Here is a 65447-nt window from a genome sequence, read left to right on the forward strand (position 1 = left end):
TCTCTGAAAGGAGATAATAGAAGAGGCTGGGTGGCTTGTGTCCTTCATGATACCAAGTGCTTTTCTCCTGCAGCGGGTGGAGCAGAGGTCTTGTAGTTGTGGGAATGGAGATCCTATCATTTTAGACGCCGTTATCATTGTTTTCATCAGAGCTTGTGGTCATATGCTATGATGTTGCCAAACCATACCAGCATGAATCCAGTTAAGATGCTTTCTATTGTAGACCTACAGAAGTTGATGAGTGTTTTTATGGACATACCATATTTCTTCAAAAATCTTAAAAAATAAAGTCTCTGTTGTGCCCTTTTCCTGACATAATTCATGTGCGGGGACCAGGAAAGGGAGTCAGAAATATGGATGCCTAGGAACTTAAAGCTGTTAACAATTTTGATAGGTGTGTTAGCTATGTAAACAGGTAACTGAACAGTGACGTCAATTATGAGCTTTTGTTTTTCTCCACATTAAGGGACAAATTGTTGTTGTGTTACCATATTGGGGGTGGCATAGTGGTGTAGTGGTTAGCGCTGTCGCCTCACAGCAAGAAGGTCTGGGTTCGAGCCCCGTGGCTGGCGAGGGCCTTTCTGTATGGAGTTTGCATGTTCTCTGCATGGGTTTCCTCCAGATGCTCTGGTTTCCCCCAAAGACATGCAGGTTAGGTTAACTGGTGACTCTAAATCGACTGTAGGTGTGAATGGTTGTCTGTGTCTATGTGTCAGCCCTGTGATGACCTGGCGACTTGTCCAGAGTGTACCCTGCCTTTCGCCTGTAGTCAGCTGGGATAGGCTCCAGCTTGCCTGTGACCCTGTAGAACAGGATAAAGCGGCTAGAGATAATGAGATGAGATACCATATTGAAAGGTTTCTCACTTCATCCCTACCGTATATGCTGTTATTTGTTATGAATCCTATCACTGTTGTGTCATCTACAAATTTTACAGTGCTGTTTGTAGGATGTTTAGCCGCACAGTCATATGTATACAGACTACACAACAAGGGACTGAGACAGCAGCCTTGTGGAGCACCAGTATTCAGAATTGTGGTAGATGAGTATCTATCACCAACCTTTACTGTCTGGAGGTAGCCTGTCAGAAAATCTTGTAACCATCTGCAGATGGAATTGCAGAGGCCAAGGTCAGTCAGCTTAGATACCTGAATAGATGGTATGATTGTTTTAAAAGCACTGCTGTAATCAACAAACAGCATTCTGACATGTGTTTTTGCCCTACAGATGCTTTAGCATAGTATATAAAGCCAGTGAAACAGCATCATCCACAGATCAGGTTTTATTGTGACTTTCCTTTTCTACTGCTTTCAGCTTTTACTCGACTTATTCACACACACACACACACACACACACACACGTGCTCTGGTTGGGAGAGAGATCCCCCTGCTTAGCTTTCTCCCTCCTTTTCTTTGTAATGACTTTGCCACTGACTTTCCCTGGCCCCACCCTCCATTCACAAACTGATGCTTGACCACGCACCTGCTGCCAGATGCCCTCACTGCCCGACTCAGGCCGGGGAGCCATCCGGCCTGCAGCAGTGTGTAGGTTATGATTGGATTTTTTTTTTGCCTTTAAATAATCAATAAATTATCTTTTTATTCAACACTCATGTCTCAAGTGTCTTTTCTTCTCACACACTGTAAGCTTTTCTCACTGGTTTCACAGATAATTATAGTGTCGAAAAAATCCTCCTTCACCTCCAACCTTGTGTTCAGGAGTCATTCCACTGATTTCTCTTCACAAGCAAATGCACTCCACTCAACAGTCTGAACCTGTTAAATCTATAAACTCTGGTGGTGTTGTCATGCCAAATAAACCATAAATAAATAAAATAAATAAATAACAGATGAATCTCAAGGTGCAGGTTTGCTGTTTGGAGTTCAGAGTTCATTTCCACAAGTGAGTGCAGCAAGTTGGCCAGTTTATCAGTTCACAGGTGAAACTTGCAAACAAATGCACCATGAGGAAGAAACTGAGCTCAGGATGGTTTAAATAGCTAGTTTCCATTTCCTTTCTATAACATTTCATCCATTATCTCTAACCGCTAGGTTAACTGGTGACTCTAAATTGACCGTAGGTGTGAATGTGAATGTGAGTCTGTGTCTATGTGTCAGCCCTGTGATGACCTGGCAACTTGTCCAGGGTGTACCCCGCCTTTCGCCCGTAGTCAGCTGGGATAGGCTCCAGCTTGCCTGCGACCCTGTAGAAGGATAAAGCGGCTTGAGATAATGAGATGAGATCTCTAACCGCTTTTCCTGTGCAGGGTCGCAGGCAAGCTGGAGCCTATCCCAGCTGACTACGGGCGAGAGGCGGGGTACACCCTGGACAAGTTGCCAAATCATTGCAAGGCTGACACATAGAGACAAACAACCATTCACCCTCACATTCACACCTACGGTCAATTTAGAGCCACCAACTAACATAACCTGCATGTTTTTGGACTGTGGGGGAAACTGGAGCACCCAGAGGAAACCCACGCAAACACGGGGAGAACATGCAAACTCCACACAGAAAGGCCTCCGTTGGCCACTGGGCGACAGTGCTAACCACAACACCCCCATGCTGCCTCCTTAACATTATATGTTAAGGAATTAATGGTTAAAACATTAAATGGTTAAAAAAAACATGTTTTATTCTTTCCTGTTTTATTCTTTAAATTATCACACCTGGAATCATATTAAATCCTATTTGTCTTTAACAGCTAGGGTGGTGCAGTGGTTAGTGCTGTTGTCTCACAGCAGGAAGGTCCTGGGTTTGAACCTGGGGGCCATTATCAAAACAACAGATACCTTAAGGTTTCCAGTATAAAGCAGATCCTCATATTCTGTTGATGGTAACAATGAATTTCAATTTTATATACCAAAACAATCCATTTTTGCAATGGGATGCATCATAAAGATATCTCCAAAATATACTCAGACTTTATGCACTTGGGTATTTAACCCCCTCCATCTGTCCAGGTACGAGATGAAGGAACCATAAAAGTGATCAAAATCACATGAAATTTTATACACACACATACATATAGATATAGGGACGGCATGGTGGTGTAGTGGTTAGCACTGTCACCTCACTGCAAGAAGGTCCTGGGTTTGAGCCCAGCGGCCGAAGGGGCCTTTCTGTGCGGAGTTTGCATGTTCTCCCCGTGTCTGCATGGGTTTCCTCCGGGTGCTCCGGTTTCCCCCACAGTCCAAAGACATGCAGGTTAGGTTAACTGGTGACTCTAAATTGACCGTAGGTGTGAATGTGAGTGTGAATGGTTGTTTGTCTCTGTGTCAGCCCTGCGATGACCTGGCGACTTGTCCAGGGTGTACCTCGCCTCTCGCCCATAGTCAGCTAGGATAGGCTCCAGCTTGCCTGCGACCCTGTCGGACAGGATAAGTGGCTACAGATAATGAATGGATATATGGATATGGATATATATATATATATATATAAAATTCAGCCACACGAGCATTAATGTGGTCATATGCACTCACTGACCACTTTATTAGGAACACCCCACCACCTGTTGTTGTATGCAGTTCTCTCATCAGCCAATCCCTTGACAGCAGCACAATGTGTAAAATCATGCAGATACAAACCGAGAGCTTCAGTTAGTGTTCACTTCAAACATCAGAATGGGAAAAATTGTGATCTCAAAGTGTGACTTTCTTTCACTGTGGCATGGGTGTTGGTTTGAGCCAGATGGACTGATGGACTGGTTTGAGTATTTCAGAAACTGCTGATCTCCTGGGGTTTTCACACACAACACTCTCTAGAGCAGGGGTCATCAAACTCCGGCCCGCCACCCCCCTTTGACCGGCCCCCAGCCCCTCTGCCCCCCACCACTTGAACTGGCCTTATGAGGCAATCCCCAAAAGTGGTCATGGCCTATTTTTTAAAATTGCTTCTTGGCAAATAATAACATGTCTGCATCTTGTATTTTGTTGATTTTATCAATTAAAATTGATATTTAGTTATAAAATGAACTATTCATATTTTCCGAATTTTCGTCATATGCTCGCGATCAAGCAGTGACAGGCAGCGCACGCGCAGAGAACTGTCAGTGTTCAGGACAGCAAAATGGCTAGCGGTAAGCGAAAACTTGACAGAGAGTGCAGAGTTTTTAAAGAACAGCGGACCACCGATTATTTTTTCGTTCAGTGTAAGGACCGTGTAGTTTGTCTTGTATGTAAAGAAAGTGTGTCGGTTTTCAAAGAATAGAATCTGCGTTGTCACTATGAAACCCGCCACAAAGAGTATGCTAGTTTGCGAGGGCAAACAAGAGAAGACAGGATTCGGAGGATGAAATGCGGACTGGCTGCACAACAGAATGTATTCCTTCGCCAAACCCAGATCAACCAGGCTGCTGTCCGAGCTAACTATAAGGTAGCTCACATACTAGCTACCCATGGAAAGCCGTTTACTGATGGGGACTTTGTTAAAGTATGCATGCTTGCTGTGGCCGAGGAGGTGTGTCCCGATAAGAAGGATGCGCTCAACGCGGTGAGTCTCTCTGCACCTACTATGACCAGGTGAACCAAAGATTTGGGGGACAACGTGTATGACCAGCTGAATGAGAGAGCGTCAGAATTCGAGTTTTTTGCTTTGGCTATGGATGAGAGCAATGACGTGCAGGACTATCTCTATTGCTCATATTATTATAATTTCACTGTTTTTTTAAATGTATTTATTTTATAGACCTATTTATTTGACCTTTATTAAGTGCTGCACACAATTATTATTAATATTATTAATAATATCAACAGGCCTACCTACAATTTATAATTTTCCATTCACCTTTGCCAGTGTCAATCACCTCAACTAGGCAGATGTTTCTTACCTTGACAGCTTTTATGTTATTTTTATTAGAAAATAAATAAATGGAATATCTGTGGTATTTCAAATTAAAACAAAGTGTGAAGACTCGATTACTACTTTTGCAAACCACTAGTAAAGATAAACAAATATGTGCCAGGAAACAAGTGTTGATATAGTAGTGGGGATATAGTAGTGGGGATATAATAGTGGGAATATAGTAGTGTTGATATAGTAGTGTTGATATAGTAGTGGGGATGGCTGTACCAGGCTAGTAATCTCTACTACATAATGAGGCCTGCTGGTGGTCATATTTGTCTGGGTCATACAATTCTATGTTATATAGCTGACCCGACCCCGGCCCCCCATCACAGTCAGGAACGACAATGTGGCCCCCAGAGAAAAAGTTTGGTGACCCCTGCTCTAGAGTGTACAGAGAATGGTGCGAAAAACAAAAAACACTGAGTGAGTGACAGTTCTGTGGGTGGAAACAAATGCCTTGTTGATAAGAGAGATCAGAGGAAAATGGACAGATCGGGTCCAGCTGCCAGGAAGGATATAGTAACTCATATAATCACTCCCTACAATTGTGGTGAGCAGAAAAGCATCTCCACATGCAACAGCAGAAGAATACATTGGGTTCCACTCCTGCAGCCAAGAACAGAAATCTTAGAATCAAGAAGAAGTTCCCATTAAAGTGGCCAGTGAGTGTATATATATTGGAGGCAGACAGAAGGCAGTGTTATAATCACAGACCATACTTGTATTGGCGATTGTGATACCTCATCTCATTCTCATCTCATTATCTCAAGCTGCTTTATCCTTCTACAGGGTCGCAGGCAAGCTGTAGCCTATCCCAGCTGACTACGGGCGAAAGGCGGGGTACACCCTGGACAAGTCGCCAGGTCATCACAGGGCTGACACATAGACACAGACCACCATTCACACTCTCATTCACACCTACGGTCAATTTAGAGTCACCAGTTAACCTAACCTGCATGTCTTTGGACTGTGGGGGAAACCGGAGCACCCGGAGGAAACCCACGCGGACACGGGGAGAACATGCAAACTCCGCACAGAAAGGCCCTCGCCGGCCCCGGGGCTCGAACCCAGGACTTTCTTGCTGTGAGGCGACAGTGCTAACCACTACACCACCGTGCCGCCCTGTGATATCTTTTAGCCTTTAATAATTGATGATTATTATTGAATAATTTATTATTATGCTTTTATTGACAGGTCCGACACATAATTTTGTTTTATGACCGATGACAATAAAAATATTTTCCTATGAAATGAACATGCTGTCTTTGATTATCAGGTGTTGCTTATCAAGGTGCATGAATTATTGAGTAATCCAACAGCATTTTAGTATATTGTCTGTTCATATGGGGCTGAGTGACTATCACATTTTCATATCTATTTTGAAAATTAAAGCACTTTTGTCAGCTTTGCTCAGAATGTAGGCTACTGTGGACAGGATACTCCGTTTTCAATAATTAGAAAGTTGTTGTTTGACCACTCATTGTCTCAAAAAATTAATCGAACTGTAGAGATGTTCACAGCTAGACAAAAAAAGGCATTTTTGCAGTGAATAATCTACATAGACGGTGGGCATCATAGGAATAATTAACTATTGTGCTATAAATCTGTTTGGGATATTTCATCCAGGTCATATCGCTTACACTCAAGCTCTCAGTGGACTGTAGCCTCCATCAGCTGAGATTACGTGGCTCCACTTAACTGGCAAAACACACTCAGTATAATTCTGCTGGTTAGAGATTCAACCTATTTGATATGGGCTAGTAAAAGGAACCTCTTAGTTTTCACATCTAGCAGACTGCTTGAGTAAGCAAAAGACCTTTCATTGGACCTTTGTAGCCCATATATTATGATTTAGCACAATTATATCTGTAGTTGCTATCCATATCCTTATGTGCTGTGATTTTGAAATTCAGCAAAGAAATAATATCTGGTATTAAACACGTAAAAGTTTCAACTTTAAGTTTAAACACATATTGAAATATACAACTGACACATATTCAAACAGTATTTTTATTTTATTCAAATGTGAACATCAATCACAGAACACTGAGCAACAAACAGGTTTAAAAGAAATCCTAAAAGATGGGAAATCCTGAGAGTTGAAAATGAAAATTACTGTTGGAGATCAGACCAAAATGTGATCCCATGTAAAACTAAGAATGCCTGGAGTTTATTTTAAGGGTTTTGCTTGGCTTTAAGGCCAGGGATATACACTACAACCTGGCCATAATGATAGATAGATAGATTCAACTTTATTGCCATTGTGCATGTCACAGGTGCAAGGCAACGAAATGCAGATTGCATCTAACCAGAAGTGCATAGCAGTAAATAACATAAGTGTAATATACAAATATAAATGTACAGGAATTACAGGGTATGGAATGGTATAATGGATGGTATCTATATACAGTTGAAACCGTATATTTACATACACTTTAGGAAAAGACACAATCTTTTTTTTTTCTCATAGTCAGACATGAAATCAGACATTCACTTTAACTTTTTCATGTCTGTCTGAATATTTAAAATTATTTCAATGTACTTTATGCCAAATTAATCAGAGAAGGAGTTTTTTATTCAATATTTTAATTGCTTTTATCAAATCAGAAGTTTACATACACTTCATCAGTACTTGGTACAATTGCCCTTAAACTGTCTGACTTGGGTCAAACGTTTTGGATAACCTTCAACAAGCTTTGCGCAATACTTGACAGGAATTTTGGCCCATTCCTCTTGACAGAACTGGTATAACTGGGCCATATTTTTTGGCTGCTTTGCATGCACATGTCGTTTCAGCTCTGCCCACAAATGCTCAATAGGGTTGAGGTCGGGGCTTTGTGATGGCCACTCCAAAACATTGACTTTGTTGTCATCAAGCCATTTTTTGACCAGTTTGGCGGTGTGCTTCTGGTCATTGTCCATTTGGAAGACCCATTTGCGGCCAAGCTTTAACTTCCTGGCAGATGCTTTCAGGTGTTTGTTCAGTATCTCCACATACTGTTCCTTCTTCATTACTCCATTGATTTTGTGAAGTGCACCAGTACCTCCTGCAGCAAAACAACCCCACAACATGATGCTGCCTCCGCCATGTTTCACTGTTGGTATGGTGTTGTTAGGATTGTAAGCGTCTCCTTTTTTTCTCCAAACATATCGTTGTTGATTATGGCCAAACAGCTCAATTTTAGTTTCATCCGACCACAAGACATGTCTCCAAAAATTGAGATCCTTTCCCCTGTGTTCATTTGCAAACTGTAATCTGGCCTGTTTATGTTTGTGTTGGAGTAATGGCTTTCTCCTGGCAGAGTGGCCTTTCAGCCCATGTTGGTGCAGAACTCGTTTCACCGTGGACAGTGACACACTCTTACCAGCTTCAGCCATCATCTTCATGAGGTCCTTTGCATTCATTCTTGGGTTCTTACGCACAGCACTGACCAGAACCCGCTCATCTCTGGGACTCAGAATCCGTCTCCTTCCTGTGCGGTATGATGGCTCGACATTCCCACATTGTTTATACTTTCGTATAATGGTTTGAAGTGAAGACCGTGGCACCTTCAGGCTTCTTGAAATTTCCCCCAAAGATGAGCCAGACTTGTGCAAGTTAACCATTCTTAGTCTGAGATCTTGATCAATTTCTTTAGATTTACCCATGTTGTGTACAAGGAAGCACTGTGTTTGAGGTGTTCCTTAAAATATAATCACAGGTGTGTGTCTCAGGTGTGTCTCCAATTAATTCAAATGTTGCCAATTAACCTATCAGAAGCTTCCAAAGACATGACATCATCATCTGGGCGTTCCTACATTGTTTAAAGGCACACAAACTGCAGTGTATGTAAACTTCTGATTTGATAAAAGCAATTAAAATATTGAATAAAAAACTCCTTCTCTGATTAATTTGGCATTAAGTACATTGAAATGATTTTAAATATTCAGACAGACATGAAAAAGTTAAAGTGAATGTCTGATTTCATGTCTGACTATGAGAAAAAAAAAAGATGGTGTCTTTTCCTAAAGTGTATGTAAATATATATATACAGTTTCAACTGTATATATATGATAGATATTTACAGTATGTACAAATGTGCAATATGAATGAACTATAGTGCAATGGTATTCAAGTCAATTCAGTTTTGTTCAGGGAAGGGGTTGGTGAGTATGTGTGTGTGTGTGTGTGTGTGTGTGTGTGTGTGTGTAGAGTGTGTGTGTGTGTGGAGGGGGGGACCGTGTGGGGAGAGTTCAGCAGTGAGACAGCTGAAGGAAAAAAACTGTTCCTGAACCTGGTGGTTTTGGCTCCTGTAGCGCTTTCCAGAGGGCAGGAGAGTGAACAGTTTGTGTGCTGGATGGCAGGAGTCTTTGTTGATGTTTATGGCTCTCCTGAGACATCGCTTCCTGTACATGTCCTCAATAGCAGGAAGTGAGACTCCCACGACACGCTGGGCAATCTTCACTACCCTCTGCAGTGCCTTCCGGTCTGAGAGAGCAGTTTCTATACCAGACTGTAATACAGTTGGTTAGGATACTCTCAATGGTACAGCGGTAGAAGTTCACCAGGATGTCTGAAGAGAGGTGGTTTTTCTTCAGAGTCCTCAAGAAAAAGAGACGCTGTTGAGCCTTCTTAACCAAGTTGGAGCAGTTGGTTGTCCAGGTGAGGTCCTGCGAGATGTGGATCCCCAGGAATTTGAAGCTGGTCACATGCTCCACTGCTGCACCGTTGATGTGGATGGGTGTGTGTGTGTCAGCATTCCTCCTGAAGTCCACGATGAGCTCCTTGGTCTTATTGGTGTTGAGCAGCAGGTTGTTCTTGCTGCACCACACAGCCAGGAGGTCCACCTCCTCCCTGTAGGCTGACTCATTGTTGTCCTTGATGAGGCCTATCACTGTGGTGTCATCTGCAAACTTGATGATGGTGTTAGTGTAATGTACAGGTCTGCAGTCATGAGTAAAAAGGGAGTAGAGGAACGGGCTCTAATGAACTCCTTGGGAGACGTCCAAATAGTTTGTTATACCGAAAAGTTCGCAATACTGAAATGGACCCATTTGTCATGCCAAACACTGACATTCTATTTTAGGCAGCTTTTAACTACGCATACACATGCGCATTATGGCTGCCTCATGTAACCATGGACATTTTGATGCAGTAGGCACATGAACCACAGGGGAAGTATGAGGATGTGATGTATCACCATAGCTGTGTCCGAAATCACTCACTCATTCACTACTCCCTACTCACTATCTAGGGAATTCTATAGACCCCTTGCACTGACATCACATTTATGTTAGCACCTGTCGCTACCCTATACGTGGTGGGCAAGCGAACTTTGCATACTATTCACATACTGAAACCAAGCCAAGATGTCTGGCATCTGTTGCTGTTGTCCGAAGAAAATTACAGCTAAAAAAGCTCTACTACTGGATTACTTGGATAATCTTAGTCAGAAAGAAGTGAAATTAGAGTTTATTAGCAGTTATGATCCGTACAAAATTCTTTGAAACGACTGGAGTGATGGTGCAGATTTGTGGCCTCGCGTTAGCATTAGCTACACGTTGGAATATACTTTCTTTTTCCTGAAGAGTCCCAAAATGGAAAAAGAGATAATAAAAAAAACAAAAGCAAGAAAACTTTCTTTGTGTAAAGACTTTTTCCCAACATCAGCTTTTGGGAACAGAATTCTGCAAAAGCCAAAGCATTTACTCTCAAAGGACTCTGACCTGAACTGTGGGCTATATGGTATTACCACCCCTCCATTTCTCAACAACCCCAAGGATATACAGTATAGTTAGTGGTGCTTGAAAGTTTGTGAACCTTTAGAATTTTCTATATTTCTGCATAAATATGACCTAAAACATCATCAGATTTTCACACAAATCCTAAAAGTAGATAAAGAGAACCCAGTTAAACAAATGAGATAAAAATATTATACTTGGTCATTTATTTATTGAGGGAAATGATCCAATATTACATATCTGTGAGTGGCAAAAGTATGTGAACCTCTAGGATTAGCAGTTAATTTGAAGGTGAAATTAGAGTCAGGTGTTTTCAATCAATGGGATGACAATCAGGTGTGAGTGGGCACCCTGTTTTATTTAAAGAACAGGGATCTATCAAAGTCTGATCTTCACAACACATGTTTGTGGAAGTGTATCATGGCACGAAGAAAGGAGATTTCTGAGGACCTCAGAAAAAGCGTTGTTGATGCTCTTCAGGCTGGAAAAGGTTACAAAATCATCTCTAAATAGTTTGGACTCCAACAATCCACAGTCAGACAGATTGTGTACAAATGGAGAAAATTCAAGACCATTGTTACCCTCTCCAGGAGTGGTCGACCAACAAAGATCACTCCAAGAGCAAGGCGTGTAATAGTCGGCAAGGTCACAAAGGACCCCAGGGTAACTTCTAAGCAACTGAAGGCCTCTCTCACATTGGCACGTGTTCATGAGTCCACCATCAGGAGAACACTGAACAACAATGGTGTGCATTGCAGGGTTGCAAGGAGAAAGCCACTGCTCTCCAAAAAGAACATTGCTGCTCACCTGCAGTTTGCTAAAGATCACGTGGACAAGCCAGAAGGCTATTAAAAATGTTTTGTGGATGGATGAGACCAAAATAGAACTTTTTGGTTTAAATGAGAAGCGTTATGTTTGGAGAAAGGAAAACACTGCATTCCAGCATAAGAACCTTATCCCATCTGTGAAACATGGTGGTAGTATCATGGTTTGGGCCTGTTTTGCTGTATCTGGGCCAGGACCGCTTGCCATCATTGATGGAACAATGAATTCTGAATTATACCAGCAAATTCTAAAGGAAAATGTCAGGACATCTGTCCATGAACTGAATCTCAAGAGAAGGTGGGTCATGCAGCAAGACAATGATCCTAAGCACACAAGTTGTTCTACCAAAGAATGGTTAAAGAAGAATCAAGTTAATGTTTTGGAATGGCCAAGTCAAAGTCCTGACCTTAATCCAATCGAAATGTTGTGGAAGGACCTGAAGCAAGCAGTTCATGTGAGGAAACCCACCAACATCCCAGAGCTGAAGCTGTTCTGTACAGAGGAATGGGCTAAAATTCCTCCAAGCCGGTGTGCAGGACTGATCAAAAGTTACTGGAAACATTTAGTTGCAGTTATTGCTGCACAAGGGGGTCACACCAGATACTGAAAGCAAAGGTTCACATACTTTTGCCACTCACAGATATGTAATATTGGATCATTTTCCTCAATAAATAAATGACCAAGTATAATATTTTTGTCTCGTTTGTTTAACTGGGTTGTCTTTATCTACTTTTAGGACTTGTGTGAAAATCTGATGATGTTTTAGGTCATATTTATGCAGAAATATAGAAAATTCTAAAGGATTCACAAACTTTCAAGCACCACTGTTTTTGCACTCTATCGGTTATAAATTAATACTTAATTATTATTGTTAAAACAATATCTGAAATGTTATTATTTTTAAAATAACAAAATATCTTGCTCTAGACTTTCAAACAATTAATATTGTCAGATTTTATTCTAATTTTACCTAATAGTGGATGGTACAATAATTATAAACGCTAACGGAATCAGCACATTCCAGTTGTAGCTATAGTCATATAGTAACTATAATCACCCTTGTAATAATAATTTCAGTAAACGGTTAAGGTTCAGGGGCGGCATAGTGGTGTAGTGGTTAGCACTGTCGCCTCACAGCAAGAAGGTCCTGGGTTTGCGGCCAGTGAGGGCCTTTCTGTCTGGAGTTTGCATGTTCTCCCCGTGTCCATGTGGGTTTCCTCCGGGTGCTCCGGTTTCCCCCACAGTCCAAAGACATGCAGGTTAGGCTGATTGGTGGCTCTAAATTGATCGTAGGTGTGAATGGTTGTTTGTCTCTGTGTCAGCCCTGCGATGACCTGGCGACTTGTCTAGGGTGTACCCCCACCTCTCGCCCATAGTCAGCTGGGATAGGCTCCAGCTTGCCTGCGACCCTGTAGAACAGGATAAGCGGCTACAGATAATGGATGGATGGTTAATGTTCAGTTCCCTCTTCATTAATTCTTGATTCAAAAAGCACAACTGAGTCACACAGGTTGATAAGTTTGTAACGGACAATAACAATTTTGTCCAAAATAGTTTTTTCGGCCTTAGTCAATTTATCTCCATTTCACATACGTGCAGCTGTTGTAAAGTTCAGTCTGTTTGTGTAGAACTCTCTTGAACTGTAGGTTCATTACTACATTCTGGCTCCATGGTGACATTTTGCACAGGACTGGGTTCCTTTGATAACAGAAACAAAGCTTTAGCGCTCTCTGTTCTTAATCTTTTCTGTACTTTCAGGATATATATTGCCCATGTTGCTCCTTTTTGGGTTTTTTACTGAGTTATGTCCGAGTTGTTTGAAACCAATCTGGATTTTCCGTGCCGAATAAGGAAGCTGCGTCAAGTGTGTAAGAAAATCAAACACTTTCATGAAGAAGCTAACTTGAATGTGAGCAGAAAAAAAAAAAAAAACGAGATTCTTTTTTTTAAATTTTATTTTTCAGAGTTTTTACAGGGGCGGCACGGTGGTGTAGTGGTTAGCGCTGTCGCCTCACAGCAAGAAGGTCCGGGTTCGAGCCCCGTGGCCGGCGAGGGCCTTTCTGTGCGGAGTTTGCATGTTCTCCCCGTGTCTGCGTGGGTTTCGTCCGGGTGCTCCGGTTTCCCCCACAGTCCAAAGACATGCAGGTTAGGTTAACTGGTGACTCTAAATTGACCGTAGGTGTGAATGTGAGTGTGAATGGTTGTCTGTGTCTATGTGTCAGCCCTGTGATGACCTGGCGACATGTCCAGGGTGTACCCCGCCTTTCGCCTGTAGTCAGCTGGGATAGGCTCCAGCTTGCCTGCGACCCTGTAAAGGATAAAGCGGCTAGAGAGAATGAGAATGAGTTTTTACAATGCAAACACCAACCCTAACCCTCCCACCCACCCACCCCCAAGGGTACCTATACACACAAAAACAAACAATAAATAAATAAATATAAAATTAAATAAAATTTAGAAAAAAAGGGTGCTCATTTATGAAACAAAATTTAACCTTCTATAACACATCCTGTATGTTTTTGTTAATGAATGACTATAGTTGCATAATCAAGAGAAGGATACATTGTCTACAAATTGTAGAAAAGGACTCCAGGTATTGTAAAATTTATCAGAGGATTTACCCCTGGACTACCTTAGCAAGGACTTCTTTTACCCAACAAAAGAAAGATGGAGGACTGGCAGACTTCCATTGCTGCAGGATAAGTCTTGCTAAAAGTGACGCAAATGCAATGGCACATGCTTGGGATGTGGAGATCTGAATATCACCACTGGTTACACCAAACACAGCAGTGATCAGGTCCAGTGGGATGGACCTGCCACACATACGTGTAAAAACCTCAAATATCTGAGTCCAGAAGTTTGTCAGTGCTGGACATGACCAAAACATATGCCCAGTAGTAGTTCTGCCCTGTTGACATCTCAGACAATTTGGGTCAGTATCTGGATAAATGGCAGCCAACCGATCCCTAGAGAGATGCAGCCTGTGTAGGATCTTAAATTGTATCAGACTATGTCTGAGGCACAGAGATTATGTATGAATGAAACCTAGGCTTCCCTCCCAGGTCTGCGCTGAGATTTGGACACCAAGGTCCTGTTCCCAGGCACATCTAGTCTTCTCTGTTGAAGGCATACTGAAATTAAGAATGACGTTGTATACAAAAGAAAAATTGCCCTTAAGCGTTGGATCTCGCCCCAGTATTCTGTCAAGCAAATCATTATCAGATAAATGTGGGAATGGATAGTGTTCTCTGGCAAAACTACGTGCCTGTAGATATCTGAAGACGTAAGCTTGAGGTAATGTGAAATTCTTACGTAGAGTCTCAAATGAAATGAAGGTGTTGCTTATAAATAAGTCTTTGAAAAATACTATGCCTCTATCATACCAAGAGTGAAAAGCTGAATCGAATTGTGCAGCAGGGAAAATATCATTATGGCTCAAGGGCATAAAGCTGCTTGTGTGAGTAAGATTAAAGTGTTTCCTGAATTGACGCCATATTCTAAGAGAATGTTTTGTCACAGGGTTGGAAAAAGAGTAGTTCAATTTTTTAGAAAAAGAAGTACAAAGGCTAGGTATTGGTGAAAAGGAGGAATGGATTTCAATTTCCAAAGCAACCCAAGTAGGGCTTTGCCCTGATCTAAATGATGTAATCCAATAGGATAATTTAGAGAGATTGGCTGCCCAATAATATAACAAGAAGTTGGGAAGTGCAAGTCCACCAACTGATTTAGGCATCTCTAAAATAGACCTTCTTGCTCTCGGGACAGATTTGTTCCAAATAAATGAGGAAATATGTGAATTCAGATCTTTAAAAAAGGACATGGGGAGAAACAGTGGTAGCATTTGAAAAACATACAAAAATTGAGGAAGAACTGTCATTTTCACAGTATTAACACAGCCTGCAAGAGAAATGGGCAAAGCAGACCACCGCTTCAGGTTAAGTTTCATATTTTCAAGGAGTTATTTGAAGTTATCCTCATATAAATTTTTGTAAGAGCGTGTGACAACAATACCAAGGTATGTGAAGGATTCTCTGTCTAATCTAAATGGACAAGTGCTATAATTAAGGTTCTGCACCAAACAATTAATAGGAAAAATGACACTTTTGGAAAAATTCAGCTTGTAACCAGATAACCTTTTAACATCATTTAGTATATGAGCAATATAAGGTAAGGAAGTTGTAGGGTTAGAGAGATACAAGAGCAAATCATCAGCGTAGAGTGAGACCTTGTGAGCAAAGCCACCCCTGACAATGCCAGGCACTTTGTCATCAGCTCTGAGTGCTATCACCAGAGGTTCAATTGCTAAGTTAAACAAGAAAGGTGACAAACAGCAGCCCTGCCTCACCCCATGCTGAAGAAAAAAGAAATTCGAATTTATGAAGTTTGTGTGCATAGCTGCCTGTGGAGTACTGTAAATTAGGCTTATCCATGTAAGAAATGTTGGGCCAAAACCAAATCTATTAAGCACCTCAAAGAGGAATGACCATTCAATGTGGTCAAAAGCCTTTTCGGCATCTAGGGAAAGAAGAACTTCTGGTGTATCTAAGGACTGATTAGAGTAAAGTATGCTGAGAAGATGCCGCATGCTGAAAAAGGATTGCCCACCAGGTATGAAACCCGTTTGATCAGGAGAAATGAGATCAGAAATTATATATTCCAGTCGGCGTGCCAAGACTTTAGTAACGATTTTGTAGTCATAGCAAAGGAGGCTTATTGGACGGTATCCACTGCATTCTAGGGGGTCTTTTCCCTTCTTTAGTAGGACTGTTATAATAGCCTGATTCATTGTTTCTGGCATTCTCTTTTGGGATAAGATGTCTGTGTATAGAAGACATAGAATAGGTGATAATTTGTTGGAAAAAGCTTTGTAAAATTCAATTAAAATCCCATCAGGGCCTGCTGCTTTACCGCTTTGTAAAGAGCTGATGGCTTGTAAGATTTAAGATCAATTAAAGCTTGTACTTCTGAGCTTATCTGTGGGATATCAAGTTTTCCCAAGAACTCTTGAATTTCTTTGGCATTAGCAGCAGCCTCTGATGTATAAATATCTGCATAATAGTTTCTGAATTGGTCATTAACAGTTTGTGGATGGGTAGAAGTTTTATCTGGTGCAATACGGATTTCAGGTATAGCTGCTTTAGCTGTTTTCTGACATAGCTGGTGAGCAAGGAGTCTGCCCGCTTTATCACCATGTTCATAATGCATTTGCTTAGATTTAAAAAGAAGGTGTTCTGTGTCTCTAATGGATAAGCAATCATACTCTGATTGTAGCAGCCAACGCTCTTTGTGCAGATTAAGGCTTGGGTCAGATGCAGCCCTACAATCCAGGTCTTTTATTCATCTGGATAAATCAGAAAGTTGCCTATTACGAGTTGATTGTAAGTGGGCTGAGTAAGAAATTATTTGCCCTCTTATATATGCTTTAAAAGCCTCCCAGATTGCGCTGTATGAAATATCTGTGGTGGAATTGGTCTAAAAAAAAAGTCTATTTGATTATTAATGAAATTAGTGAAATCCTTATCGTCTAGTAGCAGTGGGTCAAAGCGCCACGGTTGGTGTCTTGTGCTACCATTAGGCATAAGGAGGTCTAACTGGAGGGGGCAGTGATCTGATATAATGATACTGTGATATTTTGAATGTTTAACAAAAGAAAGTGACCCATCATCTCATCTCATTATCTCTAGCCGCTTTATCCTGTTCTACAGGGTCGCAGGCAAGCTGGAGCCTATCCCAGCTGACTACAGGCGAAAGGCGGGGTACACCCTGGACAAGTCGCCAGGTCATCACAGGGCTGACACATAGACACAGACAACCATTCACACTCACATTCACACCTACAGTCAATTTAGAGTCACCAGTTAACCTAACCTGCATGTCTTTGGACTGTGGGGGAAACCGGAGCACCCGGAGGAAACCCACGCGGACACGGGGAGAACATGCAAACTCCGCACAGAAAGGCCCTCGCCGGCCACGGGGCTCGAACCCGGACCTTCTTGCTGTGAGGCGACAGTGCTAACCACTACACCACCGTGCCGCCCTGACCCATCATCAACAACAAGAAAATAATCAAGATTCATTAGCGGGCCACAAAGCACCATCTAGTGGGCCACAATTTGTTTTTCAATTTGAAGCTAATTTTTACTCGTAGTAGGGTACAGTTGCTGGGTTGCATCCGACATCACATCTGCCTCATTAAGCTACGGTCACACTACAGCTCATGATGCTTTGCGATGGGTTATCGATGAAAATGGGGCATTTTGGCAGCGATATACACGTGAGCGATATACATGTTGTGGTCACACAGTAGGTGAACACTTGGCTTGTCATACCTTCGCGTGTGTTAGAACCTGCGTCTGTCCTAGTTCAGATGCGTCGATATAAGAGCGCTCTGGAGCAGGGTAAAAACAAACCACACGAATGAAATCAATCTGGTTTATTCATGCACTGCTCAGTGATACACAGAAAGAGCAGGGTTTATATACATCAGAAGCTTGCGTGACAAGATAAGTAAGGGGCTCGGGGGCACAAGGTGAAACTCGCCAGATAAGGAGTCGTTTTTGTTATACATGAAAGAGCAGACCATACACCCCCTAGAACAGGAGGAACCAGGAATGTGGTTTCAGCGAAACTAGAAGGTACAGAGAAAATAAAAGAGTATGTTCTCGCGATTATGCACGTTTACCAGGGTGTGAAAGGGTCATAAAGCTCAGGACAGCTATGCACGAGAACACACACAATCTTACAATCCCCTCTTTTATACTTTGTTTACAGAGTATAACTACAGTTTAGACTCTAACGTATTGACAGACATAACAAGACTGATTAGTATGTTGTTTAGCAGTCCAATTGGCAAATCGCCAAAAAACGTTGTCCTCGTGGCTGGCTTGAGCGGGATTCCCTGCTCCAAGCGCTAAGACCAATACCAGAAGGAAAGTCATACTGGTCACTGACTTTGTTCTTTCTGTGTCCACAGGATGTAGATAGTTGAAGGTAGCCCAGGCTCACGTGTCTTCCAGATTCCTCAGTTCAGAAGTCTGCGGGACGCACCGACCATCCCCTCTTTGTAGATCAGCCGAAACCGGATCACTCCGGATGCTGGAAAGGGGATCCCTGAAAAGGCCGTCAGCTATTGTCACAGCAACTTTCTGAAACACAAAAACCTGTTAAGCATCAACAATATAGATTTCTATTACATTGGAGCCTTCTTTATTCGACTGGCATGAATCCACTGTGGAAAAAGGTCAGTTAGTACAGCCGTTCGAGTTACAGCGAGCACATCCGTGGGTTCACTGTAGGGCGGTTCCTCTAGAGGAGTGCCTAATTTAGCGAATTTCTTTACCAACACTTTATCCCCAACCTCGAAGGGGTGAGTAGGTGCCTCAGGAATAGGAGGCTTTTTGGAATTTAGTCTCGTCCAGTATTCATCCAACACCCGCATGAGACCCACGGCGTACTCACTGAGATGTACATCAAGATCACTCGTTCCTATAGCCTGCATACCTCTGCGCCAGGGTGTAGGAAAAGGCCGGCCCATCACGAGCTCATACGGAGACAGGTTGTCGAGGGCCACTTGAGCGGTCATTCGCATGTCAGCGAGAACTAAAGGCAAAACTTGTACCCAATTTTTAGTACCAGCTTCTTGCATGGCTTTACGCAGCTTACCCTTGATTGTTCTGTTTGCGCGCTCCACAATGCCGGAGGACTGCGGATGGTACGGGATGTGGAAACGCCAATGGATCTTTAAGTCTTTACACAGTTCTTGTGTCACCTTAGAGGTGAACGGCGTACCTTTGTCAGAGTCTATCCCTACCGGGAGACCATAACGCGGAATGATTTCTTGCGTCAATTTGTTTACCGCCGTGCGAGCGTCTTCTTTCCCACAGGGGAAAGCCTCCACCCATCGTGAAAATTTGTCGACCATGACCAAAAGATACTTAAAGGGGCCCTGTTTTGGCATGTGAGTAAAGTCAATCTGCCATTCCTGGAACGGCGTGTCAGGTATGGGAAGGTGCTGATGTACCGCGCCTGGTTTAGATGGATTATTCTGGGCGCACGTTAAACATCTGTCTAGAATGTGATGTACATCGGTGTGTATTTTGTCGATGCAAAATATTTTGGATAAATCCTCCACTACCCCCCTTCGTCCGCGGTGAGTGGGACCATGAAACTCGCGGACGAGAAATGGAGTGCAATGTCTAGGCAAACAGAGGCGACCCTGAGCATCGATCCGAACGCCGTCAGACGGCTGCGCGCCGCATGAGTCCCAGAAATGGTTGTCTGAGGCCGAAGCGGAGGCCTGGAGGGAGATCAAGTCAATGTCCGGAAGAACGGCACTAATCATACGGCTGGATGAGACCAGGGAGAGAGTAAGCGAAGGCGGAAAAACACCGGAGGCAGCCGCGGCTTTGGCAATGCGATCGGCGAGAGAGTTTCCCCTGATCTCAAAAGAGTCCCCAATACAATGAGCACGAGTCTTAACAATGGCTAAAGAGCGCGGGAGAAGACAGGCGGTGATTAAATCAGTAACAAGTGAAGAATGAGAAATGGGCTTACCGTCTGCAGTGGTGAACCCACGCGAAGCCCAAATCCGACCAAAGTCGTGAGCAACGCCGAAAGCGTAACGTGAGTCAGTGTAGATAGTGACGTCTGTGTCCTGAGCAATAACACATGCACGGGTTAGAGCGTATAGTTCGGCAGCCTGAGCCGAGGAGAAAGGAAGAGAAAAAGCTTCAACAGTTTCATCAGGAAGGCGGCACACAGAATAACCACACACGAAAACGCCGTCAGAGGGGCGTGAGCACGAGCCGTCCACAAACAGCGAATCACCTGAAAGTAAGGGGGTGGAACGTAAGTCGGGGCGGATACTTGTCTCAAAAAGAATGCTAGAAATGCAGTCGTGTGTTTCAGAAGGAAGAAAATCATCCTGTGAATTGAGGAGGCGCTGAAGCGCGTGCGCGAGAGAATCAAAGGAGGAGGAGGGCTTAACAGTAAGGTTTTCGGTGGCCAAAAGAATAGACTCGTATCCAGAGCGACGCTGCGCAGATAAATGCTGGGTACTGAGGTTCTTTAAAACGTGCACTACATCATGTGAGGTGTGGAGAACGAGCGGGTGAGACAAAACCAGCCGTTCAGCGTCCGTGACCATGACAGCACATGCAGCCACCGCCCTGAGGCAAGCAGGGAGACCCTGTGCCACAGAATCGAGAGTTTTAGAGAGGAACGCACAAGGCCGCATACCCCCCCCGTGCTCCTGCGCCAAAACCCCAGACGCAGTTCCCTGCTGGTTGCACACATATAAATGAAACGGCAAACGGTAATTCGGAAGTCCGAGAGCAGGGGCCGAGCATAAAGCCTGTTTCAAGGCCCTGAAGGCCGTCAGCATCTCATCAGACCACACCAGGGGCTGAGTCAAAGGGTCCGAGTGCAGAATTGCAGAGCGCAGACACTTGTCATAGGTGGAACAGTCAGGAATCCACTGGCGGCAGTAATTGATAAGTCCCAGAAAAGCCATGAGGGCGTGTTTCGTGGCAGGCACCTGAGTGTCTAGGATGACCTGCACACGCTCGGGGCTGAGCCTGCGGGAGCCCTGGGAGAGATCGTGACCCAGATATCGAACAGTGGGGAGGCAGAACTGAAGCTTAGTTCGTGAGACCTTGAAACCTTCTTGCGCCAGAAGAGAGAGGAGAGCGAGTGTAGCTGTAGCGCAAATGTCCTTATCCTCCGCCGTTACCAGAAGATCATCCGCGTATTGGAGCACGGAGGAGCCCGAGGGGAGGCACAAACCGGCCAAGGCGTCCCTCACTACGGCTGTAAAAACCGCGGGGGAATCGACATATCCTTGGGGTAACCTGGTCCATGTGTACTGCTTTCCCCTGTGCGTAAAAGCGAACAGGGGCTGCGTGTCGTGGCCCACAGGGACGCTGAAAAAGGCAGAACAGAGATCAATTACAGAGAAAAAAGCATGTTCACACGGAATCGAGGCCATAAGAGAGGGAACGTCTGGAACTAATGGGGCGACTGGGATAATTAACTCATTAATCTTACGCAAATCCTGGGTGAAACGCCACGTGCCGTTGGGCTTCTGCACCGGATTCACTGGAGTGTTATAAGGGCTAACACAGGGGACGACCACACCTTGCTCTAGGAGAGAACATAGAACATCATCAATGCCAGACAGTTTAGCTGGGGAAAGGGGGTACTGTTTTACATATACTGGCGAAGAGTGTTTAATGACCGCCTCGTAAGGGGTACAGTTAACAAAGCCCACCTCGTCCTTATGTTCCGCCCAAAGAGAAGCTGGGAGATCAGAAAGAGAGGGTGTGAGGCAGGTAACGGCACAAGCAGCATTGAGAAGGTTATGGGGGAGAGAAAGAGAGGTGAGGGCAAGAGCAGCCGACGAGGTTTCGTCTGGTATGTCAACAACCATGTGTGAACCACTAAAAGAAATAGAGAGCCCTAGGAGGCTCATGAGGTCCCGTCCAAGCAGGTTAAAAGGGCAATCAGGCATGCAAACAAAGGAGTGAGAAAACTTCAGTAAAGGATCAAGGGCACAAGTAACAGAAAGGGGGGGCGTGCAACTGGAATGGAAAGGAACCCCTTCTATTCCCACAGAGCTTACAGACCGTGTAGATAAAGGACCCGCATATTCCCTCCCCACTGAGGACATGGTAGCCCCGGTGTCGAGTAAAAAAGGATATTCAGTCCCTGCCAGGCATAACACAATGGTAGGGAGATCTTCGTTAAGGGGGGAGCTGAATGAAAGATTTAACATAACAACGGTCGGGGTTTCATCGCTCTGAGGGCAGCCCTATGGGCGGGAAAAATCTCTCTGCCCCGTGGGGCTCGGGGCGGCGTGATTGGCAGGTTTTTTGCGTTCTTGTTCATCCCGCTGTCTTGCATGACACTCTCTTATCCAATGTCCGTCCTTCCCACAGTAATGGCACTTGCCATTTCTCCTCCCTCCCCCACCGCGCGGCCCCATTCGGCGACCCCTTTCCTGTCGTCCATCTACCCGTCCGCCCGGCACAACAGATAAACATGCTTTATTCGTCTTACAGTCTAGGAGACCATCGCTCTCCAGCGTGCGTACTCGCTCCCCGGCCTGGCGGAGGACCAGATTATTCCGGTCACTCCAGTGATGTTTTAAAACGCTCTGTATTTCGGGGCGACAATTAGACAAAAAGGTGGACAAGAACATTGGGTTCGGGTTTGCCAAATTGAGTTCGAGACCTCCCAAATGTTGCCAAACTTCCCCAAAGCGTTTCCAAAAGGCCGACGTCAGCTCAGAACGCTCCTGTTTGCAGTTAGTGACCTGTGACAGGTCTCTATTTGCTTGTTTTAAGGCGAGCAGGTATCGCGTCAACTGCTCACGAAGCTGCTGCAGTGCGTTCGGCGTGTCCTTCCAAAAGAAGGTAGTCACGGTGCGCCGACGCGGGCGACCGTCATCCCCTTCATACTCTTCCTTAATATTTTCAGCTTGATCATTGACGGGGGCGAGAACCTGAACGTTTTCTAACAGGGCTGTCTCATCATATGCGCCTCCTAATTTATTTTGCAGAATAAACCGGTAATCAGCTCCCGTAAGCTGACAATTACGAGAAACATTAATTAACTGATCAACAAAAAGCAAGGGCTTATCGGGTGACGGAAGAAGCGAGATGATGTCCTTAAGAGCCGACGGGGACGGAGGAGTTATATCAATACCACTGCGCTTTGCAACCCATACACAAGCAGCGTTTTGTGGCGGATAAGGACGCGAGCCGGCGTCTGGACCCACACCATCGGGATTATCCCAATCGTCATCATCAGTGTCATCATCGGTATCGTCACTACTTTCTTCGTCTTTGCCGTTCTTGGCTGATGCAGGCGCACCCTTTATCCCTCCGGGACGCTGCCCTCTGTCAACCGTGGGGGGGGGGCACGCAGACACAGCAGCCAAGGACGGATATATTTTAGGAATCGTTTTTACAGATGACGACGATTTACCAGTAGCTTTTCCGGTCTTACTGTAAGGTGGAGGTTTACTGTCTAACGAGGCTGGAGGAGCAGAATGAGATTTAGATTTTCCTAGCGCCGCCTCCTCCGTTTCCTTGGTGACGGGTGCAGCCCGAGGCTTCGGGATGGATTTCAGGACTGAACGGGGAGTATAAGCCTGTTTAAAATTATCCCAAATCTTCTTCATATCATACCATTTGGCATATCCATCCCGCATATACGGGCGATCCCAGCCGGGGTCCCCTAATCCCTCATAAATCATGCGATAGGCCGATGCAAGATAACCAGGATCGAAAGTACCTTGGCGAGGATATGAAGGAATTTGAGGGTTGGCCTCGGTCCAACCTGCCAAATTATCGAGCCAAGGAGAAACATGATAAGCGAAACCGCACCTAGTCATCCACTCGGCCGGGGTTTCCCCTGGCGCAGGTTTAGGGAACGAGTTTCCCATCGTACAATGACAACAGACGGATCTGAAGAGGAACAGACGGAAATGTGTCGTAAATTTGTATAGCGCGCTCTTCCTGGACTCGAACCAGGGAAAACTGTCCTCCGTAGGACACTACGAAACTACTGCCAACCAGGTAGTCAATCAAACATGTCTTACCTGATTGAGAGTATCACGTCGGGGTCACCAAATTGTTAGAACCTGCGTCTGTCCTAGTTCAGATGCGTCGATATAAGAGCGCTCTGGAGCAGGGTAAAAACAAACCACACGAATGAAATCAATCTGGTTTATTCATGCACTGCTCAGTGATACACAGAAAGAGCAGGATTTATATACATCAGAAGCTTGCGTGACAAGATAAGTAAGGGGCTCGGGGGCACAAGGTGAAACTCGCCAGATAAGGAGTCGTTTTTGTTATACATGAAAGAGCAGACCATACACCCCCTAGAACAGGAGGAACCAGGAATGTGGTTTCAGCGAAACTAGAAGGTACAGAGAAAATAAAAGAGTATGTTCTCGCGATTATGCACGTTTACCAGGGTGTGAAAGGGTCATAAAGCTCAGGACAGCTATGCACGAGAACACACACAATCTTACAGCGTGCTTGAGTCTGGTGCAGCTTGAGCGGCTGCACGTGCTCACGGAGCGTGTTGTGTGCACTCTTGGGACCCAGTCATTATGGGAAACACCTGATACTGATTTGAGGGCAATCAGCACGTGCAAATATGGACACTGTTTTCACAGCAGCTTTGCAAAGTATTATCATTATCACGTTTGTTTCTAGCCATGTTTATAACACTGTTTAAATACTTTGCTTTATGATTCTAATCATAAAGCAGCTCTTCCTGAAATTTCAGCTCTTCCTGAAATTAGATCTGTTTACCGCTGTTTATCTTGTCGTGTCCTGATCCCCAGATCAAGACACGACAACACTCAGCCACATATAAAGTTATATGCCTCCATGCTCTTCCAGGTTTCTATCTGTTTGACTGTGTAGAACAATGTCTGCAGCACCAAGTAGTTTGAGATGTCGGGGAACTCAATGGATGGATACTTTTCCAACTCATAGGAAAAATCCTTCTTTGTTAGCATGTAAGGATCTAATCCCATTGAGTGGTTTCTATATCCACTTCTTTTGAGTGTACTTCTTGGTTTTAATAACTTGCTTGTTTTCTGTACACAAACATGGCAATATGTTCTTATGTTAATGGACCAGACTCCACTTTTGGATCATTAATCCCGTTTGACTGAGAATGCCCTGCATGCATGGTTTTATGTTGGCTTCTGACGCATCCATATAGTTTTAAATACAATACCTACAATTAAAAACAATTTGGTATTCATTGCATTTATTATACCCCCATTCCAAAAGGGGGGTGGGGGGTATACTGGTTTACCTCTGTCCGTCTGAAACACCTTTTTTCTCAGCAACCACAAATCATAGCCACTTGGTACTTGGTACCGAGCTTCAGCTTGGGCTTCTATACCGTGTATACCGCTTTCAGATCTGTCGTACATCAACTTCCTGTTTACCAACTGAATGTATTTACAAAACACATAGCGTGGATTTACAAAATTTTTGTAACATTTTTCTCAGCAACTACAAATTACAACTGCTTGATATTTAGAACCAAGCTTCAGCTTGGGCTTCTATACCGTGTATACTGTTTTCAGGTCTGTCCCACAGCGACTTCCTATTTACCAATGGAATGCATTTACAAAACATATAGGGTGGCTTTTGATGCTATTTCAAGAAGCAAAATACTATTTCAAAATGACAGTTACCAGGATGCTATTAAAATACCTGGGGAGAACACTGCTCTTTACTTACTTGTTTCAGGGTTAATTATTTGTTGAAGTCAACATTCATAATAAGTGTCCTATTCCTTCGATTGCTTTCATTCTGATCTAAGCGAGAGCTTAGTGAGTAGTATAAGTGCTTATATAAGCATATGGTATACTTTGTACACTTGTAAAATTCCTCTCTGCATTTAACCCATCTGAAGCAGTGAACACACACACATACCCAGAGCAGCCATGCTAACAGCGCCCGGGGAGCAGTTGAGAGATAGGTGCTTCGCTCAAGGGCACCTCAGTCCAAGGCCATCTCATATTAACCTAACCGCATGTCTTTGGACTGTGGGGGAAACCAGAGCACCCGGAGGAAACCCACACAGACATGGGGAAAACATGCAAACTCCACACAGAAAGGCCCCCACCGGCCACGAACCCAGAACCTTCTTGCTGTGAAGTGACCGTGCTAACCACTTACACCACCGTGCCGTTGTCTCATCTCATCTCATTATCTCTAGCCACTTATCCTGTCCTACAGGGTCGCAGGCAAGCTGGAGCCTATCCCAGCTGACTACGGGCGAAAGGCGGGGTACACCCTGGACAAGTCACCAGGTCATCACAGGGCTGACACATAGACACAGACAACCATTCACACTCACATTCACACTTACGGTCAATTTAGGGTCACCAGTTAACCTAACCTGCATGTCTTTGGACTGTGGGGGAAACCGGAGCACCCAGAGGAAACCCACGCGGACACGGGGAGAACATGCAAACTCCGCAGATAAAGGCCCTCGCCGGCCACGGGGAGGTATTTATATACTGATTGGGAACATATATGGGACATTCCACTGAATGGGTGCCATTTGCTTGTTGTACCACTCCCAAATTAAACTTAATTTGTTATATCTTTTCAACACTGATTATAATAACACACATATTTAACTATTCAAAATGTGTATTGGTCAACCTCAGGCTACGTTATTTATTTTTTTTTTTTACATGGTCTGGAAGTCAAAGATGGCTGCATACTCTTTATATGAGTAACAGGACTGAAAGTAACAGGACTGAGTTTTTAGCCTAGGATTAGCTAATACATGGAATTAAGCCACATGGCGTCATCGCTAATAGCATGACCACACTTAGCATATTCTAGTGATTTACCAAAAACTGTATTTTTAAAATAAACAAATATCATCTAAGAAATAATTTAAGTAACAGGACAGTACAGTATGTTGACATTGACCTTATCAGTCAAAGTTAAAAAAAATCTCAAATATACAGAAAAGTAAATGAGAGAACTAACTTTTGGTCTTCCCATGGCCTTCAGAAGACACAACTGATGTAACTTCCTGTTGAGCATGTGATTTATGGAATGTTCCAAATTTGTCAGATGGGGTAATATGTTTGGGTAACAGGACTGAGTGAAAACCCAGGGACACGACTAAAATGTGTATTTTAGTCGTGTATTATAAAATGTGTATTTTAACTAAGATATTGTGGATTTCTTATGAAAAAAAAAATATTTAAACCATGGAGTCACACAACAGTGCAAAAGAAATACTGTTTCTGAAGGATTTTAATCATAATATTTCATAGTTAAGTATAAAGTTAGAGTGCAGGGACAGGTAACACATGCTATTTTTCAGTGTTTTAGGTAGTTTTTATTAATCCTTACAATTATATATCTTAAATTTGAAATCAGATCAATGTGCAGGACATTCTGTGTAATAAGGAAACGTATTTTAAAGTAAATTTTTATGTGCATTTATACATACACTACCGTTCAAAAGTTTGGGGTCACTTTGAAATTTCCTTATTTTTGAAAGAAAAGCACTGTTCTTTTCAACGAAGATCACTTTAAACTAATCAGAAATACACTCTATACATTGCTAATGTGGTAAATGACTATTCTAGCTAAATTCTACTAAATGTCTGGTTTTTGGTGCAATATCTACATAGGTGTATAGAGGCCCATTTGCAGCAACTATCACTCCAGTGTTCTAATGGTACAATGTGTTTGCTCATTGCCTCAGAAGGCTAATGGATGATTAGAAAACCCTTGTACAATCATGTTAGCACAGCTGAAAACAGTTTAGCTCTTTAGAGAAGCTATAAAACTGACCTTCCTTTGAGCAGATTGAGTGTCTGGAGCATCACATTTGTGGGGTCGATGAAATGCTCAAAATGGCCAGAAAAATGTCTTGACTATATTTTCTATTCATTTTACAACTTATGGTGGTAAATAAAAGTGTGACTTTTCCTGGAAAACACAAAATTGTCTGGGTGACCCCAAACTTTTGAACAGTAGTGTACATTCATTCATTCATTATCTCTAGCCGCTTTATCCTGTTCTACAGGGTCGCAGGCAAGCTAGAGCCTATCCCAGCTGACTACGGGCGAAAGGCGGGGTACACCCTGGACAAGTCGCCAGGTCATCACAGGGCTGACACATAGACACAGACAACCATTCACACTCACACCTACGGTCAATTTAGAGTCACCAGTTAACCTAACCTGCATGTCTTTGGACTGTGGGGGAAACCGGAGCACCCGGAGGAAACCCACACGGACACGGGGAGAACATGCAAACTCTGCACAGAAAGGCCCTCGCCGGCCACGGGGCTCGAACCCAGGACCTTCTTGCTGTGAGGCGACAGCGCTAACCACTACACCACCGTGCCGCCCAGTAGTGTACATATTTAATTTAATTAGCTTTTGCCATAGGAAGATATATATATATATATATACACATCATGGCATGGGAAACCACAACAGCTTGCGCCAATTACAGTGGCCCCATTGTACCGAATCTGCATGTCTTTAAATTGTGGGAGAAACCAGAGCACCCAGAGGAAACCCACGCAGACACGGGGAGAACATGCAAACTCCACACAGAAAGGCCCCTGTCGGCCATGAGGTTTGAACCCGGAACCTTCTTGCTGTGAGGCGACAGTGCTAACCACTACACCACCGTAATGGTGTTTCTAGGGACAGAAATGGCACCGATTCGATGGACTCTTTTTGGCCCTAAAAAGGTAGATACCTTGAGGTCCAATAATGAGCCCTTGGGGGTACATTAGTGCAGAGAGGACAGAAATGGACTCCTACTGCACCCCTGTTTCTGACAGTGTGGATATGAGAAATTCTGCACGAATGCAGATTTTTTTTTGATATATGTTTAAAGTGTCGTCACTAAGAGGAGTGTGGACCCCTCTAATAAAGTCCCCCCCTCCTATAGCGTGCAGAAAAGGAGGAAAGCCATGATCCTGACTGGTTAAATGGGAAACAGTCAGTTTCCCATCCTGCTCCTGCCTCTTTAGCGGTTTTTCACGGGCACGCGCATGCTGTCTCTTCTCTTGTGGTCCAATCAGTGAGAGCTGCAGCTACCGCGCGCGCGCCGCAGCTGGATTCAGTCTCTTTATGGCGTGTATTTTTCTTTTTCAATAACCAGTTTCTGTTAGCGCTATAAGATACACATTCATACTGGAAACATGATCAAAACGGGAGATTTGAGCGAAATGTGGTAAGGTCGTTTTCTGTTTCAGTATTTATCTTTATTTCTTTCTAAAGTAAAATCTCCGTGCTGTTTATAGAAGCGAGAGAGAGAGAGAGAGAGAGAGAGGATAAATATGGCGTGTAATTGAGTAAAACATGCGCACTGATGTGGCGTCTTCATTCCTGTTTACTGTATATTATTTGTCCATCAGACATATGGGAGCTGATGGTTGATGGTGAACGATATGAAAAGACCTGTTCTTGTGAAATAATAGTAGTAAAATAATCGACGCAGGAGTTCCCACGTATTGATCGTTTTGGACACATCCACATCTGTGAAAAAGACAGATGTTCTAGTCGTCAAACACATCTGGTTAAAGGTCTTGTAGCCACTGCATGCAACATATTTAATCTCTCATAAATAATTCATAAAGGGCATGGATATTTTTCTTACGGAAAGCATGTTTGTTAATATTAATCTTCTCAGAGCTCCTATAGCGAGGAAGACTCATGTTGTTCTTTCTGTGTTCCATCAGCACTCCAGGAGAAAAATCATGCTACACGATGGGCAAAGTAGTCTAAGGCTGTGATACCAACCAGCGTCATTTGTACAGTACCATGAACAGCACTGCATGGCCTTTGGACCTGGCAGATTTTGCTGGGAGCCAGGCCTTTAACAGCACTCTTGGACAGCCTCCTGTCAGCGGCTGGGCCTTGATCCACACAGCGACTCTGGCCTCCTGCTCTCTTATACTCATCCTTATCTTCTGCCTGGGTTCTTATGGCAACTTGGTGGTGTTCCTGTCCTTCTTTGACCCAGCATTCCGCAAGTTCCGTACCAATTTTGACTTTATGATCCTGAACCTGTCCTTCTGTGACCTGTTCATCTGCTGCGTTACTGCACCCATGTTTGCTCTTATTCTTTTCCTGGACATTGGGGACAGTGGAGGTGGTGTATCAAAAGGCTTCTGCTTTGCCTTTCATCTCACTAGCTCAGGTTTCATCATCATGTCTTTGGAAACGGTGGCAGTCATTGCCCTGCATCGGTTACGCATGGTATTAGGTCAGCAGCCAAACCATGCTGCATCCTTCCCATGCACTTTGTCCCTCACTGCCCTACTGTGGACTTCTAGCTTCACCCTGGCAGCATTGGTCACATTAAGAGCCTACCCAAGGAGCGCCGGTCCCTGCCTGCCTCACTTTGGTCTTACGGGGAATCGGGCAAAAGTGGTGTTGTATGTGTACCTTGCAGATTTTGCCTTTTGTGTGGGTGTTGTGTCCATGTCATATCTTATGATTGCACAAGCATTGCGAAAGAATGCCCTGGTACGGAAGTGTTCTGTTATCATGGTGGGTGCCACACGTCCCCCAGCCGCTCCTCCAGCCTTCATTACTGCTGGATTTGAGGGCATACAGTGTGCTGTCCAGGTGCCCTCACTATATCGTAACCAGACCTACAATAAGCTTCAGCATGTTCAGACACACCCATTTACAAAGTGTACCAGTCAGGCACTAGTTCCCAGGGCTGCCACACATGCTACCTGCTGTCAGTTGGTTTCCAACCTGTCCACAGCCAAGGATTCCAAGGCTGTAGTAACATGTGTGGTCATAGTCATATCTGTGCTTCTCTGTTGCCTACCCATGGGTGTGGCTTTGGCACAGGATGTTTTGTCACCAGAGAATAGCTTCATTCACTACCAGTTTGAGCTATGTGGATTTGCTCTGATCTTTCTCAAATCAGGCATAAACCCATTTGTTTACTCCAGGAACAGTGCTGGCCTGCGACGCCGTGTGCTCTGCTTCCTCCAGTGGCTGGCATTTGGCTCCTTCTGCTGCAAGCACAAGACCCGTTTGCATGCCATGGGCAAGGGAAACCTGGAGGTAAACCGCAATAAATCCTCACACCATGAAACCAACTCAGCCTATATGCTCTCGCCAAAGCCTCAGAGGAGGCTGGTGGACCAGGCATGTGGGCCTAGCCATTCTCGGAACAGCGTACCCAGTATGCGTGCCACCACTGAAAGCAAATCCCATCCTCCTAGCACCTCCACACCTATCAACACCCGCATAGAGCCCTACTATAGCATCTATAACAGCAGTCCCTCGGATGGACCCAGTTCTCCCAACAGCCTAAAACCAATGAACTCTCAGACCACAGGCTTTGCAAAGAACTTCATGGTCATGCATTATCACATCCACCAGGAGGCACTGCAGGACTTTGATAGTACCTCAGCCCATCAGATCCCCACACCCTCAGTGTGAATGCTGTACTGCAAATAGTATGGCAGTGTTTGCTTACAGGATATACGAGAGAATGTACATTTTTACATTTGTGGTTTTTTCAGTGCTGGACTTTGAAAGGCTGTGCACGTTTAAAGAGAGCTGATGCTAATTACAGCTATCCAAAAAGTGTTATTGATGTTCCTTAATTTCAGGATGTTCTATTTTTACAACATGGAGTTTTTGATAGGGTGGTGAAAATGTCTCTTCATTAAGATAATGTATTTGTGAAGCTGTTAATGTCGTATTACCTGTTTTACAAGTGTATTTTTTCCTATATTGACTTCATTCTGAAGAGCCTAATATTTTCCAAGCAAGGGAGAGATGGTGCACTCTGTAGGTTCATTGTGTGGAAACCATCAGAATAAGGTGAAATCATGAAAACAGTTAAACATCATCAGTGTTATAGATTTGTTAACCCCCCCAAAAAAAAAATCAATAAGAGAATTAAACATTTAGCAGCTTCCTTATGAATTGTTTTTGTGTCAGCTTTATGCTTAATTGTCCTGCATGCTTAATTGTTTAATTTCAAACATGTCTAAACCAGATTGTCCAGAGCACCCAGATGAATGAAAAACACAACATGCTAATGTTCATCTCATCTCATTATCTCTAGCCGCTTTATCCTTCTACAGGGTCGCAGGCAAGCTGGAGCCTATCCCAACTGACTACGGGTGAAAGGCGGGGTACACCCTGGACAAGTCGCCAGGTCATCACAGGGCTGACACATAGACACAGACAACCATTCACACTCACACCTACGGTCAATATAGAGTCACCAGATAACCTAACCTGCATGTCTTTGGACTGTGGGGGAAACCGGAGCACCCGGAGGAAACCCACGCGGACACGGGGAGAACATGCAAACTCCACACAGAAAGGCCCTCGCCGGCCCCGGGGCTCGAACCCAGGACCTTCTTGACAGCGCTAACCACTACACCACCGTGCCGCCCTGCTCATGTTCATTTTAAATTAATACCTGTTGTAAGGAGTGGCTTTCAGAGAGTATAATTAATTTACTCCTACATTTTTCTTTTAGAGCATGCTATGCTGGACAATTCTAAAAGGAGATGGGTGACAAATTAAAGGAAAATAAGCTGCTGCACCACTACAAACCACCAGAACAACTTCGATGCTTAAGTGCTACAAGGTTCTAGAACTGTACACAAGGGATGAACAGCATTCTCCCAAATGATTTTCTCACAATTGGTATTTTAATTTTGATAATGGGGGGTGAAGCATGCTTGAACACATCACTTCAAAATCTCCAATAGATGTTCAACTGCATTGAGATTCAGCAAATGAGGACCATAGCATACACCGGTCAGCCATAACATTATGACCACTTACAGGTGAAGTGAATAACATTGTTCTCTTGCTGCCCAATATATCCCACCCCTCAACAGGTGCCATTGTAATGAGCTAATCAGTCAGTTGTTGAAGCTGATGTGTTGGAATCAGGAAAAATGGGCAAGTGTACAGATCTGAGCAACTTTGACAAGGGTCAAATTGTGATGTTGAGATGACCGGGTCTGAGCATCTCCAAAATGGCACATCTTGTGGGATGTTCCTGGTATGAAGGGGTTAGTACCTACCAAAAGTGGTCCAAGGAAGGACAACTGGTGAACTGGCGACGGATCACAGGTGTTGAAGGCTTATTTATTGATTTGCATGGGGCACGAAGGCTAGCCCATATGGTCCAATCCCACAGAAGAGTTACTGTAGCACAAACTGTTGAAAAAGTTAATGCTGGCTAAAACAGAGTCACCATTAACTTTTTCAGCAGTTTGTGACACCCATGATCCTGTCACCAGTTCACCAGTTGTCCTTCCTTGGACAATGTTATTCACTTCTTCACCCGTCAGTGGTCATAACATTATGGCTGATCAGTGTACAATATGAATCATTTATCATCATCAAGCCATTCAGTGACCCCCTCCTTTCCTGTGGGATGGGGCAGGGTCATCCTGGGGGGGGGGGGGACCTTCCATCAGGACAGAAATATTTTATCATATGATAAAGGTGACCAGAAGAACTTTGTTTTACAGTGAATCCTTCTAAGAGGACATGTGGAACCAAACCATGCCACCAAGATGCTCCAGAGCCACCAGCTTTTCCATTTAATTGGTCTGCATCTGCATTTAATCTGAAGAAATGCATCCCTTTTGCATTCAGGAGCTATAATATGACATGGAAAGATTTACTGCCATTCAACATTCGTTTAGAACCTTTACCTAATGAACAGTAAAGCCCTGTTGGAAGTAAATTCTGCAATAGGTAGGGCTCCTGAAGCAACCCATGATATAGCCTATATCATAATGGTGGTCAACTCCAATTTGCCATGATTAAACCTCTGTTTTCCCAGGAAGGACCACTAAACTGTTTCATTAAAACAGATTTCTTTCCAAGTTATCTAAATCAAGTGAGAATGTTTGTGTATACTTGTATTCATGGGCGCCGCCAGGGGGGGAAAGGTTAGAACAATTCTAGGGGCCCAGCACTGCCATGGGGCCCTTTAAGGGGCTGATAATATGCTTTTAATGATTTTAATAAGACTTTTGAAATAACAATGCAATATTCCATCTGGTAAAATGAGCTAATTGAACAAGGTTGTCTATTTCTTGAGTTCTTCAACATATTGTCATTTAACCCTCCCCCTTTTGCGAAATGGTATGGTCCAGTTCTGGTAGAAGCGCGATGCGTTAAATCTGTGTGCTGATCAGTGCAACGCTACTTGCTGCTGTGTCGCGGTGCAGCAGCCAGCCAGCCAGCAGTGGAGTGCATACAGTCTATGATCGCTAAATATGAAGAGTGGCTGTCAAAAACATAAAGAAAGGCAGCTGAAAGCTGAGAGGGACCGGAGAGGCAGGCAACTGGTCACTCAGTTTTTCCCAAAGAAAGGTAGCTATCGCTCACATGTGTGTTCAAAATATTAGCGAATGGTAAATGAACAGTATGAACGTGGTTGGATTAGCCTATCAAAAGAGCACTTTTACAGTTTGTAGTGACATTTTTTCCATTTTAATAACTGAACTGACTTGTGTGATAAACAAGATGAAATATTACGTTATGCTGGTGCTAATAACCAGTTTCATAACTAATGGGGTGCCCTAAATATGCACAGATTCAGCCTCAGGGGGACCTCCGCCCTACCAAACCACTGAACCCCCCTTTGGAGAAGGAGGTAAGCAGCAATACAACCCATAAATGCTTTAGGATTGAAGTTTTTAATGAGCGAGCGCCATATACAGTTTGCTAGATTAAAGTGTTGCTAATAACGGACACCAGTCAAGTGTTTGACATGGTTACGTGTGTGGAATGTTCACACGTTCTAAACCATTGGTTTCAAATTGAGGAGCTGGAGAAAGCACAGCACACATAAAAGAGGGATAGAGGTTACAACATATGAAGAAATATGTACGTAATTGATCAAATTGAAATGTCACTCCATGTCACTTTGAAATAAATTTATAAGAAGATGTTTCCTGTCTTTTATGGGTAACATTTGTAAGGCTACTGAGTATGGAGTTCATTTAAATGCATCAAACTTGAATGCATCAAACTTTTTCATGCATTAACTAACCCCTCATCAGGCCATGATGCAGCAGCCAGGGAGGACACCAGAAGTGTTGAAGTACAGGAAGAGAACAGGGGGAGTACCAGAAGCACAGGTGGTGAGGAAGAAGCAGCAGAGAGTAAGGAAGAGCAGGAAGAAACTGAGTTGAGGGACATTGGCCAGACTGAACCTGAAGATCTGCTTTCTACTGATCCAGGGTTATGGCCAGCAAAACTGACAGACAGTGTATAATGGCAATAGTGCAATTGTGACGAGGGTGGGCAAAGTTGGGGGGCCCAAAATTATAATCTTTCATGGGGCCCAAAATTTCTGGCGGCGCCCCTGCTTGTATTTAACATCAAGACTGAACATTTCATTTTAAGAACATTAAAATCCTATGCAAACTAATTATAACCAAAACATATTCATCTTTTATTTGCTCAAGTTTTCTTGCTGAATTGGACAATTGGATTTTCTCCTGAATCGTGAATATCATACAACTTTAAAAACCCACGCAAACATCCCTGAATTAAAGCATAGTTCACTACCTTCATTCATTTAGATGTGCATGTACATACACAGTGCACACCCTAAACATTTTAACAATTATTCAAAATCACAATCTAGGTTCTGCTGCTTTTTAAATAAAAAGACAAATGCTTACTATATGACCAAGTTCTTGTATCCACTTAAATGTGGCAATGATACTACCATAATTTCATGGTAGTATCAACATGAAGCATTGTTCAGATTTAGTCTAAAATAAAAAAGCTTGCAGTTTGTATTTTTTGTCATCTTTATGCTTAAGTGGCTCAAGTATGTAACTGGTCTGCTACTTTTGCAATGCATTCTAGCTCTCCATATATTCAATTAACTAAACTTTCAAATTCTTAAAGCCTTGCTTTACTTAAAATGTAATTTTAATGCTTGCAACAGTAAGCATGTAGTTAACAAATAAATAAACAGTTAAAACAACCCAATACGTTACCCTGCAGAAAGTATTGCATTAAATAAAAAAAAAAAAAAATCATGAGCAGTCATTAAAATGTGGCAAAAACTTAAAAACAGATATTCTCCAGTAGATGAGGAAATTAAACAGTTCCACAACTGCCAATTCCAGAATTATCATACTTTGAACACCACACCTGCTCCAACACAGGACAAATGTCACTGAATTCAGTGTTCTTAAAGGGATCATGAGGAATTCCTGGGTTTAGGCACTCTGCTTTCCTTCAGAAATCCACATTTCACTCCATAATCATCACCATCTTCTAAAACAAGCCCATTTCACTAGGATCTATTATTTCTAGCTAGGGAGGGAAAGAAGGCCATTCTCATCAGCTGTGTCCAAGACCTTACAGATCACCGGAGACTCCACCTGAGGAGGAAAGAAAGAACAGAGCAGAAAGAAAGACAAAGGAAAAGTACAGATGAAATCTTCATTCCTCTTTTACATTTAGCTGAGAAAACCTTTTATAGAACATTGGTCTTTATTTCAGAATATTAACGAGTTACAGCTTCTTACCCCAAGAATATATTGGCAGGTCTGGGGTTCCAAGAGATACACAACAACAGCATGAGGAGACTCCGATTCCTTACACCTAAAAGTGAAATAGTATGGCAGCATTTATACGAAATCCTCATTGGCTAAAAAAATAAAAATTATCTTTTTTTAACTGATTACTGAAATGACTCACTTGAGCTTCACAACAACCTGTCTTGGCTTTCCTGTGAGGTCACACACATCTCCATGGCCATAGAAGTGGGACACCACCCTTACAAGTACACAGAAAATGCAATTTTTAAAAAAATATTACACACAAAATTTAACAGTTATTCCATGAAACTGAGTTGTACATGAGCTGATAGTCAATGAGGCGTGTAGCACCAAGTTGGCTATAAGCCATGTACGATGAAACTGAGTGGAATAACTGTTTTACTCTATCCACATTCACTGAATTTTGAGAAACAGAGCATTTTTATTTTTTTGCAAATTCGATAAATACAAACTTTATGCAAAACATCCGACAAAATCATTTCCGCTTAAAATGTAAACAAACCCGTGAAATGACAGTAACAATTTGTGAAAAAGCGATAATTTTTGAAAAAAAAAAAAAAAAGATACTTTTCATCAAAAACTTTTATTCCATACTTTGTTGCTGCTTTTTTTTTTTGTATTTTTTTGGGGGTCTTCTTTAGGTTTTTTTTGGTGGTTGGCAAACCAACTTAAAAGGTGCATTACCGCCACCGATTGAGCTGGAGTGTGGGACGAGATATTGGGGGGGAACTATATTCTTTTCACCATTTCTGTTTCTTTTAACCACTTGATAATTTTTGGGGTTTTGTTTTCGAGTAGAGTTTTTAATTTCGTCTTCAGTTGGTTCAGCAACCCGCTCTGCCATTTTATTTTTCTCTACGGTATATGAACTGAGAGCCTAGTAGTAGAATAGCCAATCAGAGTGCATGATTGCTCATATCCAGTGAATGTGGATATAATTTATTTAAAAAAAAAAACAAAAAAACTAATTAAACCCCCCTCCCCCACCCTTTTTAATATATATGAATTCTTAGGTGTATATGGCTACATTATCTACTCAGATGCTTCAAAACTCATTGGATGGTACTATAGACCCCTTCACAGTAAACGTCATTCATACGTAAGCGGAAATTGCGCGCGCAGCCTGGACCCAAAAAAGACTCAGAAATGCCTAGTTGTTGTGTTTTCGGGTGTCAGAATCGTAGCAGTGATGGGGTTAAAATGTTCAGAATTCCAGCAGGATCTCACCCATTCCAAAAAAAAAAAAAAAGTCGCCGACGTCTATGGCTACAAGCCACCAAACGTGTAGACTGGGATAAAAGCACTATCAAAAATGCGCGGGTTTGCAGCGCCCACTTCATCACAGGTAAGATCAGGCTATTTATTAAAAGGTCCCATGGCATGAAATTTTCACTTTCTGAGGTTTTTTAACGTTAAAATGAGTTCCTCTGACCTTCTTAAGTCACCCCAGTGGCTAGAAATGTCATAATGTGTAAACCAAACTATGCCCACCCTTTGTCAACATTTGAGAATGGCGCGTCAAAATGGCGCGTTGATAGGCTCTTCCCTTTACTACGTCAGCAAGGGAGATGATCCCCACGCCCCCCCTCTGGATTCTCACCCACTGTATGGATTGCCCGCCCAGCTCAAAAGTTGCCACCATAGATACGTCACTTCAATTTTGTAGTGAGGAGACCATAGAGGACACAACAACATGGCACCACCGAAGCGAGCGAAACATGGAAATTGCGCTGTACATGGATGTGACAACACAGAAAGGAGTCTTTTTACTGCCGACGGGAGAGCCCCTGAAGACGCAGTGGCTTAATTTTATTTACTCCAATAATACGCCGTCGAGTCTACCTAAGACAGTGTATGTTTGTCAGAAGCATTTTCCTGATGAATGTTTCCACAACTTGGGACAGTACAGGGCAGGTTTTGCACATCAACTGTCACTGAAGCCTGGGTCCATACCAAGCATCCCTGCCGCATCAGCCACAAACACCGAACAAGTAAGTGTATAACTGTTAAGTCGTTTTGCCGTGTTTTAAAATCGGTGCGTTAGCCTTGCAATGGCTACATTAGCTGTGCAGCTAACCGCTTCCTGCAGTTAGCCAGGTACTCTGCGCTACAAAACCAAAAAGCATGCAGCATGCTCTGTTAAACTGAGTTTAGTCTGGAAATTGACTAACTTATGAGCTTATGTTTGACTATTGCTCCGCAATGCATGTCTTCTGTTGGATAAGCAATATGTTGCTGTAGTTGCTGCTTCTATCCTCTTTGGTTATGAAGTGCGTGTTCAAGCCTAGGGTATTATACGTTCGTAAACTACCACTCCGAACACTCTCACACTCTGTTCTCTGTGTCACGTTGAGTTTACGAAAGGAGTCCGAGGGAGAACGGGGTTTTGTCTTAGCAGCATGGCTACAGGCGCAAAAGCGATAGCTTGGACTGTTGCTTGACCTGCCATTGCTACTGTTCACACACAGGTAGCATGCCCGCAGCTTGGTCAAGCCCCTCCCCCCATGGCCCGCCCCCACCCTCTACCCTTCCCCGCCTCCATGCTTCTCATTAGCAAAACGACGCACTGGGAAAAGGGCTGAAATGGGGCTTTCTCCCAGGAGGCTATATCTACATGCCGAGGGTTCATTTCGAGAAAGGCTGCGGATATAACATCCGGAAACCTCCACGAGCCCGTTTAAAGCATCAACAAACCACCATGCCATGGGTCCTTTAAATCTTTCTTTTTTATTCTTTCTAGTCTTCGTTTATTGATGTAGCAAAATACTTTGGTAACGTTTGTCTGATTAGCTGGGTCATAGTTACACAATGTAATGAATATTGTTAGCATGTTAACTTAGCTTTGCATGCAATTTTGTTTGTAGGAGAGGTCTCGCTTGACTCAAGCAGTCCAGATTTTGTGCCATCATTATTTGTGTATGCCGAAAATCACAATTTTAAAGCAAGGATGGAAAGGTAAAATTGTGTGCCCTCACTCTAAATGCCAACTTACTTTGACTGCTCTAACCTAGCTCCCGCCCCGTTCAGTTTCATTTCCGGTCTCTGCCTCTCGCTTTTTACGCAGCTCTGATTTCTCTTAGCTGCACTCTTTACACCATCATTCCTTTCATGCCATTACCTCCTGCAAATTGCTGTTTAGTGTTGGTATTTGCTGTTGTAGCTAAAGTCACATTGCCATCACATCACTGGCATAATTTGATTAAAACAAAATGAATATGAATGTCCCATTGTTAATCAAGTTGTACATGCCCGCACATAACAATCATATGCGTCTAAAGACTTGTAGGCACGAAGTCTTTCGTGGGTATACACTGAAGTCTTGTCAATAAGGTACGAGTATATATCTGGCCATTGTGTACCAGGGAACTTACTAACATCGTCCGTCCACTCTTTAATTAAATGCGGATCCGGTAGGCGATGTCCACTTGTTAGAGTTAACTTATTTATGTAGCATTCTCGATCTTGTAACGACAATTGTTTGGCATAATCTGACAGCTCATAATGCCAGTCTATGGGCAGCGCCATTGTTTCTGGGTCCAGGCTGCGCACGCATCCTGGCAACGGTCGGTTTGTTTACAAACATGCGAAGGGTTCTATACATTATAGATTGACAATAATGAGCAGTACACTTTAAAAGCAATCAAAAACTTTAAGGCAAAGAGGTGGAATGTTCTGCAATGGTCAAGTCAATCACCAGACCTGAATTCATTCGAGCATGCATTTTACTTGCTGAAGGCAAATGCCCCAAGAACAAGTAGGAACTGAGGACAACTGTAGTAAAGGCCTGGCAGAGTATCCCCAGAGAAGAAACCCAGCATCTGGTGATGTCTGTGGGTTCCAGATATCAATATTTGTAACCAAAGTATTAAAAATGACAATTTATGTTTATGTTTAGTGTGTCAATTATTTTTGGTCCCTTTAAAGGGGGGTGGGGCCACCTCATGGGCCTTATTGGGTTTATGTGCCCGTTGCAAATGATTATAATCATCATGAGCCCCGCTGCCCTTATTTATGATGGGCTGGGGAACCTGGCTCAGCTGAATCATGCAGAAAACTCCTCAGTACATCCCAGGAGTACAGGAGGACCCTCCGGCTTATCAGCTTTGCCACATGTGCCCATGTAAAAAGTGGTGCAATTTCTGCACCATTTATCCAATATGTATGTATAGCCTTAAATTAAAACTGAAGGTCTGCACATTAAGCTCATTTATTTAATTTCAACTAAAATAACTTTCAGTGTTCAAATATTTAGGTACCTGCCTATCTACTGTACCCAGGTGATCATGGACACCAAGCACATCATACAGGCAAACAGATTACTTTATTTTTTAATTCAAAGCAAAGGGTCACTTAATTCTAGCTCTAATAGTGTTGTACAGCATTAAAGATGATGCTGTAGCAAGTGGAACTGACTTACTTATACACCACCTGAGCCAGTCCTCCTTTTATACAGTTGGATTCTTAATTGATTTGACTTGAGGTGTGTTTTAATCTATGAATTTCTGTTTACTTGCTTTATTAATATTTCTTCAGTTAATTACTAATATTTAGTGACCAGGTTCAGTAAATATTGACTAAGCTTGTGTGTAATTGAAACACATGCATATGACAGCATAATCCATAGATAGAAGTGCAATAATTCATCACAATTTATATGATTTGAATCTGATCACTTGAAATTTCGTTCTTCTGCACAAATTTTCACAGACACAGGAGTAAGATACAATTGTTTGTCAAATTTCTAGTGTAAATGCTTGTATAGGCAATTTATGAATAAATCCATTCATATCCAGCTTGACAAATAAGGTCCACTTTGTTCCAAGTATATATAAAATATAGCCGCAAACAGCCCAGCAGGGTATAGTTGCCATGGAAACATCATTTTGCCAAGAGCATGGCTGTACACACAGCAAGTTTCATGGCAACTGACCAAGGACTGCACAAAATACAAGTTCACTTCTGGTTTGGCAGCTTTGCCACGGATTTCATTAGGCTGGAACAGATGAAAAGTTTTTGGGGGGAAGAAGAAGGAAAAAAAAAATACAACTCATAGCTTTCATGAGATTTTGTCTGAAGATCATCTGTGCCAAGTTTGGTGAAGATTGGACAAAGATTTGTGGCATGTGAAAAATTTAACCATTCGATAAAATCCAGTATGGTGGCCAGATCAACTAAGTTGACTTGAAAAATTGGCATGTCTTGGCTTTGGGAACTCCCAGCGTACCAGCAGACGCAATTAATTTAAGACAAAACACATCAACAGTTATCAGCCCAAACACAGTTTTGCTTATCGCACACCCCCTTGTAGTCAAATGACAAAAGAACTGTTGCACTTTCTGAAAATGGGGTTCTGAGTTCATGTACCAAGTTCAGTGCTGATGCATCAAAGCATTGCTGAGATATGACCTCACTTCATATTTGGCAGTTCGCCAGCCAAATTTTATTGACTGTAATGGACAATCAATCGTGCAAATAAAAAAGCCAACATATAAGTTTTGGGAGGCTTGGTCTGAAGATTGTCTCTGCCAAATTTCATGAAGACTGGATACAATTTGTTACCTGTGAAAACTTTTAAGTGGTTTTGATAAAATACAATATGGCAGCTACATCAGTTAGGTTGACATGACAACTTGCCAGTTCTTGTCATATAATGGGAGATCTCAAACAAGAATTATTTTTTAGCTTCAAACAGTTACTATGCAAAACACGTTTTTGCTTACAACAGCGGTCAAATTTGTGCTTACGCAAAATGGGGGTCCCAAGTCCAGGTACCAAGTGTGGTAGATACATCACAGCATTGCTGAAATATGACCTCACTTCCTGTCTGGTGGCTTCCCCTCGATTTTGATTAGCTATAAATGGGTGAACATTTTGACAAATCAAAAATCCAACAAATAACTTCTGTAAGGCTTGGTCTAAAGATTGTCTCTGCCAAACTTCAAGAAGACTGGACAAAACTTGTGACCTTTGAAAACTTGTGTTTTTAATAAAATCCAAAATGGTGGAAAATCCAGTATGGCAGAAATTGGCAGCATGGGGTGCGCTGAACTCTGCTAGAGCCAAGAAATAGTACTGCCAAGTGGTACCTCAATTTTGAAAATCAGACATACTGTTCAAAACTTACATGCATAAATAAATACACCTCCAACTTTGACCCATTGGTGGTGCTAAAGCACTCGAGGTGCAAATGAAACTTGGTGAAAAGAATCAGTGGACTGATTCCCAATCGGTGTGCCAAATTTCAAAACTTTTTAACCATACGGTTTCTTTGGGTTGACAGACACCCTAGCCAGAAGATGATGAATAAAAAGAGCGGTAGAAACACAATGGGTGCCTATGGAGTTTCTCCCCAGTAAGCCTACTGATCAGAACAGTGTGCACAGTATTTGTTTTTTGCAGGACAATTTAATTTACTTGATATGAATCCCTTTTTTTAATTAATTTTTTTTTTTAAGTCTATTGTCTATGGTTTACTTCAATAGCCAGACCTAAACACTGCCTCACTTGGCTCCAAAATAAAGAGCTTGTGCCAACAGGAACTCTTTTGCATTCACATGATGTGGGCTTTAGCAAAGTTCTTTAACATGATAGGAGATGGCCCATTTGAGGGTTTTTTTTTTTTTTTGTCCATCGGTGGTTTGATCCATTAGCCCGACCTAAACACTGCTGTACTTACAAACATGGCACCATCATATTTCTGTACAAACTGGCCGTATCTGAAGAAAGGAATGCATTTTATATAGCCACTGCTCTATATAACCCTTGTAGACAACACTGTCTAGAGGACACCATGTTTCTAATGGGGTTTCCAAAAATAATCATTTAATTCATTGTTAAATTATGAATTGTACCTTCACTGCACATGCCCCCAAATTGTTCTTAAATGAACGTTCATCTTTGTTATTAAAAAAAAAATCCCAGTAAATTATACAGGCAGTATAATGAAATGCCATTGAAAAGATCACATTTTGGCTTGCAGCAGCTCTTTCACGGCTTTGCTGTTCATTTTGTAGCATATTCAGTGAAAATTTCTGAGCCTTCTTCATCATTTTTGGAAGAAGTCACCAGTGCCAACACTTTGTAACAGTCAAGGGTAAAGCTGTACGTTTAAGTTTACTGACAAAAGATGTCTTCAGTATGGAGGACTTTTCAGTTGCTCAGCAACACGACGAGCTGCATATTTTTGTCTTATGTTGGGGGGGGCAGGGTGGTAAGGGCATGACAGTTTATAGTGGTTATAACAAATGATAACAGAAACTAATGCTACTGGAAAATAATCTTCTTCAGGATGTCAACAGTAACTGCTATGCACCGCTCCATCACCACACCCCCAGTTTTTTGTTGTTCTTTACACAACATAATATTTATACACTCAGCGGCCACTTTAATAGGAACTTGTTCCTGATTCTAAGATCCCTATTCTTGGCTGCAGGAGTGGAACCCAATGTATCCTTCTGCTGTTGCATGCTGAGATGCTTTTCTGCTCACCACAGTTGTAGGGAGTGATTATATGAGTTACTATATCCTTCCTGGCAGCTGGACCTGATCCGTCCATTTTCCTCTGATCTCTCTTATCAACAAGGCATTTGTTTCCACCCACAGAACTGTCACTCACTCAATGTTTTTTGTTTTTCGCACCATTCTCTGTACACTCTAGAGAGTTGTGTGTGAAAACCCCCAGGAGATCAGCAGTTTCTGAAATACTCAAACCAGTCCATCTGGCTCAAACCAACACCCATGCCACAGTGAAAGAAAGTCACACTTTGAGATCACAATTTTTCCCATTCTGATGTTTGAAGTGAACATTAACTGAAGCGCTTGATTTGTATCTGCATGATTTGATGCATTGTGCTGCTGTCAAGTGACTGGCTGATTAGAGAACTGCATAAAACAGCAGGTGGATGGATGGGTGTTCCTAATAAAGTGGTCAGTGAGTGTATATGAAAGAGCAATGCACAGATGTCATACTTCACTTTCTGGGTTCCCTCTTCTTTAAGCTGGTAGGTGCGCGCCACGTTCTTCTTGGACCACTCTAAATGCTCAGCGTGATTCCAAGTGCCAACCACGACAATACTCTTCCCTTGTTCTTTGTCCTGAGACAACATGAAAACAAGTGACTTGGGTCACTCAAGGAATCATACTGTTATGTCCGGGGATGCAAATGATTTTTCTCCACTTATTTTCTTGGGTTGAACTCATTAGCATAGCTTAATTACCTTTTCAAACTACTGAACAATACAGTAGAGTCCATAAGTAATTAGACAGTAGAAATTTTTGTTTTGTCATCCAGTATAGTGAATATGGGACATGGCAATTTATTAGGATGGTTTTTTAAAAAAGGAAATGCTGAATATTCATTTGAAATGTACATACAGTTACATAGGGTGAAGCATATAAATTACATACAGAAACCACATAATCCTTTTTCAAAGCCTGTGCCCTGTACCTGTCACTATACCACCATAGCTAATGAACATCAACTTGATGTTTTGTATTTATAGTATTTTTCTGTAGTCACTGACTTGAAATCTATTAATTTTCAGTTCCTGTTTATTTCAGAGCCTTTCTATCATGAACGAATAAGGCAACCATGAAAAGAGAGGACTAATATATAGTGGGGCAAAAAAGTATTTAGTCAGTCACCAATTGTGCAAGTTCTCCCACTTAAAAAGATAAGAGAGGCCTGTAATTTTCATCATAGGTACACTTCAACTAAGAGACAGAATGAGAAAAAAAAAAATCCAGAAAATCACATTGTCTGATTTTTAAAGAATTTATTTGCAATGGTGGAAAATAAGTATTTGGTCAATAACAAAATTCTCAATACTTTGTTATATACCCTTTGTTGGCAATGACAGAGGTCAAACGTTTTCTGTAAGTCTTCACAAGGTTTTCACACACTGTTGCTGGTATTTTGGCCCATTCCTCCATGCAGATCTCCTCTAGAGCAGTGATGTTTTGGGGCTGTCGCTGGGCAACGCGGACTTTCAACTCCCTCCAAAGATTTTCTATGGAGTTGAGATCTGGAGACTGGCTAGACCACTCCAGGACCTTGAAATGCTTGTTACGAAGCCACTCCTTCATTGCCCGGGCGGTGTGTTTGGGATCATTGTCATGCTGAAAGACCCAGCCACGTTTCATCTTCAATGCCCTTGCTGATGGAAGGAGGTTTTCACTCAAAATCTCACGATACATGGCCCCATTCACTCTTTCCTTTACACGGATCAGTCGTCCTGGTCCCTTTGCAGAAAAACAGCCCCAAAGCATGATGTTTCCATCCCCATGCTTCACACTAGGTATGGTGTTCTTTGGATACAACTCAGCATTTTTTCTCCTCCAAACACAACAAGTTGAGTTTTTACCAAAAAGTTCTATTTTGGTTTCATCTGACCATATGACATTCTCCCAATCCTCTTCTGGATCATCCAAATGCTCTCTAGCAAACTTCAGACGGGCCTGGACATGTACTGGCTTAAGCAGGGGGACACGTCTGGCACTGCAGGATTTGAGTCCCTGGCGGTGTAGTGTGTTACTGATGGTAGCCTTTGCTACTTTGGTCCCAGCTCTCTGCAGGTCATTCACTAGGTCCCCCCATGTGGTTCTGGGATTTTTGCTCACCGTTCTTGTGATCATTTTGAACCCACGGGGTGAGATCTTGCGTGGAGCCCCAGACCGAGGGAGATTATCAGTGGTCTTGTATGTCTTCCATTTTCTAATAATTGCTCCCACAGTTGATTTCTTCACACCAAGCTGCTTACCTATTGCAGATTCAGTCTTCCCAGCCTGGTGCAGGTCTACAATTTTGTTTCTGGTGTCCTTTGACAGCTCTTTGGTCTTGGCCATAGTGGAGTTTGGAGTGTGACTGTTTGAGGTTTTGGACAGGTGTCTTTTATACTGATAACGAGTTCAAACAGGTGCCATTAATACAGGTAACGAGTGGAGGACAGAGGAGCCTCTTAAAGAAGTTGTTACAGGTCTGTGAGAGCCAGAAATCTTGCTTGCTTGTTTGTAGGTGACCAAATACTTATTTTACCGAGGAATTTACCAATTAATTCATTAAAAATCCTACAATGTGATTTCCTGGATTCTTTCCCCCCATTCTGTCTCTCATAGTTGAAGTGTACCCATGATGAAAATTACAGGCCTCTCTCATCTTTTTAAGTGGGAGAACTTGCACAATTGGTGGCTGACTAAATACTTTTTTGCCCCACTGTGTGTGTGTGTGTGTGTGTGTGTATATATATATATATATATATATATATATATATATATATATATATATATATATATATATTACACACACACTACCGTTCAAAAGTTTGGGGTCACCCAGACAATTGTGTGTTTTCCATGAAGTCACACTTTTATTTACCACCATAAGTTGTAAAATAAATAGAAAATATAGTCAAGACATTTTTCTGGCCATTTTGAGCATTTAATCGACCCCACAAATGTGATGCTCCAGAAACTCAATCTGCCCAAAGGAAGGTCAGTTTTATAGCTTCTCTAAAGAGCTGAACTGTTTTCAGCTGTGCTAACATGATCGTACAAGGGTTTTCTAATCATCCATTAGCCTTCTGAGGCAATGAGCAAACACATTGTACCATTAGAACACTGGAGTGAGAGTTGCTGGAAATGGGCCTCTATACACCTATGGAGATATTGCACCAAAAACCAGACATTTGCAGCTAGAATAGTCATTTACCACATTAGCAATGTATAGAGTGTATTTCTGATTAGTTTAAAGTGATCTTCATTGAAAAGAACAGTGCTTTTCTTTCAAAAATAAGGAAATTTCAAAGTGACCCCAAACTTTTGAACGGTAGTGTATGTCGATTCACTAACAATATGGTTCACTAACAACATTCTGCTCCGAAACTGTACCATTTTGCTCAAATTCAAAATCCAGTGTTGATCCAAACAACTGTATGTTGCACAGTATGCAACATACATTTATTTCATTTACAAAACAAACAAACATTCTTTCCTCTCACCTCATGATACTGATGAACATGCTTTCCATAGCAGAATTCATATTTCCACCATCCAACACCCTGAACAGAGGAGTACAGGGTCATGATTGAATCATGGCTTTATCAAGGCAAAAAAGGTGTAGCAATTGCACAAAATTAGAACAGTAATATAGGCATGAGACTTCAAAAGCCCTAATTTAGGACATTTTCCCTTTTCACATGTAAATAAAGATCTTGAAGAAAGATTATATGAACACTCTTAAAAGGCCTCACCCCATGTAGACAGTACGAGCCACTCAGAAATTCCCTTATGAGCTGCTCATCAGTCAGACGAGATATGTGAGTGGTGCTCACTGTCACCTGGGTGTGTCCAGCTACTGCTATGGGTTTGTGGGTAGAGGTAAAGGCCTCTTCCCGCACAGGTGATGTGTCGTCCTAAAAGAGAAAAGGCCCCACTGGTTAAAAATGGGGTCTTCTTATTAAACCAGAGGGAGTGTGTGTCTATGAAGTGGTGTTTGGGCCATTATTTAAATCTTACACATAATTTTTTTCCTAAACTTCACTGTATGACAATGTGTGTACAAGTGGAATAATAACTCAAGCGCCATCTCAAATTTTCACCCTATAGTGAATGTTGCATGTGTGTTGCACAAACCTCTCGCTCAGTGGGAGGGCTGAAGGGTGGCCTAAGCAGCTCCTCCTGCTGCTGGTCCAGTTGGGAGAAGCTGTGGGGCCGGAGTGGAGAGCCTGCCAGCGCCTGGCAAAAGATGGCATTCACTGGTGATGACTTGAACCTGAGTATTTTGTGACGAGAACAAGACAAAGGTATTTTCAAGAAACCCAAAATAAAAATCACAATTTGAGCACCAAATTCTTGTTTTTTCTATTAAATATGTTGTACAAATCATTCCTCCCCAGAAAACAAAAAACCCACAACTGTAATTATATAAATACATTTGCAGCCTGCTATTAGCTCTCCTGTGTTTATTTATCTCCTGTGTGTACCGCCTTCTCTCACCTACCTATATTTAGGATGAGCACAGAGCAGTGGGGTGAGCACCACCACTTCATACTCGCAGGTTGTCACTTCAGCAATGGAAAGGATCTCATGTTTTGCCTCTGGGTGACACACGTACAGCACAGAGGCAGAACGAGGCTTATTCTGTTTCAACAAACATGGGGTCCCATTCCCCATCTCCACTGCGTAATAAGGAGTCAGCTGGCCTTCTATATTCTTAGTTGGCACCTGTAACATTTACCGGGACTTGTATGTAACTATTCAGAAACAATGAATAATTACATACAAATGACTTCACTAATACTACAGGATACACTCTATGGAATCACTATTAGCTTTTCACATGTTGGTTATTTGGTTGACCAAACCGATTAGCACTTTACATACCTCAATGTTGAAGTCTGGTCTTTCACTGGCAGCATCCGCTACTTTACTATGCTCAGAGTCTGAGGAGCAGAAAAGCATATGAAAACCTCATTCTAAACCCTGAAGCAGAACTGAACAAGAGTGGTCTGAGAGCACAATATCCCCCACTGGCAACTAGGCCATAACTCTGGTAAAATGTGACTGAATTGAACGAAATTGCAATATGTCAGTAACACGCATATAACAAAGGACCCTGTCAAGTTTCATGAAATTCCTCCAAAAATTGTGAGAGGAGTTGATTTCAGAAGGTGAATGCCCTTCCCGGGATGGACAGACATTGCCACGACATAACCCCCCCCCAGGCCTTTCGGCCAGCTGGGGATAATAAAAATTGTGAAGGAAGTTGTTTTCAGAAAGCAAGCACACCTTGATGAAATTGCCAAAGTTTGTTAATAATCAAGGGCATAACTCTGGTAAAATTTGCCCAAATTAAAGAAATTTCAATATGTGTATAACTGTCATATAACAAAGCCTTTTGCCAAGTTTGGTGAAATTCCTCCAGAAATTGTGAGAGGAGTTGATTTCAGAAGAACGTACACCCTCATGAAATTGTCAGAGTACAAGGTTGTTAATCAAGGGCCACAACTCTGGTAAAACGCGACCAAATTGAACAAAACAACAACATGCGTACTACCCACATTTAACAAAGCCTTTTGCCAAGTTTGGTGAAATTCCTCCACAAATTATGAGAGTTGATTTCAGAAGGAAAACACTCATGAAATTGCCAAAGTATAATTTTGTTAATCAAAGGCTGTAACTCGCAAAATGCAACTGAATTGAACGAAATTGCAATATGAGTATTACCGACATATAGACCCTTCCCACGTGACGTCACGACAAACGCGGCCGCCATTTTGGACATGAACTACCAGTAGTCTACCACAGCCAACAACGAGGAACGACAGCGAAGCATCGAAAGGAATATAGCCATCAAAGAAAGTTTTTACTTTCAGCAAGACTTCCATCATGCCATTATATTGTTGTGCACCTGGATGTAGTAACAAGGCAAGATTTATCATTTTATCGGATCCCGACAGATGCTGACCGACGGAGAAGATGGATGGTCTCTAAAATATTGGCAAAATGATGTTTATTGGCATAGCAATCGTGTGTAACGGGAAGCATTTGCATATCCGAAGTGTTATGTTTACATCAAAGATAAAATAAACCGATATGACAATGACTGCTGCTGCCAGGTTGGGGACACAAACTAGTAGAAAGGAAGTGTGCCAACGGACTTCCTTTGTGGTCGATTCTGCTTTAAGGTAAGATGCATTTAATTATTCGTCTGCTGTGGGTTTGGAATTGGTAGCCTGACCGATTCGTTCATGTTTGTGGTGCCATTTGTTTGTTGACGCGTGTTGAAATGGAAGATTGGTTGTTGACATGATTTCCAGTGATGCTTTGGTGCTGCTGTGGATCAGATGTGTTGAGTAGCCTGACTGTTTTTTTTTTCTTGCGTGTGGTATCATTGTTGACGCGAGGTTGTTTTTTGAATATGCCAATGCGGACACGATTTCCCCTGATGAGTTATGACTTCAGATGTGATGCGTGTGTGGAGTCCGCGTGATATGTGCATAAGATAGGCTTCTCATATGTTTGGAGATCCGCGCTCTGAGACAAGTGCAAGCACCCCCCCCAAGGGAAAAAAAGGGACCCCCTGAAAATATCGGCATAGTTCGAACACTGGGTTGGAGAAAGTAATGGCAAATAGTGAGTGCACAAACCATAGAAGGTAAACTGTACACAGCGCCAGGGCAGTGTGATGGTATGTCTACTTTTAGATTGTGTTAGCTTATCAATGAACACACTCGTCACTCGACGAGTTTCACGTCTTTACGACGGATACTTAAATGTGCGTTAGGTATTATTGTTGCAGTCTAAGCAGTCATTGTAGCAGCTAGATGAGCGAGAACCGAAAGGGTCTGTGCCATAAACTGTTATTTCTTCATGTCCAAAATGGCGGTCGCGTTTATGAAGGTCACGTGAGTGAAAAGGGTCTATAACAAAGAATCCTGCAAAGTTTTGTGAAATTCCTCCAAAAATTGAGAGAGGAGTTGATTTCAGAAGGTGAGTACCCTTCCCGGGACGGACGGACATCACCATGACATAATCCCCCTTCGGGCCTTTCAGCCAGCAGGGGATTTAAAAAAAAAAAAAAAACCCTCAATTTTTTGCATTCACAAATATAATAATAATAATAATAATAATAATAATAATAATAATAATAATCCACCTGCTGAAGAATCTGTGTTTTTGCTGGTCATGCTGCCCAGGTAATACTCCTGTAGGCTCACTTTCTGCAGGCCCAGAACAGAAATCAGCATCACAGCTGCATAATTTCTATAAATGCAGTATATTGCACTAGGTAATGTTTTCAAAATTGGCTAAACAAAAAAAAAAAACCAGTTACATTATATCCTTGGTTTCTTTAAAACAGTATTTTCTGCCTTTAAACCATAAAGGGAATTGGAGTTGTCTCACAGACCTGACCAGTTTCCTTTTCCTCATGATACTGCCTCACATGTTTACCATGGCACACCTCATAGGACCAGTAAGACTCAATCTGCAACAAACAGAGGCCTTATTATATGCCTGAAAAGAAAGTAGATTAGGACAGTCACAAATTAAAGCGTAATTAACAAGAAATGGAAATTTAAAATTTTTACTGCTCATCAATAAACCAAAATATTAAAATGACACATCTAAGCCCCCCATCTACAGCTCACATTAAATACAAACTGCAGTGAAAAGGTCATTATTGATATAAGGCTTGACTTATCAGCAAACTACAAACCAAACAAATGACTGACTAACTAACTAAAAACTCAAAATACAGAGAACAGAAAAAAAATAATAATAATAATGCAACAGTATATACACATGACTGATAAATTATGACTGAATATCAAAGTCTACACCTGATAATTTTTTTAATAAAACCTTTAAACAGGAGGGACAAATAACTAGCACCCAGGCATCCAGAGCAAGCAGATTTTAGTGTTTTATTCATAGTTGCTGGTAGACAAGCAAGTTTTAAACAGAGAAAGAAAATAAATCTCTGACTTCCCACTGACTTTTGCACAACAGAAGTTTTAATTTGGTACAGTGTCTTGCAAAAGTATTCATCCCCCTTGGCGTTTGTCCCGTTTTGTCGCATTACAAGCTGGAATTAAAATGGATTTTTTTTTTTTTGGGGGGGGGGGGGGGGGGGGGTAGCACCATTAGATTTACACAACAGAGGTGAAAATTATTTCTTTATGGTGACACAAACAATAAAAAAAAAAACATTAAAAGTAATAAAAAATAGAAATCTGGAGTGTGCATAGGTATTCACACCCAAAAGTCAATACTTTGTAGAGCCACTTTTTGCTGCAATTACAGCTGCAAGTCTCTTGTGATATGTCTCTATTAGTTTAGCACATCTAGCCACTGGGATTTTTGCTCATTCCTCAAGGCAAAACTGCTCCAACTCCTTCAAGTTAGATGGGTTGCGTTGGTGTACAGAAATCTTCAAGTTATGCCACAAATTCTCAATTGGATTGGAGGTCTGGACTTTGACTAGGCCATTCCAAGACATTTAAATGTTTCCCTTTAAACCACTCCAGTGTAGTTTTAGCAGTATGTTTAGGGTCATTGTCCTGCTAGAACGTGAACCTTCATCCCAGTCTCAAACCTCTAGCTGACTCAAACAGGTTTTCCTCCAGAATTGCCCTGTATTTAGTGCCACCCATCCTTCCTTCAGTCTTGACCAGCTTTCCTGTCCCTGCAGATGAAAAATATCCGCACAGGATGCTGCTGCCACCACCATGCTTCACTGTAGGAATGGTGTTTTCAGGGTGATGGGTTTGCGCCACACTTGACATTTCCCATGATGGCCAAAAAGATCAATTTTAGTCTCATTTGACCAGATAATCATCTTCCATGTGTTTGGTGATTCTGCCACATGCTGTTGGGCAAACTCCAAACGTGTTTTCTTGAGCAATTACTTTTTTTCTGGCCACTGTTCCATAAAGCCCCGCTCTGTGAAGCGTACGACTTAAAGTGGTCCTATGGACAGATACTCCCATCTCCGCTGTGGATCTTTGCAGCTCCTTCAGTGTTATCTTTGTTGCATCTCTGATTAATGCCCTCTTTGCCCGGTCTGTGAGTTTTGGTGGGTGGCCTTCTCTTGTCAGGTTTGTAGTGGTGCCATATTCTTTCCATTTTGCTATAATGGATTTAATGGTGCTCCCTGGGATATTCAAAGTTTGGGATTTTTTTTATAACCCAACCCTGATCTATACTTCTCCACAACTTTGTCTCTGACCTGTTTGGAGGCTCCTTGGTTTTCATGTTGCTTGCTTGCAGAGTCAGGGTCCTTCCAGAACAGATTGATTTCTACAGACATCATGTGACAGATCATGTGACACTGATTGCACACAGGTGGATCTTAATCAACTAATTATGTGACTTATGAAGTGAATTGGTTGGACCAGCTCTTATTTAGGGCTTTCATACAAAAGGGGGTGAATACCTATGCACACTCCAGATTTCTGTTTTTTTTTCCATCTTAATTATTGTTTGTGTCACAATAAAACAACTATTTGCACCTTTAAAGTTGTAGGCGTGTTGTGTAAATCAAATGGTGCTAACCCTCCAAAAATCCATTTTAATTCCATCTTGTAATGCAACAAAACAGAACAAACATCAAGGGGGATGAATACTTTTGCAAGACACGGTCTGTATTAAAAATGGTTGCTGCAGGTTTGGTTTATATTTACAAAATACAATTAAGCTGGTCAGTAAAACTATTGAAAATCTTTCCTTTGCACTTTTGTCAGTTAAATAAAAGGTTCACGTGAATTAACAAATCACAGATTTTTGTTTGTATTGGACTTTGGAAAATATCCCAATTTTTCTGGAAATGGGTTTGGCATCTCATAGCTCGCCTGGAACCTATTCACCATTATCAGACTGAACACATGTTAAAATAAATGCAGACATATGCTCTGGTTACAATCTCCCTCAGCTTTCAAATTATGACAATCAAAAGTTATTTAAAGAATGAAACCAGAAATATGAAACTTGCCCTGTATGAGCAACTGCTTTGTTTGAATAACGGTGCAAGTAGAACAGCTGGGCTGTGTCCTGTATACTCCTCCTCATCCTGATGAAAAGACCATTATTAAGTGAAAAAGGGATCAAATAAGAAAGATCAGGAGGAAGCAAGCACAGACAAATTGAGAGACTGTGAGTGATTCTATATAATAAAGATATGTACCATCTTATTTCTGATAACAGTAAGATTAAGACTCATTATTTTGAAGCAGTGATTCCCCATTTCCTGCACCCCTTAATTTTTATTCAGTGATTTAAAGATTTGGAACAACATAACTAATCAGAACATTTAAAACTTCACTGCCTGTTCAAAAAAAAGGGGGGAGGGGGTCACCGCTTGGATTTAAATAAGCAAATACTTAAGAACCTTTGATTGGATAATTATTGCAGTAATTATGTTTCAGCTAGGAACAAATCTTTAACCTTGACTGATGCAGTGAGTAGCTTCTCATTTCTTTAACAGTCATGTTGGAAGACTTGGTCATAGAAAAGATGTTATTGTGTTTTGGTGGTCTAAAAAAAAAAAAAAAAATCTTGACCGACTTGGTGCCGAGTTGAATGCTTGGTGAAGTCAAATCATTAAAAATAAATTGACAGTGGAACTCACGGCTATGTTTAATAGTGAAAGTAAGAGCATTTCCAGACGCAAAATGTGATGAGAACTCACAGGATTGGGACTAAACAGCTGTGTCCTCATAAGAAAACCACTTGTTAGGTAAGGAAAAGTCAAGAAAAGTCTTCAGTTTGTTCGGAAGCATAAAGATTGGATTCTGGATCAATGGAAAAAGGTCATGTGGTCTGATGAGTTCAGACTGACCCTATTCCTGAGTGATGGGTGTGTCAGGGTAAGAAGGGAAGCTCATGAATTGATGCATTCATTCATCATGCGATGTCCACTGTAAAAGCCTCTGGAGGCAGTGGTAATGATCTGGGCTTGATTCAGTTGGTCAGATCGAGGCTCAGCAATGTTACGGGGCAATGAAATGAAGTCAGCTGACGACCTGAATGTACTGAATGACCAGGTTATCATCGCATCAATGGAATTTTACTTCCCTGATGGCACGGGCATAAAATTAGGGCTCAGATTATGAAAGAGTGGTTCAGAAAGCCTGAGGAATCATTTTCATACATGAACTAACCACTACAGAGTCCCAACCATCTCTTTGAGTATAATATTATGCACGTAAGAAGAAGTCTTTGTCACATGCACACTCAAGCACAGTGAAATTCGTCCTCTGCATTTAACCCATCTGAAGCAGCGAAAAACAAGTGAGCAATGAGCGCACACACACACCCAGAGCAGTGGGCAGGTATACTACAGCACCCGGGGAGCAGTTGGGGGTTAGGTGCCTTGGCCACCCCATGTTAACCCAACCGCATGTCTTTGGACTGTGGGGGAAACCAGAGCACCCTGAGGAAACCCTCACAGACACAGGGATGGGGACAACATGCAAACTCCACACAGAAAGGCCCCCCATCAGCCACTGGGCTCGAACCCAGAACCTTCTTGCTGTGAGGTGATGGTGCTAACCACTACACCACCGGGTCACAATGTAATGAAATAGATTAGTATAACACTTAGGTTTATTAGTAGGCATATCGGGTGAAAATTCAATCCAAATTGCTTAAAATTGCTCTCACTGAATTCAGAATTGAATGAAGAACATCATACTTTTTACAGAATCAAAATGTTTATTCATTCTTGAGATATTACAAATCAAAGATTGAGAAAACGGCTTAATTTTTAGAAAACTGCCGTAATATTCTGTATGAGGATCACATGGTCCAAAATGGGCTTCATTAACGAATGAGATCAAACATTTTTCCTTAATAACTTTTCTATTTTTCAAGATATTTACATGGAAATTGGCAGCCACACAGGTTTTATACTGAATACAAAGTTTGAAAAATAAATTATGCAAATTAGTTTTTAATTAGTATTAATTATGCTAATTAGGTAAACCATTAAATTGGTACACTCAATTAAAAAAATAGTCATGAAAAAAAAATTTTAAAAAAGAGTTAAGCAATGACAGACCAACTAGCTTTAATAACACTGGATATGATTCCACACAGTTTCATCAGAATATTGTGTGTAGCCTTCGGCAAAACGAGTACACTTCACTAGCACGTTACTGCTTATTAATTTCACTGAGGTGACATCATAAAGGTTTTCTGTGATTGTATTACCTGAGCTCAGTAAAGGGAATTTACAGTGTAGTACACCAACTTAGACATCTGTATAGTGCTGATATTTTATATATAAAATATCAGCACTATACAAATGTCTAAGTTGGTGTACTACACTGTAAATTCCCTTTACTGAGCTCAGGTAATACAATCACATTGCTTAATTTAATGGTTTACCTAATTAGCATAATTAATACTAATTAAAACTAATTTGCATAATTTATTTTTCAAACTTTGTAATACTGTATATATACAGTATTTTGGGAGATATATTGAGTCTCTTTGGGTGTCTTATGCCTAGAATTACTCAAGAAGGTTGTATGGTTCATTTAGCTCCTTTCTGAAAGTTTGACAAATTGTATGTAATGACGTAGAGTTCACTGTGCAACAAATGTATTTATGGTGTCAGACTTGTATAGACTTCTGTATTTCAATGCAAATTCAGGGGCACATCTGGAATATTTTTGACCATCCTATGAGTCTTATTTGTATATAGTTTTAAAGTGTTATACTTTTGTGATGTGTTGTTCTAAATCTCAAAAACTCTGAATAAAAATGGTGCATGCATAGAGCTCATTTATCAAGATTTTCACCCACAAGTGGCTGAGTTGCCATCATCTGAAGAACAGAAACTAGATTAACGACCAAATCAGCTGAGAACATTGCTGGTTTCCTTTTAACTTTCAGAGGATTCACGACTAATGTTTTTTTTCCTGCGGATTTCAGCTATCACAGCACAAATAAGCCATTAAATCAGTAATTTGAAATGCAGATAAGCATTCGCTCACTCACAAACCTCCACCATGATAATTTAGATACTGAAGTGTGCTGTAGTAATGTAATGCAAGCTTTAATAAATAAACAAAACATGTTCTTCATGAAAGAACTGAAAGTGAGAACCATGATCTCGGTTCTAAACCCAAAAACCTTGATTAGAGCGGCGGCTATAATTAGACAGTCCATAATTATTGACACCTTTTCAGATTTACTCATAAAAAGCAATTCTACAAAGGTGAGTTTCAGTTACAACAGTTATTATTGGTTAATTAATCAACCAGAAGACCCCCCTCACCCTTTGATCTTGTCGTCTGATGACAGCTCATTACTTATCAAATTCACCAATATTTTATGATATCCTTGTTGAAATCTACTTTGTTTCTTACAAAAGGATTGTCATATTGGTACACTATGCCTGGGAAAACCACAGCAGTATAACAATAATCTTCCCAATCGCTAGGAATATAATAGGCTCTGGGTCCACAGACCCACATGATAGTTTGGGTAGTATGTAATGTAGTAATTACAGTTGCTATTTTGTATCTAAACGCACATTTGAGAAGTCACGTGAGGTGTCGATAACAGTGACCACTTTCACCGGTGTCCACTATTATCGACACCTTGTGAAATTAAGTGACATTTACAACTGTAATGTACCGATGGGAGGAAAATGCCATTCACCAACAATCTGTCAGGCAAAGGATGGTTTTACCCATTTTGCAAGAGGCAACCAGAGATAACAGAACAGGTTCCGCAACTTCTTGGGAGAGAACGAGCCTGCATCAGTTTTGAAATGCTTCAGGGTCGGTACAAGGGCCTTAATTAATTTTTGGAGGAGGAAGTACCGGATTTTCAGAATCTTAACAATCCCAGGTGCATTTTCAACGCAGATGAGAGTGGATTTCCCCTTTGCGTTACAAGTAATCAGATGTTAACATCTGTATCCTCACGACATGTGTGCCAAGCTGTTTCCAACACAAAGTGTCAAATCAGTTATGGCATTCTTCAACGCCTTAAGGGATGACTTGCCTCTTTTAATAGTTGTCTTCCCTGGTCAGAGATTCAAGAATATAGGTTTGTCGGATTTCCCAGAAGTCATTAACGATCATACTGACAATGGTTGGATGGACAGTGATTTGTTCTTTGAATTTCTGAAGCATTTTGTCAAGTTTGTGAAGGAGAAACGCATTCAGTTTCCTGTTGTTTCTGTGTCGATGGACATTCCACCCACATCTCCCTTGCGACAGCAGAATTTTGTGCTGCAAATGGAGTAATTCTCTCCTGTCTCCTGCCCACCCAATGCCACTCACATCTTGCAGGCTTGTGATATCGGATTTTTCTCTTTTTTTTTTAAATAAATAATCATCTGAATGGTGGTACAGTGGTATAGTGGTTAGCGTTGTCCAGGGCTTTGAACCAGAATTTTTTTCCTATTGGTTTGTTCCGAATAGAAATGGAATTTTAACGTCTCCGGTTTTGGGTTCCACCATTAAATAGACATTCCCGAACCGGTTAGAACAAAAAAATTTTGTCCCCGGAACGGTTAATTACGTTCCCTGTCAGCTGTTTAACAAATGGCTATAAAATTATGTCTCTGTCTCATCCAGCTTAAGCCAAATGTAGGCTAATTCTATTACAACCTTCATTAAATAAGACAAGAAATAATTCAAAATTATTATTTCAAATATTGGCGATTTGGATTCTCAGTACGTCTTCCCATCTACACAAACAGAAAAAGTGCCAAAAATGAAAGATAATTCGTTTAGTGTGTTACCAAAGGCTAGTCAGGCCCTATGCATTGATAGGCTAACAGAGGTTAACATTTAATGTTCGCGAGCCTCTCATTAACGTGGACAAATATATTGATATCGTGTTTGAAATTGACGTTTTTGAATAACGATAGACTGCAATATTTACCTCTTATTTAAGATGTGGAGACGTGATAGTAGTCCACCCTCCCGCTCTCTCCATTCAGTCAGCGAACGTCACACAGGAAGTGAACCCCAGCGGGTCATAGAAACTTGCGCAGGAGAAGAATGACTTTTTTATTTGTAGGCTACGGAAACTTTGAGGAACGAAATAAAAACCGGTATTAACCGGTTACCATTATTTTTAATAAGCTTTCTGTTCCGGAACATAAAAAATAATAAAGTTTCTGATTTCGTTTCTGTTCCATGTGAAATAGAAAAAGTTCCCGGTTTTCGTTCCTTGAACCGGTTCAAAGCCCTGGCGCTGTCGCCTTACAGCAAGAAGGTCCGGGTTCAAGCCCCGTGGCCGGCGAGGGTCTTTCTGTGCAGAGTTTGCACGTTCTCCCCGTGTCCGCATGGGTTTCCTCCAGGTGCTCCGGTTTCCCCCACAGTCCAAAGACCTGAAGGTTAGGTTAACTGGTGACTCTAAATTGACCGTAGGTGTGAAAGTGAGTGTGAATGGTTGTCTGTGTCTATGTGTCAGCCCTGTGATGACCTGGCGACTTGTCCAGGGAGTACCCCGCCTTTCACCCGTAGTCAGCTGGGATAGGCTCCAGCTTGCCTGCGACCCTGTAGAACAGGATAAAGTGGCTAGAGACAATGAGATGAGATGAGATGAATTTACATATTGAAAGTCTTTTTTTACTTTTGCAACAGCCAAAAGATTAAGGTGTCGATAATTGCTCTACTATTTTAAACATCATGCCATGTTTACCTCATCTCCTCTAGACAAAGAAGGCAATAAGCACTTGTATTTCTCCTTTTCTGCAGTGGTCATAATAAGGTAGTTATCTTCTTCATAAAGGGCTCCGGATGCTGGCTTTGGAAAACAGAGCAGGTGAACAAAGTGATCACGTGATCCACAACAAACACGGAAGTCAGGGCACAACAGCAAGAGAACTAGCTACATAACAAATACAATAAATAAGTGAATATATAATGTGCACTTCATGCTGTAACAGTTATCCACTTAAAATTACTGCTATATAACGGTCTGTAAATTAACGAAAAAACAAACAAACAAATAAGGTAATGTAACCAATACATAGTCGATTTAGCCACTTAGCTGGCTTTTGACGTCATTGCTAATGTGTAGAAATTGGTTCCTACCAAGGTGAAATGTTCCCCGGGCCAGTTGATTTTGAAAGGGATCTCATCTGTGAATAAATGCGAGGCTCCTCGATGTGCAGAAGCTCCGATATACAGCTGCAGCGCACCAAAACACACCACACACAAGCCAAGTCCACGCATGGCTCCAACTAGCCACTTTATCAGGTCTGCTATAGCGACATGGAACCAATAACAAGACAGAACTTTAACTGTAACACTGACTGACTCATACACCCGACCAAATAGCAGTGCTCGCGATATAGCTAACTAACAAGAAGAGTCACTAGGAATCAAGAGTCGACACCAAATCTTAAGGAGTCGATTCGGCACAATGAACCCGATTTGGCAAAAGCACAAGTAGGTGTAACCTTAATTCCCTCTCTAAATTGATTTCAACGTGGAGAAATCAAAGAAACTAGACTAATATTTGTTTTAAAAAATAATCTCGGACCTTTGAAAAAAATGTGTGGAATCGACTCTGTCAGGAATCAAAACCAGAGTCTATTCAAAAAATGACAGCCTAGAAACACTAGGATGCGTTCAATTTGCCACGTCTATTTCCGGTGTTACGCCGAGAAAAGTATGCCTGCGGGAGAATGCGTGTCTATCGTAGGAGCGCGCGCGCGCCACTGAAAGTGAAAGGAAGGATTTTTTTTAATGACAGTTTCTGTTAAAACTTTGTTAAAATGTTTGTAGTATATCATATGATATTGTAATTTTGTTAAAATACCGGTATACAGTGAACAAACGTAAAAATAGGTCACGGTTCTGAAAAGTTTGTTACCAAGCAACTGCTAAACCCACACATTTTAATAAAGACTTAAAAATTCAAAACAACGTGACTCGGGTAACAGAGCTCTTGTTACACTTTCAGTGTGTATCAAATATACAACATCACTGTTCTTGTTTTCATGAAGGGAAAAAAAAATACATTTGTTGCGCAGTCTTTTTAAAACGTCTTTATAATGAAGGCAAAAATCCCCCAAAATTGTTAATGTTACACCACACATCTGAAATGATATTTATTCATCTCGAAATTGTACAACCCCGATTCCGAAAAAATTGGGACAAAGTACAAATTGTAAATAAAAACGGAATGCAATAATTTACAAATCTCAAAAACTGATATTGTATTCAGAGTAGAACATAGACATCATATCAAATGTCGAAAGTGAGACATTTTGAAATTTCATGCCAAATATTGGCTCATTTGAAATTTCATGACAGCAACACATCTCAAAAAAGTTGGGACAGGGGCAATAAGAGGCTGGAAAAGTTAAAGGTACAAAAAAGGAACAGCTGGAGGACCAAATTGCAACTCATTAGGTCAATTGGCAATAGGGCATTAACATGACTGGGTATAAAAAGAGCATCTTGGAGTGGCAGGGGCTCTCAGAAGTAAAGATGGGAAGAGGATCACCAATCCCCCTAATTCTGCACCGACAAATAGTGGAGCGATATCAGAAAGGAGTTCGACAGTGTAAAATTGCATCTACAGTGCATAATATCATCAAAGGATTCAGAGAAACTGGAAGAATCTCTGTGCATAAGGGTCAAGGCTGGAAAACCATACTGGGTGCCCATGATCTTCGGGCCCTTAGACGGCACTGCATCACATACAGGCATGCTTCTGTATTGGAAATCACAAAATGGGCTCAGGAATATTTCCAGAGAACATTATCTGTGAACACAATTCACCGTGCCATCCGCCGTTGCCAGCTAAAACTCTGTAGTTCAAAGAAGAAGCCGTATCTAAACATGATCCAGAAGCGCAGACGTCTTCTCTGGGCCAAGGCTCATTTAAAATGGACTGTGGAAAAGTGGAAAACTGTTCTGTGGTCAGACGAATCAAAATGTGAAGTTCTTTATGGAAATCAGGGACGCCATGGCATTCTGACTAAAGAGAAGGATGACCCAAGTTGTTATCAGCGCTCAGTTCAGAAGCCTGCATCTCTGATGGTATGGGGTTGCATTAGTGCGTGTGGCATGGGCAGCTTACACATCTGGAAAGACACCATCAATGCTGAAAGGTTTATCCAGGTTCTAGAGCAACGTATGCTCCCATCCAGACAACGTCTCTTTCAGGGAAGACCTTGCATTTTCCAACGTGACAATGCCAAACCACATACTGCATCAATTACAGCATCATGGCTGTGTAGAAGAAGGGTCCGGGTACTGAACTGGCCAGCCTGCAGTCCAGATCTTTCACCCATAGAAAACATTTGGCGCATCATAAAACGGAAGATACGACAAAAAAGACCCAAGACAGTTGAGCAGCTAGAATCCTACATTAGACAAGAATGGGTTAACATTCCTATCCCTAAACTTGAGCAACTTGTCTCCTCAGTCCCCAGACATTTACAGACTGTTGTAAAGAGAAAAGGGGATGTCTCACAGTGGTAAACATGGCCTTGTCCCAACTTTTTTGAGATGTGTTGTTGTCATGAAATTTAAAAATCACCTAATTTTTCTCTTTAAATGATACATTTTCTCACTTTAAACATTTGATATGTCATCTATGTTCTATTCTGAATAAAATACGGAATTTTGAAACTTCCACATCATTGCATTCCGTTTTTATTTACAATTTGTACTTTGTCCCAACTTTTTTGGAATCGGGGTTGTATTAAAAACGTCCTTGATGCTGGGGTTAGTATAAATATAACAACAAAGATGTATTTTACTATCCAGGGAATTCATCCTGTGAAATCTGACTATATTGTTGTTAGATACATGAAACTTGCACAGGTAACTCATGTCACTCCTTAATACAGATTATAATAAAAAGCACTTGATATTGGAAGCAACAGAAATGTAGAAATGAGAGAGATGTTTTCTAAGGCACTCCTCCGTTAATCCGGCTGTAGTGTAGAATTTATGAGACCTGCACATGGGAAATAAATGGAGGAAAATAAGAAAAGATACTGTAATTATAATATGTACTAGTAATTACACTCCATTTACCCTTACATTGTGTGATATTTTTCATAATACCACTGAAGTCAACTGGGTTTAAATGTACATTACCGTTAAAATAAAATACCAAAGCCGATATTAAAATACCAGTTTGCTTGGTATTTTGATATGTCATAAAACTGTTGGCTTAGTAGTTATGCTAATAACATCATGTTTTATGTTCAAAACAATGGATCTGGTTTTGACGAGAGAATACAGTGAGCAAGTACAAAATTTTCATCTCATCTCATTATCTCTAGCCGCTTTATCCTTCTACAGGGTCGCAGGCAAGCTGGAGCCTATCCCAGCTGACTACGGGCGAAAGGCGGGGTACACCCTGGACAAGTCACCAGGTCATCACAGGGCTGACACATAGACACAGACAACCATTCACACTCACACCTACGGTCAATTTAGAGTCACCAGTTAACCTAACCTGCATGTCTTTGGACTGTGGGGGAAACCGGAGCACCCGGAGGAAACCCACGCGGACACGGGGAGAACATGCGAACTCCACACAGAAAGGCCCTCGCCGGCCACGGGGCTCGAACCCGGACCTTCTTGCTGTGAGGCGACAGCGCTAACCACTACACCACCGTGCCGCCCTTACAAAATTTTAATTTTTGTTTTTATTCGGAAAAGAAGAAAACAACTCTCAAATTGTTGACATTTTTTTCAAGCAACTGGTTAAAATAATGATTTTTCATTCTCCACTGATGTGGATTTCAGCTCCAGGCATTTTTATTTTAATTAAACAAACACAAGTTAGCTAATCTCCTTACAGCTGTAGGGTGTAGCCAGACCAGGAGATCTCGCGAGATTCATAAACACATGACATTAAAACCTCACGACAGCAAAAGGCTGCTGCAGTTTTCTGAGTCATGTGTTGCAGTTGCTCTCCATCCGCTCTATATAAAATCTGGAAGGCTCATAAACTTGTCAGAGTGAAGCCATCTGGCCGCCATCTTACTACTCCCAATACGGAGCGGAAGTGTCATTTAGACTAGTGGAAGCTACACAAACTTGGACAAGTTATTTATGTAGTTGGTGAGAAAAATGCCTACATGTGCAGCAGTGAACTGTACAAATCGTCAGGTAAAAGGTTGTGGACAGACATTTCGTATGAAATGTCTGTCCAGTATAAGAGAAAAGCTGAAATAATCTCCATAAAAATAATTATAGTAGCAAAAAAAAAAGCCGTTCAAAAAAATGATCAGAGAACTGAAAAAGGAAAAAAATAACAGTGAAGGAGAGCGCTATAAAGATATGTAAGGAATGTCGGTAACATTGAGAAAATAAGAGGAGGTAATGAAAGAGAAAATAGTATACTTTCTTGGGACAGGTTTGATCGGATACTAGAGTTTCACACACAAGTCAAATACACACAATGGGAGTGGTAAGATGGCGGCCAGGTGGCCTCACTCATCTCTATGAGCTTTCCAGATTTTATACAGAGCTCATCGCCCCGCTGTAGAGATGAGCGAAGACGTCAGGCCGCCATCTTACCACTCACATCGCGTGTATTTGGCTTCTATGTTAAACCGTCGTATCCGATCAAATTTGCCCCAAGAAAAGTATCTCCTGACTTTTTTCCCTTTCATTACTTTTATTTTCTCCACTTTACCCACATTCCTTACATATCTTTATAGTGTTCCCCTTCACTGTTTTGTTTTCCCTCCTTTTCCAGTTCACTCTCTGATTTTTTTTTTTTGAACGGCTCTTTTTTACTACTATAATTATTTTTACAGATATTATTTCAGTTTTTCTCTTATACAGTGTATCTTTCTATTTCATATATTTCTTCCTTTCTATTATTTATTTATTATATTATACCAACACAAAGGCTGTGCAATGCTTCCTTTCTATTATAGACAGTTATTGAAACAGGATTATTTTCTAATGTTATTTGCCATTTTCACTTCATTCTCATAGTCATGTCTTAACAGTATTTATAAGTCACATAATTCACTGTCATTTTAGACACAAACGATTCAATTTTGATGCTTTTTCTTAAGACCACGCAGTGTTTAGCACATGGGGTAACCTTTAATGTGGTAAACAAATGCAATGAGAAATACAACTTGGCAAACAATGTGACAAACAAATGCAACTTTTGTCAGAATTATGAATGATGTATGCATTGGAAAATGAAATCATTCATGCCTATGCAAGATGAGTTTTGTTCACTGCTTGTGGAGTGTGGATCCAGTGATCTTCTCATTGAAGCGTTTGGCAAGACGGTGCATCCGAACCTTGATATAGTATGCGGCAATGGGCTTGATGAGAAAGAAGACATGTTTGTGGTCAGGTGGACAGTCCAACATGTGGCCAGCAAGCTGCATGAATATTGGCTGGAATCCAACATCAGGCAACACTGTGGTGGATAAAGCAGATGTGATACCTACTGACTGA

General features: G+C 41.8%; 2 protein-coding genes across 2 annotated transcripts; one reads left to right on the top strand and one right to left on the bottom strand.

Annotated features, from left to right (window-relative positions):
- The first annotated feature begins 29037 nt into the window (after positions 1-29037).
- gpr75 (G protein-coupled receptor 75) lies at positions 29038-31879 on the top strand. The gene is made up of 2 exons (XM_060915833.1): positions 29038-29153; positions 29662-31879. The coding sequence occupies exon 2, from the start codon at positions 29744-29746 to the stop codon at positions 31385-31387; it is 1644 nt and encodes a 547-aa protein (XP_060771816.1). The 5' UTR covers positions 29038-29153; positions 29662-29743; the 3' UTR covers positions 31388-31879.
- A 3490-nt stretch (positions 31880-35369) lies between these two features.
- erlec1 (endoplasmic reticulum lectin 1) lies at positions 35370-60541 on the bottom strand. Its single transcript, XM_060916503.1, has 14 exons — positions 60081-60541; positions 59686-59790; positions 54008-54085; positions 51425-51502; positions 51173-51236; positions 48898-48956; positions 48515-48738; positions 48148-48286; positions 47766-47927; positions 47514-47573; positions 44488-44612; positions 36659-36736; positions 36487-36562; positions 35370-36339 (listed from the first exon to the last, which is right to left on the bottom strand). The coding sequence occupies exons 1-14, from the start codon at positions 60219-60221 to the stop codon at positions 36268-36270; spliced, it is 1461 nt and encodes a 486-aa protein (XP_060772486.1). The 5' UTR covers positions 60222-60541; the 3' UTR covers positions 35370-36267.
- Between the last annotated feature and the right edge of the window lie 4906 nt (positions 60542-65447).

The sequence above is a fragment of the Neoarius graeffei genome, chromosome 3 (assembly GCF_027579695.1).
Source record: "Neoarius graeffei isolate fNeoGra1 chromosome 3, fNeoGra1.pri, whole genome shotgun sequence".
Lineage (NCBI taxonomy): Eukaryota > Metazoa > Chordata > Actinopteri > Siluriformes > Ariidae > Neoarius > Neoarius graeffei.

What these genes read in the sequence shown, in the direction of transcription:
- erlec1 (XM_060916503.1), bottom strand. Translation starts at nt 60,221, where the DNA reads ATGCGTGGACTTGGCTTGTGTGTGGTGTGTTTTGGTGCGCTGCAGCTG. An exon ending in AAAGCAGTTGCTCATACAGG is followed by an intron (nt 51,503 to 54,007) that starts GCAAGTTTCATA and finishes TGTTTGTTGCAG; the next exon opens with ATTGAGTCTTACTGGTCCTA. An exon ending in ATGTTCATCAGTATCATGAG is followed by an intron (nt 44,613 to 47,513) that starts GTGAGAGGAAAG and finishes ATGTTGTCTCAG; the next exon opens with GACAAAGAACAAGGGAAGAG.
- gpr75 (XM_060915833.1), top strand. Translation starts at nt 29,744, where the DNA reads ATGAACAGCACTGCATGGCCTTTGGACCTGGCAGATTTTGCTGGGAGC.